This window comes from Melospiza melodia, chromosome Z, assembly GCF_035770615.1.
Source record: "Melospiza melodia melodia isolate bMelMel2 chromosome Z, bMelMel2.pri, whole genome shotgun sequence".
Taxonomy (NCBI): Eukaryota; Metazoa; Chordata; class Aves; order Passeriformes; family Passerellidae; genus Melospiza; species Melospiza melodia.
In genome coordinates, this window is record NC_086226.1 from 28,226,579 (window position 1) to 28,297,519 (window position 70,941).

Here is a 70,941-nt window from a genome sequence, read left to right on the forward strand (position 1 = left end):
GTTCATTGAGACTGCGGTAGGAATGAGGATCAAGTTATCTGACCAGGCTGATGCTCAGAGCTGTCTAAAAACAGTTCAGAAGTCACCTGGCTATGGTATCACCCTAAACTCTTGCCTGTTCCACTTCCTCAAAGAGGTACTTCAGTAACCCAGTTTTACTGGCAAAAAGAGCTGGCAGAAGACAAAATCCAAAGTCATGAGTTCAGGTTGTCATGGAAAATCACCCTTTACATTTTCATGCGCAATTATTGTTGATGGAGGCTTAGGTGAGCCCAGTCAGAGCAGAGGAAAAGTGTTATGTGGATGTTCTGGCTGCCACAGGGTGTTGGTGGAGAGGGCTGCACATGTTCAGTGAGCCCAGAGGGGAGGAACAGCCACCCACTGTTCAGGAAAGGCTGTGAGGGCAGTGGCTGGACTGGATGGACTGCCAGCTCCTCTGGGTGCAGAGGATGCTGTGACCAGCTTCAGTGTATCCCCATTCTGCTGCTGGTGTCACAGTGACCTAGTGGCACCACTGATGCCAACTTCAGAGTCTCCACCACCTGCACCAAAATTCAGAAAACAGAAAAAAAATATTCTTCCTAACAAAGCTTTTGCCTTCCTTTCTTTCCCTTCCCTGTAATTTCATTTTCAGCCATTCACAATCTGGTCTTAAAGGACTTTCTTTTATAGTTTTATTGGATTTCCATATAAATCAGTGGCAAATAATGCCCACAACACAGTATTGCATGCCAAGCAACATTGATTTTGAGGAGAGGGAAAAATCCCTCTATTAGTGGCCAGGTTTCTTGCATCATGGTAGTTGTGATAGCTCTCAATTCTTGTTCTGTTATGCCTTTAGAGTTCCCAAAGCTCCAGTCAGATGTAAAGATCCACTATGCATGCAGCCATGAACTGAAGCATTAACTTTACAGGGGAGTTTGTGCTGAATTCTGGCCAAATTAGCCCAAACAACCCCCTCCTATGTCCCACAAGTGGCTGTTCTGCAGCTCCTCCTCCTCTTCGTATGCCACAACACACATACCTTGCCTTTGCAGACCATGAATGTAGACAGTAAAGGCTCAATGATATAGCCAGAATCCTATATTTCTGGGAGAAAAAAAAAAAAAAAAAAAAAAAGAAAAAAAGGGAAAAAGGGGGAAAAAAGCAAAAACAAAATGAAAAATGAAAAATGAAAAAAATAACAAAATCACTCATTGAATTTTCTTAGCTAGGGGGTTTTTATTTCATAAATGCTCGAATACATGAAGTTATCAGTCATTTGTGTGTGTGTGAGCAGAAATACACCAGCAGATGCTCTCCTGTTAAAAGTTAAACAGTTCATTTGGGCAAGCAGTAGAAAGATACAAAGAGGGAGCAACTTGGCAGCTCCTGGTTTTCCATGTGCTAGAAATGTAAGGCTCAGATGCCTCTGCTCTAGCCATCACTCCCTGGAATGAGCCTTCATTTTTTTTCCAGTGCAGCATGACACCGTGTGTATTTAGTCCTCATTACTGTATGAAATTACATGAGCAGGCAAAGCCCTGTAGGGGAAAAGGTGAGCCCTGGAAGTGTTTAAATTATCATTTCACAGGAAGGAAATGGATGCAGAACAGTATTGACACAGAGAACTTCTTGACATAATAGCTTTGAAGTGATGCAGTGTGCCATCATCTCATTTCTCCAATGAGAAGCACTAAACGCTGTCAAATTCATCAAACTTCACCACAAAATTCATATTAATATGTCTGAAAATGCAGTCCCTTGACCATCAAAATGCAATAAAATCCCTAAAGTTGGTTTTGAGCTTGATGGGCATCAGTGCAAGGTCATCTCTGGTATGGCCCTTCAGTACCCTTCTCAGGAAACATGTACTTGTGGCCCTTGGGACTAACTCATTGCTTGTGTTAATGTTTGCAAAAATTTCTCTATGGACAAAAAAGGTTCAAAGATATAGTATAAGAGCCAGCTTGGAATAAAATAGCCATGTACTGTAATAAATGGCAGATTTATAATACCCCCAGAGATACTCATTTTAATCTAGCACTTGATTAATCAGTTTTATTCCTTTACTTATTATGTGGAATTAGAATAGAATAGGATTCAATGCCAGAGCATAAATCAGTCAGTTACCATGCTTGGTGTGATAGAAAGATAAATTCTCTTTTTTGAAGAAAAGTGGATATTGACACATTATGCATTTCTACAGAGTGTGCTGTATCGACAGTTTGCTGTTCAAATGAAAGTAACTTACGCCGATAGATTAATTTTCCTTGGACTCATTCAGATGAGGCTATATTTGTATTGTTTTATTTCTCATTTCTGGCTGAGAATTGTGGCTTGGCAATTCAGGGAGTGCACTCTAAAACAGATGCTTTGAAACGAAGACAAATTAAGTTGAACACAGTTGCTTAAGACTGAGACCAAAACCAGCCACAAGTCTTTATTAAATATAAATTGCTTGAAATTGGCACAAATGTGTCTTCTCAGCCTTTTTGCTAGTTGAATAAGTGATTTGTCCTAGAAATCTCCCTCCTTTTCAGCTACATAGTAACAACTTAGCCTTCTGAAATCTGCTGTAATCAAGGATTTAAACTCCCTAGGAGAGAATCCTGCTTGTCATCTCTATTTTTAGAGACAGCGACAGGCTTTCCAGCACTCCTGGGATTACTTTGTATAGCGTCCCCATATCAGTCTCCAGTTCCAAACCCAGAGAACTTCCAGGTCCCATGACTATGGGATACTGCTGGGGTTTGGAGTCATCGCCATGGAAACCAAATTCCCGTCACTTTGTGACACCAGTGGACATGATCCGCAGATTTTCCACAGAAGCATTTTTCCAGCACAAACAACATTATTGCAAAAATAACAAATGGAATCTGGAGACAAAGGATGCCATTTTAGGAAGTAAGAGGACCAAGGATTTAGGGAGGTGAGTCTGCACCAGGAACTCATTCATCACAAACTCACCAGAGTGCCGCAGTGGCCTTTCAGGTTTTTTAAGTATTTTGCACCTATTCCTTCCAAAAGTAGCTGCATTTTCTCATCTACCAGATGTATCGCATTCTGCTTCTGATTTTGGTGAATTGTGGTCTCCACTTTTCTGCCCATACAGACACAGCACACACTGCCCAGGGTCACTGCTCTTCCTCTTGACACATTCTCCTCAGTGACCTTGCTCCTCCTCATCAGGACTGTGATGCCATTGAGACAGACTGATCAAAAATATTCCCATTCTTCCCAAACAGACTCCTCAAACCAATTTCTTCCAAAGCTGACTTTTCACATCAAAACAAGGTCAGGAGACTGGAGAGGATTTGTTGGGAGACACCAGAGCCAACGCTTCCACCTTGGCTAAGCATTTGGTGTCATCTCTGTGTGATGTCATTCGGAACAGCTAGCTTAAAATTGTATTTTTTCCTTTAACTTTTAATAGAGTTGCCTTCTATAATTTATTTTTATTATTTTTTCCATCATGTTAAGTTATTTTGTCACATGGCACAGTGTCACCTCATTTGGAAAATGTATGTTTTTGCATGTTATGCTCTTGACAGGCTCAAAATCTCAAAGGAGATAGGGGATATTTTTTAAGTTCTACTCACTCCTAATGTTAACTTGTAGAAATAAGGTCAAGTCCTGAACACTCTTATTAGAGGACATAGTTTGAAAAACTTTTTGTCTCCGTGCATCACCTGTCTTGATTTATTTTCTCTTCCCTTCTAAACATGGAATATATCTCACACATCTGGAACACCTGTGAAGATGGAAAACTGGAAGTGCTACTATTTCTTCCTGTCTCCATCTCCCTCTTGTTTTCATTTTTTGTTTTGTTTTGTTTTGGGGTTTTGTTGTTGGTTTTAGTTTGGTTTGTTGCTTTTCTTGGAGGGGGTTTGTTTAGTTAGTCAAGGTTTTTTCTTTTTCCTCTTTCCTTCTTTCCTTGCAACATCTGTGGCAACTTAATTCAGTGATATATGCTCTTAATTTATTAATTTCTGTCTTTTGGCCTTGCACTTCTATTTTGCAATTTTTATTGGTGTATATTCAGTCTAAATTTCACTCTGAGCTTCCAGAACCTCAGGGCTAAAGTTGTGCTGCATGACAATGTGTAGATATACAATGGTTATACAAGACACAAAGCAAAAGTTGACACTTCCCCATCCTGCACATGCACAAAGGACATGAATTGTACCTACTAAGGGAGTCATTATAGGGAGGTTTCAGACATTTAGAGGTTTCAGCTCTGAATTACCACACACAATTTGCATAGGTTTCTCAGCTAAACATATTCTAAAGTATTCTTTTTTGGCCTGTTGACCTTTAAAACACATTTTTCAAAGGCAGGGGAAGTGTTGATATGGTTATTTTGCTCCTCTGAATGCACCAAATTTCTCAGTTGCCATGACTGCACATACTGATGGGGTCTTTGAGTTCCCAGTGTGTTCCTACAGCCAAACAGACACTGAGACTACATCAATCCAAGCACCATTTCCCACAAAAATTTGGGGTGCTTGCTTGACAGCTCAGCACAAAATTTGGGATAATACAGCATAGTTTAAATCCATGTCTTTAAATCCAATGGATTCTTGCACACCACGGGCACCAGACACATTCTAAGCAAACTTTAAGAAAAAAGCTGGGATAACAGCTGCTGGGAAAGTAAAGGTCATGTTCAGTTCCAAGTTTTGCATGAGATATTTCCCACATTTTGAATTAAAATGTGGGAATTAAATGTCATTCACTTGCTTGTTTTTATGAAAGTATTTGTATTTTGCTATAGATACGGAGGCTTTTTTTCCCAGCAATTGAGTGGGAAAGGTTACCTACGTGCTCTGTGTTATTCCTGGAAGACCAAATGTCCTCAATTTAACACAAAATTAAACTTCAATAGTTTTTCCAGGAGTCACAGATGTTCTTCCCATCATGGAAATCTGCAACTTCTGCCTCTCCTTGGACCCTTCTTCTCCTGGCTCCCAATAGATCTTTCTCACCTGCCCTCAGAGCCCAGACAACTTCCCAGGTCAGGTCTCTCCATGTTGTGGGAGATTGCTTTGCAGTTTGAAATCCTATGTTCTGAGTAGGTGATTTGGGTTTGTGATTTGAGTTTGTTTGGAAACTGCTTGAGAGCAGCACCTAAATCTGTAAAAAAAAAAATCCCAAACCCGTGTTCACCACAGTTTTAGTTTCAGAGCTGGTAAATTCCTGGAAACATTTGCAGTTAGTTATTATTTTGAATGTATGCTTGATCAGTTAAAGACAGGTTGCCATGTTTTGCTACCAAATTGGAAATTTTTCCTCTCTTGAAACTACTGTATAATAAATAAAATATTACATGTGTCAATAAGGGGAAAAAAACCCATGTTTCTGCCTACACATTTTCCTAGTTGGTTTTTTTTTTTTATTGAGACCACATATTCCCACACATTTTTATGGAAAAAATAAACAACACTTAAAAAAATAATATTTCCTATATAAGTAAAATCCACCACACATGGCAAAACCGTAAAAGCTCTAGGATTAAAATGGAAAACATTGCTTGTTCAGTATTTAGCCATTTTTGCTATTCTAAGAAGGGCATATGAAATCTGCTATTTATTTATAATTATAGACATGATGCAGAAAACATCAGAGCAGTATATTTATTAGATGGCTTTCAATAAATTATGTAATTATTAGTTCTCTTTAATTCGGAAAATTACAAAGTATCTGCTTTCCTTGTACACTCATTACACATACAAAGGGGTGCATCAGGCTTGAGAGTCAAGGACCTTAGGTTTGTTGAACATAATAATGAATGACGAGTCTTGAAAATATAATTTTTATTCAATTTCTCCAAGAGTTTCAACATCTCAATCCATAACAACTGTGTAGCCCAGTCCTTCTTCATACTGAATTTTGCAAACTTTTTTAGTTTCTCTTGTCAATGGATGCTTCAGATATCCCAGGGATAAAGAAAACATTGTCCTTTTTTGCAGTCCTCTAGCAGGTGTCTCACCTGTTCACCTTGGCTGGTGGCAGGCACAGTTATATCTGCACAAGGTGGGGACAACTCAGTCCTGCTGAGGACAGGTTTTGTTTCTGCAGCTGAAGGCAATATTTACATAGCAAACTGCTTTAGCAGGGAGAAGGATTCAATGCAGATAAAATTTTCAAAATTAGTCTTGAATGATGAGAGGGTGAGAGCAATAAAAATATTCATACCAAGTTTAGGAGAATTGCCCAGTAAAATATGAAAAATTTCATAGCCAACTATATCCATGAGGTTCCTTATAAAAATTGTTTGAGGGGCTTTTCCACTGCAACACTAAGACACCTATTTCCAGGTATTTTTCAACCATCCATCACTCTGAATTATTTCCTTAAATTATTTATGTCCTGTATGAAAAGAAGGCTTCAATTGCATTCACAGTGCTCACGTCCTTCTCAGCCTCCTGACCACCAGGGATTTGGATAAAATTTGCCCTTCACAGTTTTTCTCCTCCGTGGCCAGTCTGTGAGATTTGTACCTCTTGCACTCAGGTTGTGATATGAGTCATTCCCCAAGATTGTCAGGGAAACACTGAGCTTGTGGATGCAATAAAAGTCAGGTCTGTAACAAGCAGATACCTAGGAGAACTGGTGTGTGGAAGTACAGGCTGCATGACTTAACCCTGGTGCACAAGCTGCCCCAGATGCTCGCTGGGCCAGACAGCTCAGCCTGTGCTGCCTCCTGCTTTCACAAAAAATAATCCCATTAGCCCTGCTCTATAAGGGAATTTTAGAGATCCCAGTTGCTTATTCTTATGCATAAAGTTCTTTTATCTTCCTTTCCTTCCTTCTTCTTTATGTTTAATACAAGATCACTGGCATATAACCTGTGTCACAAAGACTGCGCGGACCACAGCTGCTCCTTTTAGCATGTGCCAGCTAAGTGAAAGATTAGCAGATTAGCAAGTGAAAGATTAGCAGATTCTGTACACATGTTTTAGTTAAATCTCTGCTGTAAGGTGCCTTTGAAATGTGTTTGATGCTGGATTTGCCCTGGCTGTGGATTTTACCAGCTGCCTAAGGGTGATGGTCCAGTGGTACTCTGAGGTTTTTGGTCCAAGTCACAATGAAAATTGCAGTTATTTCAAAGAGAGAAAAAAATGGTACACACAGGAAGACAATGGTTTGACTTTCATGATGCACGCGTTAAAAAACATGGTCATTTCCCTCTGCAGGGTCAAAAGAGCAGTTTAAAGAAATATGTGATTTGCTTCTCTGGAGAGACAGGGTATTCATCAACATGTCCAGACATGGCCACAGACTCAATCCAGTCGTTCTAAGCCATGGGAGCAGTGCTTTGTCTCTAGTTTGGGGCAAATATGAAGTGTTTTGGCTTAGGTTGCTCCTCTTGTGGTTATTTCTCTATGACATGTGCCATCCTCTGCAAAACCCCAGAGGCTGATCCAGCCCACTTTCTCACCACACTGCAGCAATTCCTGGCCCCTTTCCCCCTTCCACTCTCATGCTTAGCAAGGCTGCACCACCTGCAATAGGAGCGAGCCATTGGCATCTGTTCTGAGTCACAGTGTCTGGGCTGGAGTTTGGTATCATTCCAACAGGTGTGTGCCATAAAAATCAGAGCCACTGGAGCACAGCTGGTATTTCAGAGCCCATGAATGTGTGAGAAAAATTCCTTTTGTCCTGCACCAGGGACACTGCTCTTCTGCTGGCACTGAGGCAGGAGCTCCTGGGCGTGTGGCGGGAAGAGGGACACCAGAGCAGCCCTTTCATCCCTGCCTGGCTTGTGACTTGGTTTCCTCCTGAAGCACCTGATTTAGCCTTCAGAAAGGCTTTGGGGTTTATAATCATGCTGGAATGATTCTTCAGTGGGAGAATCATTTGAGTATTCTACTGAGCTGTAATGGACTCTTATTGAACTGCCCCATTGCTGTGATTTTGTTTTGCTGCTTAACTCTTCTTGTGTAAAGAATGAAACCTATATCTGTTGATCCCTGGTGCTGCATACATTTTCCTCTATCAGTGTGTGTCTGCTGCTGTGGTTTGTTGGACCACATGGCTTCACTGAGGAATTCAGTGGTTTTTCTTTGGGAGGCTTCTTTTCTTTTCCCTGCTACCTGAAGCAGGACTCCTTGTTTCACTCCTCGAAAGAAAGGCAGTTTTTCCTTAACAGAATTAGTGCTGATTTATTTTTAGCGGGCCAGAAAGGCATTAAGCACTAAGCAGGGCCCTGAAGCGTTTCTGCAGGGATGTACAGGACAGTGATTCATTTTCTGCATCAGCTGACGTTGTCAGCAGCAGGGTCACATGTGGTTCTGCATTGACTTGTCCTTTCACTGCACTTCTAATCTCAATAGGTGGATTTAGCACAAATATCACTCTTTCTGGATTAAAAAAAAAAAAAAAAAAAAAAAAAAAAAAAAAAAAAAAAAAAAAGCAAGCATTTTCTTGACGCTTTTCTGAAAATTTTACCTTTCTGTTTTCATTAACTGTGCCCTTTCTGGGAGAATGAAGCACTTTTTTTTTGGTAAATTTCTCTCTCAGTCATGCTAAGACATTTCTTAATCATTTTCAGATATGAAGAAAGTCTTATATGTCCATAAGCTCATTTATTTTCCTATACAGCCATCACAGTCTGCTGCTTGGGCAGCAAAAACTGGCTGGGAGACCATAACACAAAGTTTGTTACTTTGCTTACTAAAGCTTCTACAAAAGTTTCTGATTCATATGACATAATAATCTCTGTAGGTTTTAATTAAATCTACTGAGCAGGATTGCTCTGCCAAAAAGGTACCTTTTAACTGTGTAAATTCTCCTTTGAGAATAGCTGTGCAGGGCTGTAATGTCTGTCATCAGCCAATTGTTTTAATTATACCCAGTTTTAATTATACTGGCTTTACAACTACATGGCTTTTGTGTTTCTGTTGTAATAGGTGTGTGAATCACACTCTGCATCAGGCAGACAGACAGATCCTTGTTTCCTTTATCTTGAAGAAGCAGTAAAACGTGTAGACTGGCACAGAAACACAATTCCTCCTTCCACTTCCCTTTGATTCCCAATAATGGGTGAAGCATAGCTCAGTTCTCTGAGAAATAATTGTAAACAAGCAAATAAGAAGTATCTATACACATTTATTCAGCTGGGCTGTGGGAGGAGAGAGAGACAGATGAGGTTATTGCTGCAAGATCCTATCCCAACACTCCCAAATTGAAGGTTTATCTCCACAGGTTTTGGGTTTGTGACTGAATCAAGTCCTGTATGAGTTGCTATGGATTCAGGACTGCCAAAATCACTTCAAGGGCGGTTCAGAGTCTATTGGTAGGAAAAGAAATATATATTGCTTTCTTCTCTTTGTGGTTCATAACTCCTTTCCCTCTCAGGGAAAAAAAGGGGATGTACAGAAGAAACACTACTGTGCCTGGCAAAGGAACGTATTTACAAATTATCAGGGATTTTTACCTTATTCCCCAGACCCTGGGGAATAAGGAGAGATACAGCCTGTGATATCTCTAAACACCTTCTTGCTGCAGCCAAAACACAACAGAGCACCTTTAGAAACTGGGCATTTAACTGAGCCTCAGAGGGGTCCCTGTGGCCTTGGTGACAGCAGAGTTGCAAGGTGCTGCTGTGCACAAAACACACCAAGAGGGGTTTCCACGATAGAACATCAGAATGTTGATTTAGAAGCTGCAGGGGACATATTCCCTGCAGTGAAAGGCAGGCTAAAAATATGGCTTATTCTCGTTTTGAGAGATATTCCCACTTCTCTTGCCCCTCCTTTCTTCACTTCATTAAGGGCTGGAGAAGCTGAAGCTCGTTTTCAGGGGCCTGTGATGAGCTTTCCTGGTGCTTTGCCCTTTTGTTCCAGCAGTTCTCCACACCTTTCCTCCTCTGTTTTCCATGTCTCGTTTCCATCCTCCTTCACACAGTTCATCAGTGGAAAAGGAAACTTTTGAGTTTGTTTTGTTTTTTTGGTTTTTTTAATTAAGAGGCATAGCTCCCTCCTTGACCAACTCATGTGCACTCCAGCGCCTCTTCTGCTTTACCAGCAAGGCACCCGTTGAGCTTTTTCTGCATTGACGCTATTGCCTGCAATTGGTGCTGGATCTATAATTTCTAGCTCTGCTCTCTGAGGACTTTATTGAACAACTTCAACAAAGAGCCTGAAAGCACTGCCCAAAACTGTGTGAGACTTTGTAAAACACAATAGGATTATAACTTCAGCCTTACTCACTGCCTTGCCAGCTCTCTGTCGTGCCAGGGCTGGAGGCAGAGGCAGAAGGAGAGGGTTTGCTGGCAGACTGCAGGGAGGATGCAGTTGTGGAAAGCAGGTGTTGTTGGCAAGTGATCACGGTTTACTCACACAGAACACACTTCCATCACAGTTTCACTGGAGTAAAAGCTTCCCCTGTTTCTGTCTCAGCTGGCATAAAAGCCTGCTCTCAATTCTTGCTATTTGCAATATTAGGACTGGGTAAGGCACCACTACCAGAATATTATCTCAGCTCTGGTGGGGCTGAGACTTGGCAGTGCCAAATCACATTGATATATGGGGCAGGGCCATAATTTCCTCCTTTTTCCATGGTCTGGCCTTGTCTTTTTCCATACAGATCAGCCACATCTTTACACCTGCTTCTCTTTCCCATAGCTGGATCAATATAATGAACAATATCATGTAACCTTCTTAACTGCGTCCGCTTTCATAGATAGGAATTTTACAAAGATTTTACATATCTAAACATGTAGCCTTATTTTGCAGAAAGAAAATATCTTTGACATTTTTATTGTAGAATCTGTAGGCAGAAGATGACTGTAGAGATGACCCAGTCTCTGAGACAGGAGCTAGGCTTGCTCCTGGGCCCCTTCAATTCCAAAAGGGAAGTTGTCTGCTTAGTTTAAGTGAAAAGTTCTCCACTGAGGGGAAAAGAAATTCTCTGTGGTTCAGAAGTAATTTTCATAGGTTTTGCTTGTGGAAATACTCTGAAAGTAAAGCACAGATCTTGTGCCATGGCACAGGGGTACGAGCCGGAGGTGCCCTGCTTCTGCTGGGACTCTGTCCTCCCCTGGCACAGGGAGGGTGTGTGGAACTATCAAATAAAAAAGATTGCTGAAAAATTGAAACCCTAGCCAAGAATCATGGATCCTAGAGCAAAACACAGGCCTGGGACTCACTGGGAGTCCAAAAATGAGGGTAGAATGTGTGTCTGCCCCGTCTTTGGAAGTGTCCAAGGCCAGGGGGGCCTTGGATCAACCTGGGATAGTGGAATGTGTCCCTGTCCATGGCAAGGGTGGGACTGGATGGGCTTTAAGGTGCCTTCCAACCCAAACCATTCCATGGCTCTGTGATTCCATGTGCCATCTCCTGCATGCTCCCATCGCTGTCACCACCAGTCCCTGGCTGACAGATCAGTGGATAGATCTGCTGATGAATACAGGGAGAGAAGGTAATTCTGATTTGCAGCAACCTATTATATCTTTTTTCTCTAAATTAAGTTTGTCTGAAAAGTAGGTAGACAAAAAGGTTGATGACATTTTTAGGTAATATGTGAGGAAAAAAGTGATATTCACATATTTTTCTTTGTATTTCTGTGCTTTATTATCAAAGTTGTACTTCCACTTTCCCACAAGGTTTTCAGTGGAAGCTTAAGGTGGCATTTTTGATTTGCTGAAAGTTTGAATTATTGGGCTGCAGCTAAGGAGTAAATTAAATCGTGGCCTTGCAGCCAAAGCTAGTCCATGATCTTCAAAAAAAAAAAAATTAAAATCTCAGCGCTTGCAGGCAAAAGGAAAGTAAATAAAAACAACAAAACAAAGAGAAACTTGTTTGTTTGTTTTAATTTGAGCAATTTTCTCAGGCTGAGGCAGAAACTAACTGCATTTTGTCTTTGATGTAGAAACAATTGGCTGTACTTTTGAGTTAGAGAGCATTTTCTCCTGGAAAACCACTGCAGGATATTTGGCTTGAACAGGTGGCAAAACACCACATGGAATGTGTACGCTCTGCCTGGTCTTATTTTAAGGGAATCTTCTCTTTTTTAAATATTTAAATAAAGATTGCAGTTTACTCCCTAATGCTTTTAAAGTAACAGCTTTTATTCTCCATGAGACTTGGGCATCTATTGTGATTGTGCTATAAAAGTACTTGAAACAGAGTAAATTATCAAATAAGGATGATTTAAGGGTTACCATCAACCCCTGTATGTCAGTATAGTTTTTGTCCATTAAAACACCAAGAAAAGTTAAATGCATTTGTCTCTGAGGAAATGACAAAATATTGATCAACCTTTGATATATTGCAATTGATCTTTTCAACGCAACAACCTAAAAAGGCTTCTGAGACATCCTCCACAGTCTAGATGTTCCAGGGCTCAAAACAGACCATAAATAGGTGACTGAAAATCTTTTAATAGTTGAAAAAAAATTAAGACCAAAAAAAAGAAACAAAGAAAAGTCAGACCACTAGCATGTTTCTAAAATAAAAATTCCTTTCACCTATGGAGATCATGGTGAAGGTGACAAGAACTCTTATGCAAAATGTGACTATGTTCATTCTTGACTCAAAAGGCAATTCAAAAACCCTTTTAAAGTTGTTGTGTCATACAAAAATCAAATAAAAAAACATAACTGCGAAAATAATGGTTAAATATTGATTGAATGTGGAAATACTTGAGCAACATAACGGTTGAAATGTGCCAGCTGACTTTTGTCTCCCAGGGCACTGAGAGCCCAGAAGAACTGCTGGCCCCTCACCTTAACCTCCTCCTGCACCCTGGGGGACCCCAAGACCCCCCCATAGACCTGGAGCACACCAACCTCTCGTTCCCAAACCCCTCTCCCAATCCCTCCTGACCCCAACACCTTCTCCCACTCTGAGTCACACCAAAAGAATTCAAACCCCTCCCACCACACTGAGGCACCCACTCCCCAGACAAGCCCCAGTCCTGTGATATGCTCCTTGAAAATTACCTGCATACCAACTTTTCCCACAAAAATGCATCCACTACTCCAAAAAAGCCAGAATTTGAGGGGACAAAATGGAAAAAAAAAAGGTTAGAAACTTCTGTGCTTATTTTTGGAGTGTTTATTTCAGAAGAATTCCAAGGGCTTCTTGCTGTCTCCAAATTGTTGCGAAAATACCTGGGAATTCTGCCAGATCCTCCTGTATTTCTGGGAATTTTGCATCCCACTGCCAAGGTTTTGTTGTTATTTTTGAGGCAATAATTCAGAGATTTGGGGACTTCCCAAGGCAGGGTGAGAGAAGTGGGATATCCTGCTCCCATGGAGGTAAATGAGAAGGAATTGCAAGTCCCCACCCCACAGTCTGGGTGGTCAAAAATCCAAGCGGGAATGGAGCAGAAACAGAAAGAAGAGGTGGGAAGCGAGAGAGGGGGAGTTCAGCATGGAGGAGGGAGACTGGGGAGGGAAGGTCTCAATGTGGAGCACAGCGCCCCAAACACTGGGGTCACAATGCCCTGAAATTTGGGGTTACAACATCTCAAATTTGGGGATCATATTGTCCCATTCTTTTTGGTCTCATTGTCACAAAATTTAGGGTCCTCCATTTTCAGATCAAAACATCCCAAAATTGGGGGCCAAAATGCACCACACTTAAAAGTCATTATATCCTACATTTTGGGGTTAAGGTGTCCCTCACAAAGGGGTCACAGTACCCCACATTTATGGGTAACAGTACCCCCCATTTTTTGTCACATCATCCCACATTTTGGGATCACATTGCCCCACTCTTTGGGGTTGCAAAGGCCCTCACTTGGAGGTCACAATGTTATACTCTTAAAGGCTACAGTGTCTCACAATCTGGGGAAAAATACCATACATTTTGTGGTCAGAATGCCCCATAGTTCGGGGTAACAGTACCCTATGCATGGGTTAACATGCCCCACCCTTAGGGGTTGCAGTGCCACACATTCTTGGGTCACATTGTCTCACACTCTGCTGTCAAGGCACCTCACATTTGACGGGTCACATTGTGCCACATTTTGGGGTAACAATTCCCTGCATTTTGGGGTAAAAGCACTTCGTGCTTGGGGATCACATTGCCCCACACTTGCGTGTCACAGTGTTTTACTCTTTGGAGCCACAATGATCCATGGCTAGGCGTCACTTCGCCACGAATTTGTGGGTCATGGTATGTCCACATTTTGGAAATACCACATGATTTAGGGTCAAATTGCCCCACAATTTGGGGTCATACTGCCTCACTCTTTGAAGTCACATTGCACCGCACTTTGGGTCAAACATATCACACTTAGGGTCGCCGTGCTACCCACTTTTAGGTCAAATTGCCCTACAATTTGCAGTCAAACACCCCACATTTGGGGTTGTGATGTGCCAGACCTGGGGGCCATGGTGCTACAAATTTAGGGATCACAATGTCCTGGACTTTGGGGTCAGAGTGCCCCATACTTTGGGACTGCAATGCCCCACATAAGGGTCCCAATGCCCCAAACTTGGGGGTCATATTGATCCACATTTAGAGGTAAAATATCTCTACCCACTGGGATGATGACCCCCCCCACCCCAATTTTCCAACTTAGCAAATGTCCCTCAAATTCACACCCCAAAAAAGCTTTTAGAAGCATTTATTAACTGTTGTATCAAAACCAGCCCTTGGCAATATCATTTTTATATGGGAAAAAAACACTGGGATTTGGATCTTTTTCACCTGAATGCGATATATTTCTAGGTTCCAGGGTGTGGATGGCACATCAAGGCATTAGGATCCACACAGATTTAATCCATTTGAGAAAATGGATTTGAGGCAAAATCCAGAATTTTCCCAGGTTTTGGGGAATTTGAGGTGGATCCTCAAATGGGATAGATAGGAGCATCAACTTCCTGACGGGTCTGGTGGGAGATGTGGCTGGAAGAGAAAGAAATACTTAATTTTGGGCAGAAATGAGTCAGTTTTGGCAAAAATGCGGAAGCATTATGCAAAATGGATTATTAATGTGCAAATAATGGGTCTTTTTATGCAAAAGTGGGTCAGCATTATGTGCAATGGCCTGATTTGGGGGAAAGTGGCTAATTTTGGTGGAAAAATGGTATTTACTATGCAAAGTGGCTTGTTGGGAAAAATATCTCATTATTGGGCAAAAAGACGCCCCTTATAATGCAAGATGGCTCATTTTTTGGCAAAGCAGTTGCTTACCCGGATCGTTCCCACAGGATCCTGCCTCAGTCGCTGCGGATGAAACCAAAGAAACTGGAAAATTCCTTCCAGGATCTGCCCAGCCCCTCCCCCACTGACATTATTGCCAAATTTATGAGTGGGAAAACATAATTTTCTTGGAGTTTGGGGTAAATAAATTACTGAGGAATTACTCACCACCCAGCAAAATCCCGGGATTTCCACATGTCCACCACTTCTCCAACACTCTGGGCATCACGTCCGTCTGGAAGCTTCAGGTCATCTCTGGGGTTTCCGTTGAAATTCCCACAGGGGGCACAGAGACGGGAGGCCAGGCCTGAGGTGACAGTGATGGTTGCCTCCCCATCCCGGGTGATGGTGATGGACATCCCAGAGCGGTGGCTGATGGTGACATTCTCAGGGGATGATGCTACAAAGATGGAGTCAGAGATGGTGGTGGGGGGCTGGGTGAAGAGGCCATTGACCTGGGAAAATAAGAGAAAATTATTAAAACATTATAGAAAGCCAGTTTGTTCCTGAGCAAAAGGCTCTAGCTTGGCAAGAGCCAAAATCACTCTTCTCTTTTTTCAAAAATGGCTCATTATCGGGCAAAATTGGTCTACACCAGACAAAGTGGCTCACTACCAGGCAAAATCTAGAGAGATTTTTGCCCAGTTCTCTCTAGATTGACCCAGACCACCCTTAACTCCCTTACCTGCTGCACTCACCCACACCTCCATGTTGCCATTGACGCTGACAACGCCCTCACGGACAAAGACGATGGCAGCCGTGGCTGCGGGGACGTTCGTGTCACGACATTCGCTGACCTCCACCACCACCTTGAACCAATCTGGGGCCTCCTCATTGCAGAGGGCTGACACCTTGTAGGTGCCACTGGCCAGCAGGGGCCCAGTGGCACCATCGAAGGTGGTCATGGTGGCTCCAGGTGTGACCTGGCAGTGGCCTTCCATCCTGGCACACACTTGTGCCCCGTCACGGGTGATGCACACCTGGTCCTGGGGACACTGTGTGTCCCGGCACACCAGTCCCCGTGATGGGTGACAATGGCATTCCTTGGAGCAGTTGTTGAAAGTGACAGTCTCACCTGCCTGGAACAGGAAATCTCACAGATTAAGCATAATCTCCCAAATTTTGGGGGAATTTCCTGAATTCCAAAGGGGGAAATCCTAGAAAGTGAGAAATTCGGGTGGATTTGGGGAACTTTGGGCAGCTCAACCAGTTAATAGTGACTTTTTCTCTCCTAATCACAGATTTTTTGTGCTGTCCTTTTTTCTCAATTATTAATTCATTTTTCCTGCAACTCCCTTGCCAATTGTCGGGTTTCTTCCCCCAACAATTGTCCTTTTTGCCATTAATTGTCCTTTGTTCACCCCAAACCCTCTACATGAGGCAGCTCAACCCCCAGCCTGGTTCCCAGAAAACCAACCCCACCAGTCCCCAGGCTCAGGTGTCACCTGTCCTTGTCACCTGACCTTGAGGTAGCGTCCCCTGTGGAGGCAGCCACAGCGCTCGGGTGACACGCAGGTGTCCCCATCGAAGACGAACCCCTCGTCACACTGACACCCCTCAAAGCACCCCCAGCTGCAGCGGGCGGGGCCCACCAAGGCAGCACAGGTGAGATCACAGGTGCGGGTGCAGAGCTCATAGTGGCTGTTTTGGGGGCAGGACAGGGCTGGGGAAAAAGAGAAAAAACACCATTGTTGGGGCAATTCCAAATTGTGCAGGGTTTTGGTCAAAATGTGAAGGTTTTCTGAAAAAAAAGTAGTTTGTTTTTTTAAAATGTGATGACATCTTTTGCAAAAAGCAAGTATTTCACCTAGTTTTGGCATTTCTATCAAAAATGGTTCTTTTCTTATGAAAATTGGTGTGAGTTTTTTGTTCTGTTTTTTTTTTTTTTTTAATTTAATGGCATCATTCCAAAATGGCGTTACTTCTCATATTGGAATATTTTAGTAAAATGTTATAAATATTGCTAAAATAGTAAGTTTCTTCAAAAATTTGAGGTTTTTTCCTCCAATTTTAGCAAAATTGGAAAGTTTTCTGCAAAATATTTTTTCCAAACTGAAGGATTGTTTTTCAAACTTAGAGGAAAGAAATTCAAAACTGGGGGAATTTTTCAAAATTAGTTAGTTTTTAAAAATGGTAAGCAATTTTTTCAGATTTTGAGGCATTTCTCACAATTGAAAGTTTTTAAACAAATTTGAGAGACAACTTCCAGATTTTAAAGGAACTTTTGCATAAAGGGAGGATCTTTTTTTTTCTAAACAGAAGGAAATATTTCTAAAATCTCAGTGAATTCTTTCAAAAATAGAAGAAATTTTTGAAATTTGATTTTTTTTTCAGTTTTTAAGATTTTTTTAAAATACTGGAGAACATTTTCTAAAACTTAAAGGAATTTTTGCAAAATGTGAAGATCTCTTTGAAACGCAGGGGAACTTTTTAAAAATCTGAGGCAACGTTTTCTAAAATGAGGAAAATTTTCCCTAGCTGGAGGAAATTCTTTGAAAAACTATTTTTACAAAACTTGAGGGATATTAGTTTGGTTTTTTTTTCCAGGAGAAAACGTAGCTTTTGAGGAAAAAAGGACCTGAAATGACAAAATTCTTCCTGACTTACGGCAGAACTCCTTTGTCCTCCACGCTCCGACCGTAGCGCCAGCAGCTTGGCAAGCAGCGGCGTACGCCTGCAGCGCATGGCACAAGGTGGCGCGGTCCCCGCTGGCGGCGCAGACGTCATGGACGCAGTGGGTGAAATACTCCATGGGGCTAACGCGTGGGTGGCACCCCCGGAATGGCCCTGCTGCGTCACGGATGATCCCACAGGATCCATTCCTGCCGTACATTGCCTCCTTGGCGACATCACACCTGCTGCACACACCGTCATCGCAGCCATCACTGCACGCTCGGTCCTTCTCTGGAACCTTCCAGGAGGTGACAAATTCCTGGGTATTTTCCACCAGTGCCCCATTGGGCAGCCGGAAGTCATCACTGGGATCTCCGTCATAGTCGCCACCCAAGCCGCAGAGCCGGCCACGGTAGATGTCCGGGACAGTGATGAGGAGGAAGGTGGCTGTGTTGTAGAGGATGCGGATTCCTGCAGCAGTGTGAAGGATGATGTTATTCCCCTCTTGGCCAATTCGGAGGTTCTTGTCCTCTGTCACCAGCGGGAGGGTGTAGCGCTCCAAGTCCACCTGGAATGGGGATAGGGTGACATGTGTGACACTTTGGAACTGTCACTCCACAGAGACAGTGTGACTGTGGAAGGAAACACCCACCCTCTATATAATCATGTCACCATGGGAATCACAATATCCTCCCCACAGTTGACATTGTACCCACGGATGGACACCACCACCCTCTTCATCATCACCACATCACTGTGGGAGTCTCCAGACTTACCATCACCTCCCACCTCCGTCCCCGCTCCATGGTGACGGTGTACCCGTGGATGGATACCACCACCCTCCTTATCAGAACTGGGTCAGCGTGACTGCCTGCCTCATGCTCCACCAACACTGTGAAGTTGACCAATCGTCGTGCTGGCTCGCACACCCGCGCCAGGATGTAGGTGCAGGATCCCGGGATATTGAAGGTGCGTCCATCAAAGGTGACATAGTGGGGATCTCCTGACACAACCAACCGGCCATAACCAGTGGGGTGACATCCCAGCACACCATCTTCCACCCGGCACTCCTCGTGGGCACCACAGAATGCCTCCTGGCAGGTCACTGTGCCATTGGCACCACAGCGGCATCGCTCCCGGCATGAGGGGTAGAATTCTGTATCCTTTTGGTAGTAGTGACCAAGGTACTCACAGCCACACTCAGAATGGGGGACACAGTCAGAGCCGCTGAGGACATAACCGGTGTCGCAGAAACAGCCCTCGGAGCAAGGAGATGCAGGACAGGAGGTGGAGACGGAGGGGGTTTGGCAGGTGGGCTGGCAGGGGCTCCCACAGAGCTCATAGTGGGAGTGAGGGGGGCACGAAAGAGCTGGGGAGAAAAAAGGAAATAGGGAGTGAGGGAAATATCCGAAGGGACTGGGAGTCCCTCAGAGAAGGAAGGAAGGATGGATGGGGAGGGAGGCGAGAGAGGGAAGGGAGGCTCCCATTTTCCCCCATCCCACCCATACTCACCACAGAACTCCGCCGTCCTCCATGTCTCCACAACCACCCCACGACTCTGGCATGCAGTGACATAGGCAGAGACACCTTGACACACAGTGTCACGGTGTCCCTTGTAGTGACAGGCATCGAAAGCGCAGTCCTGCAGGAACGGCTCCGGGTTGATGACACGGTGACACTCCCGGAAGGGTCCCCCTGCTCGGGCGATCACCCCACAGTACCTGTCCCCGCGGTATGGCTGCACCTTCACCGCGTCACACACCGGGCACTCTGCGCCACAACCAGCTGAGCACCCGGGGACGTCCCCCACTTTCCAGCTGTCACCCAGCTGGGTCTCATGGGAGGCGCGGTGGCCCGCGGGGGTGACAAAGTCATCATTGGGGTCACCATTGGCATTGCCACAGAGGCCACAGACAGCACCAGAGTAAGTGGTGGGGAGGATGACACGGGCGTAGCTGTACCAGTCAAAGGTGACAGTGAGACCGAAGTCGGTGGTGACAAAGCCATGGACGCCACGGTAGAACACGGAAAAGTGGGGGTGGGTGAAGGGAAGAGACACAAAGGCACCATCCACCTGTAGGAAGGGGAGTGACACAAGGAGTGGGGAGAGGAGAAAAGAGGTTTTAAATCATAGTTTGATAGGTTTTTTTTATTTTGGTTTTGTATTTTTATTTATATTATAATTTTAATTTATATTAAATTTTCAATTCTATTTTCTCTTTTTACATTTATTTCTTTTTATTGACTTTTCACTGGCTTTCATTTTTTATCTTTATGCTTTTTATTCTTATATACATTTTTGGGTATTTTTATTTGAATTATTTCTATATTTTAATTTGGTTTTAATGTATTTTAAGTTTAATGTAATTTAAGGTAAAAATTGTGGAAAAATAGGAAATTGGTAGAAAAAGAGGGAAATTGCAACAAAAAGTTGGATTTAGAGGGGAAAGGAGGAGTTATTGGGAAAAAAAGGGAAAGCATGGGAGACAAAAGAATTTCAGGGAAAACAGGTGATTTGGGGGAACTAAGAGGACTGAGAAAATAGGATTTTTATGGGAAAGAGGTGATTTTGGGGAAAAAAGTAGTATTTGAGAGATAGAAGGGGGACTTGAGTGAAAAGAAGGGTACTTGATCAGAAAAAGAGGAGAATTTGCAGACAAAGAGGCTTTTTAGGGGACAAAATGAAACTTTGTGTGAAACCAAGGGTGAAAAGGGATATTTGGTCAAAAAAACATATTTGGGCAGATAAAGGAGATTTGAAGAATTGGAGGAAGATTTGGGTGAAAAAAATGGGGAATCTGGGAGAAAATGGAGAATTGAGAATTTGGCATTAAAAAGGGTAGTTTGGGGGAGAAAAGGAAGACTTGGTGTGGGGGGGAAGGTAATTAGGAAATGGAAAAAAAGGGGAATATGAGGTAATTTGGGGATGAAAGGGATTCCTTGAGGGGTTGCCCACCTTGACCTTGCGTGGGTGCTCCTGGCTCATGCTGATGATGGTGCCATAGACCTCCAGGTTGACGGTCTTGGTGAAGGACACGGCGCGGCTGCCACGGTGGTTGTTTTCCACGGTGACATTGAAGGGGACCAGAGTGGGTTTGGGGGTGCAGAGAGCAGCAAACTGGTAGATGCAGGAGCCCTGGAAGTCAAACCTCACCCCGTCAAAGGTGGTGTAGTGCGGGTCACCCGTCCCGATGCAGGTGTAGTGCTTGTTGGGTGTACACCTCACGATGCCATTAACCATGACACACTTCTCGTTGGATCTGCATGCCCCTGGCTTGCAAGTCACTGTCCCTGAACCCTCACACCGGCACCGCTTCTGGCAGCTCCCATCTTCCCAGAATTCCTCGTGGAGCTTGTAGGAGCGATTGTTGTGGAAACAAGCAGAGATGGTGGTGCTGGGGTTGGTGGTTGCCTTGATGTCTACAAGGGATTTAAGAGTTTGTGAGATGTCATACAGGGATGGTCCTTAGGAAGCCCCAGTGGAATTCCATGTGTTGTGGACACCTGAAGTCAAATCAGGAGGCTTAGAAGTATTTTAGGGAGAACCAACCAATGCAAGCCTTCCCTGAAAGGAGGTGTTGGGTACATTGACATCTAAATCAAACTGGAGTTCAAGATACCCCCCACAGGGACAACCCTCAGGAAAAATCTTAGCACAATTCCCTGGTTTTGGGGCAGCAGGAGTGAGATCAAGTAGATTTTGGGGTCATTCTTTCCCCACTGGTTTTGTTCATGCCTGTAAGTGTTGTGGAGTCAGTGAGACACCAAGCAGGGATGGCCTTCACGGAAAATGCTGGTATAATTCCACGTGTTATGGACACCTGGGGTCAGATTACGTAGGTAAGTGGATTGTGGGATGTTTTGGGGTGAAAAGACATATTGATTATGTTGATGTCTACCACCATTGCTCTAAGCTAATACCCGCAGCTGAGCTCTCACATAGATCCTCTTGCCTCTTCCCCAATATCCTCACAGACACCCACATGAACTCACCACACCCCTCCATGCCCTGTGCAGTCTCCTGGTCTCCACAATCTTCCTGGCATGAAGGATCTGTCCAGCTTTCTGCCCAGTCCTCACCACCTTCGCCGGGAATACCATTGGGAACCATGGCTTCATCATCTGTATCCTCATTGAAGTTGCCACAGAGGCCACAGCTGGCCCCAAAATAGCTGCTGGGCACTGCCACCATGATAACCTGGTCCTCATCATAGGTCACCTGCAGCCCAAAATCTGTCTGGAGGATGGTACGACCTTCATTTTGGAAAATCTGGACTTTTCCCTCTTCCAGGATGGCTGGAAGATTGGTGGGTTTGTTGTTAACCTTGTGGGGTGGGAAAATGAGGAGGAGAGTTAAACCTCAGCAGGTGGTTCCCAATCCCACGAAAAGCAAATATGTACAAAGGGAGAAATGATTTTATGAATAATCAATTTGCATTATAAATCAGAATTTTTGCCCTACATCACACCAAGAAAAGCTCAAAGTCCAAATCTGAATAATTTTCCACATCCTCTGAGTTAATCTTGTTTTTATGGAGACCAGGATTGAAGAAAAAACACATTCCACCTGGAAAATTGATTTGGAATGGAAAAAATTCCCCAAATTCCACAGGTGTGGCAGTTCTGCTTATTTTTTAAGTTGAACATCAATATTTCAATGATTTATCCTCTCACACTTTTTTTGATATTTTTCCTTGTTTTTTGAAGTTTAAACTCGGCCAGAAATTTTAATCCACTTGGAACAAATTATTTTATTGGAATGATGGATCTGAAACTCACCTGGACTGGCTTGTCCTCACCAGCACGGATGGAGACATTGTAGGCATAGACAAAGACATTGGCCAACGGCTTCTTGGATTGATCCTTGCTCCGCTGCTCCTCCACAGTGAAGGGCTCCAGGGTGGGGTCAGCCCCGCAGTACCTGGCCAGGGTGTACCTGCAGCCACCACGGGGGGACACGGAGGCCCCATCAAAGGTGTGGTACTGCAGGGATGGGGAGCCTGTGCAGGTGCCCAGGTAGTCGTGGCGGCAGGAGGGCATGCCCTTGTCCAGGTGACAGCTCTCCTTATCCCGGCACTGCACCTGCCGGCAGGGGTCTGTGGGTTTGTTAGTGACAGAGGGTTAAATTCTATTAATTGCTTATATTATTGATATGTCTAAGTATATATTTGCTTTATCTTTTGCATGCTTTTGTATCGGATTTGTAGTTACACATAAGTTTTTCTATATTATTTATAAATATATATATTATCTCTATGTTTGTTTGGATATGAATTATTTATCCACATAATGCTTATGTACTTCCATCATACGGAATTACTAAAAATATAATAATTGTATCTGATTCTAAATAATGTATAAATGTAAATTTGTCACAGACATGTTATCTCATATATATATATTGTATTTGTCTCTAGACTTTGATATTTATTATTTATAATATGTTTATATTTATAGATAGGGATTTTTATGTATTATTTATGTATTTCTCCATTCATTCTTATTCATTCATTTAATATATTACATTTAGGTTTTTACTGTTATTCCTATATATTTGTGTCTTAGTATTTTTTTAAAAATATTGCTATTATAATATTATATTTTATCATGTAATGTTATATATTATTGTAATACAATAATATTATTATGCAATGCTATTATTTTTATTTAAGAGGTGTTTGTCATTTGAATGATTACATATAATTAAATATAAATTTAATTATATTAAATATTAAATAGATATAAAATTTAATTGCATTAATTATCTGTTATTGATATCTATATAATTCAATATCATTTATTGCTATCAAATTCCACCTCCACTCACCACTGTCGCAAGCTCCCTCTGCTCCATAGCGCTTCCCCTGTCCCATCCCAACGTTCCACACCCCAAAGGCCGCTGTCTCATGCTCCACACGATGGATTCCAAATCCGCTTCCCAAATTTATCCCAACCCATGAATATTCTGTCCCAGGGATCTGCTGCCATGCCACACTCCCTAATGGTCTCTTGTTCAGCAGTATTCCAGAAGCTTCTGCTGTCTTGGCCACTAGGAGGATGCGGTTGTCATATCCCTCCAGTGCAACAACGCTGTAGGAGTTGCAGTAACTGTAGGAGTCTGGGATGCTGACAAAAAAGGGCTCAAAGGCTACTGCACCACTGTTCTCACCACTGCCCAACAGAAAAACCTGGACACCATCTTCAGAAGTGAGGAACAAGCCCTGCGGGGATTGGGTGCCAAAGAGCAGAGAGTGGTTGGGTTGTATATCTCGCGTGGTTTTGGTGACTTCACCATGACCCGTGACACGCGTTGGTTGGGCAGCGGTGATGTAGATGAGGTTGGATTGTCCCTGGAAGGGCACTGGTGGCACAAGGAAGGATTTTCCCCACTGCGTGATAGGGTGGAGCTGTTCCACCACGTGATCGCAGCGGCTCAGCCTGCCCACACAGGTGTGACCAGTGAAGACGGCCACTGGTCTCTGTGCCACCACCCGCGTTCCGGAAAGATCGGCTGCACTTTGGATCTGTGCTGCTTGGAACGGCTCCAGTGGGATGGTGAGGGTGGAGCCACGTCGATGCAGCCGTCCACGGAAGGTGATGTCAGCGTTGAGGTGGATGTTGACTGTGGTGGGTTGATCCCAAGCAGCCACCACAAATTGGGCATTGCGGGTGGGGCCAGGGTTGGGAGTGACCACGTGGTATTCCGTACCCCACCTGTGGACCGGGATAACGACAGCGGAGTCAGCTGCAGTGGGTTTGTCGTTGACCATCACTGCGGTGACGGCGGCAGTGGTCTTCACCACCACAGCATTTTCAAAAATTTGGCTTCCCACCATCTCGGCTTGGGGTGGGATCTTCACCAGGACTGGTTGGTTGGCGGCTGCTTGCACTGTCATCCGTAATCCGGGTCTCTTCATGGATATGGTGGCAGTGGTGGATGGGGAAGGGCCAGTGAGGAGGAGGAGGCGGAAGTCGCTGCGAAGGGTGCGCTGGTCACCATTCTGCAGGAAGGCCACCAGGAATTCATCACCCAGGTGAGGTGGTGACATCTCAGAGGTGATGCTGGGGGTGTGGAAGAGAGCTGAGGGGAGGAAGAAGAGGGGTGGGTAATCTGACAGATTTTTTGGTAATCAATTCATTATTGATTTGATGGATTATTAAATTGATAGATTTCTGATTTTATGCAGATTTGATTGGTTAGATGGATAATTGGTTTGATGGACAGCTGATTTCATGGATCACTGATTGCTTGATTATTGTTTTAGTGGACTACAGATTTGATAACTTGATCAATTCGGTAGGTTATTGATTAATGGATTATTAATTTAATGGGTTCATGATTAGATAAAGTATTGGCTTGATGGACCTTCAATCTGCTAGACCTTTGATTTCATTTGCTAGACCACTGATTTCAAGAAACATTGATTTGATGAAACAGTGATTTAATGGAATATTGAGTCAATAAATTATGGAGCCAATTGACTTTTGAGTCAATGGATTAATAAATTGATGGACTTTTTATTGGACAGACTGTTGATTTGATAAGTGCTAATTACATGGGTCATTGGTTTTGATTTGACAGTTTATTGAGTTTATGGACTATGGATTTGATTTGATGGGATATTATTTTGGAGAAAGAATTTAAACCTTGATCTGACAGATTATAGCTTTGCAGATTTGATGGACTTGATTAATATTATGAACTATTAATTTGTTGGATCACTGATTTGATAGAGTGATAATTTGACAATTGATTTGATCAATTTTTCATACATTCATTCTCCAGTTAGGAGAGTAAACTCCAGTTGGTAGAGTAAACTCTGAAAAAATATTTAATGAATTAGGTTAATCTGTTGGATTATCATTCACTGGAATAAACAGTTTGAACAGTCATGAATTGTATTGAAATCCCAATTAATTCCCTGGAAAAAGGATGGAGCTTTTGGGTTGGGTAATCCTTCTTCTGTGCTGGATAACCCTTATTTTGAGGAAATTCATTATCTCAGGGGAATTTTATAGCTTTTGGGGCATCTCTCCAACCTGTTTCAACTTACCCCAGAACATAAAATTCCAAAACCATCTCAGCACATCTGCTTTTCCCAGGCTGCGATCCATGATGCTCTGGGTGAAAAAGGTAAAAAACCAGTCAAATTCTGATATTTTTTTGAAATTTCACTAGAATTTTCCCCAAATTCACCATTTCTTTATATAAAATACACAAATCCCCAAAATCTGATTCAGCCTTGTACTCATCCCAAAAAACAGTGTTGTGCTGAATTTGTCCCCAAAATCTGTTCTTCTCATTCAAGGCATCCTCAAATTCACTACTGAAATTGCATTTACTAAAAAATGTGAATTTTATTCCACCTGGTGCAAAAATTGGCTTTTGGGGGGGCTTTTCCACATGTCTTCCCCCACCATCCCAGGTACCTTTCAATCTCTTTTCCTTTTTCCTCTTTCTTTTCTTTCCCCTTTACCTCCTTATTCCTGTTCCTATTCCTATATTTTTGTAATTTTATTTTTCCCTTATTTTCCCCATTTTTTCTTTTGTTTCATTTTTCCAGTTTCTCCTCTTTTCTTCAGATTCCATTCTTCCATCCAAATCACCTTTTGGCTTTTCCATTTCTTTATCTTTATTCCCTTTTCTATCCCCTTTCCCCCTTTTTACTCCTTTCCTTCACTTTTTAAATTTTCTTATCTTTTTATCCTTTCCTCCCCCTTTTCCCTTTTTCCCCCTTATTCCTAAAACATTCCTTAATTTTTCTTTTCTTCACCCTCCTGTGTTTCCTTTTCCTACCCCCTTTTCTCTTGCCTCACTCTTTTCCCTTTTTTCCTGCTTATTCCCCCTTTTCCATATTTTCCCCTACTTTCCTGCCTTCTTTCCCTGGTTTTCCTTTCCTCCCCTTTTTTCCTTTTTCTCCCCTTTTTTCCCTTATGCCACTCTTGCCCATTTTTTAATTTTTTCCTCTCTTCTTTCCCTATTTTCCCTTTCCTCCCTCTTTTTCCTTTCCTCCTTCTTTTTCCCTTTTCTTCTCTCTTCTTCCTTTCCTTCCTTGTCCCCCTCTCTCATTCCCTTCCAAACCCTTATCCTGCCCTTTTCTCCCCCAAATCCCTTCATAAGTCTTCCAATCCCACTGCTCCCAGGACCAGACCCAGGGCTGGGGTGGCAGGGGAAGGGAGGGTGGAGGTGGGGAAAGGGGGGAACTTTAGGAGTCTTCAGATGGATTTTCCCACTTCAGGGAAAATCTTTCCTGCCAAAAAAAAAAAAATCAAAGTGATCAGATCTACATTTGCCCTTACCTGCCTTGGGCCCTGCTTGATCCCCAGGTTAGCTCTGTATCCCCAAAGAGCTCCGTTTTATCCCCAAAGCTGTGAAGAAAACACAATCCCAGGACAGCAGATCTGGCTCCTCCCTCAATTATTTTTTAATTTTGGCAGAAAAAGGGGAAAGAAAATGACTAATCCAGGCACCCCCAGGGGATCACCCCACCCAATGACGTGAGATAATTTTTGGCCAGAAAAGGTGAAAACAGAGAGAAAAACAGGGTTTTTTTTGTTAAAACTGATGTCAAAAATTGGCATTACTAGATATCGAGGTTTTTTTGCCCAATGTGGTTTAAATTATTCCACAATGACAAGGAAGTGATGGAGCAAATATAGTGTAATTCTTTGAGAAACAGAGGGTGTAATTTGGGCAAAAAAGAGGGGAAAAGGGGAAAAAGGGAAGGGGAGGAAGGGATGGAATAAAAAAATCCCAGCATTTTGTGGATTGAGGAATTGATGGGATCACCAGGCCCATGGCATGAGGTGCTCCAAGGGGAAATGCCAGGTCCTGCCCTTCACAAGAACCTCTGCAGTTCCAGGCTGGGGCACAGTGGTTGGGAAGCTGCTCTTAATAAAAGGCTCTGGGGGTGCTCATGATAGCAGCAAAATCTGAGCCAGGTGCTCCAGGTGGCCAGGAAGGCAATGGCACCTGGGCTGTGCCAGCCATGGTGTGCAGCAGGAGCAGGGCAGTGACTGTCCCCTGTGCTGGCACTGCTGAGGGCACACCTCACATCCTGGGGACAGTTTTGTGTCCCTCATGGCAAAAAAGACACTGAAGGGCTGGAGGATGTCCAGAGAAAGGAACAGAGCTGGGGAAGGGCCTGGAGAATCAGGAGCAGCTGAGGGAGCTTAGGGGGGCTCAGCCTAGGGAAAAGGATGATCAGGGATGACTTTATCACTTTCTACAATTACCTGGAAGAGAGGTTGCTGCCAGGTGGGAGTGAATCTTTTCTCCCAGGCAACCAGCAGCAGGACAAAAGGAAATGGTCTCAAGCCGTGCCAGGGGAGGTTCAGGCTGGACATCAGGAGGAATTTCTTCACAGAAAGGGTCACTGGACACTGGAATGGCCTGCTCAGGGAGGTGGTGTAATCACCATCCCTGGAGTGTTCAAGAAACTTCTGGACATAGCACTCAGTGCCATGGTCTGCTTGACATGGGGTGTTCAGTCAAAGGTTGGATTTGAGGTTCTTGGAGTTCTCTTCCAGCCTTAATGTTGCCATGGTTCTGTGAGGAGTCAAGGATGGGGAGGGGTAAAGTTGTGTCTTGCATGTTTTGTGTGTCTTATGATGTCCAAGTAAGTTGCAGGTAAAGCATTTTGGGGGTGTGTGCCAAGCTGTTTGTTGTGGATTTTGTCTACTGTGTATGTGGCTGCCCTGTGACTTCATATTGCACAAGACCACAGAAGTTACCACCCAAAAAGGCAAAATTTGATTAATTCTGTCACATTTCACCCCAAAACCCCTCAGATCCCCTGTAACTGTGGGAACAGTGAGGGTGAGGATGACATACATGTGATGATGACATACATGTGATGACATGACCATGGGTGCCATGACAATGACAAGGACATGGACACTGCAATGTCTTAGCTGAAATTTTATTGCTCTGCTAGAAGCTGGCATGATCTTGACCTGCACAGTGACTTCATTGGTGATAACAGTGGCAGAGGTGTTGTCCCTCTGCCACACTCCCCTCAATTCACCTAGAAGAGATATCAACAGCCCAAGAGGTAGAGCCACTTTCCACCCAAATCCCCAATACCCCCCAAAAATATTCCACACAGAAATCCAAATTTTCCTCACAAATTATCCCATAAAATTCCCACCTTCAAACTTCCAATTGTTCCCCAAATGCTCAATTTCCTCCAGTTCCTAATGCCCCTAAATTCTCAATATTCCAATAAAGATTCCCATGATTCCCCCCCGGTTCCTGATTTTCCCCAACAAATTCTGTCTCCCTCTAAATTCACAGCGGCCTTCACACAGTCACAAATTATTGCCTCAAATCCCCACTTTTCCCCCCTCATTCCTGAATTTACCCCCCTGATTCCCACTTTTCCTCAAAATTCCCAATTTTCTCCTCCAACTTACAACCAGCAGCTGTTATCCAGCTGGGGAGGATCCACATCTGGGGCCTGGAAGTCATCCACCCTAAAGACCCAGCGTCCTGGGACCTTGACGTTGGAGGTGGTGGTGATGTTGATGATGGCATCAGTTTGGGATCCAGGGATGTTGTAGAAGTTGGTGTCATCACCGCTATTGAATCCCGCCTGGAAAATTAAAGGGGGGGGGAGAGAATGTAGGAGGGCTCACCTCACCCAAAGAGCCCCTAAAATTATTTCATGATGTGAATATACTTGTTGTATATACCCAGAAATTATATGTACCAATCCATGACCATCACTATGGCAATCATCCGCAGAAGAAGGGGGGACAACCTCCTGTCTTCACTATCATCATCATCATCATCATCATCAACATCATCATCATCATCATCATCATCATCATCAATCATCATCATCACCATCATCATCACTATTATCATCAATACTGTCATCATTATCATCTCCAATATTTGGGATGGGCCAGCCTCTGACCTCCATCATCATCCTCTCCAGAAGATGGGACAGGGCCACTTGACCTTCCCAAAATTGGTGTGGGCCAGTCCTGGACTTTCATCATGATCATGATCATCCCCAGGAAATGGGATGGGCCAATCCCTGATCTTCATCACCATCATCCTCAGAACATGGAGTGGGACAACCTCCCCCTTCTCCTCCACCCTTCCCACCTACATGTGCTGGAGTCCCCCCAAGTCCTGTTTCAGCATCCCCATCACTTGCTGCCCCTGTGGTCCACTGGATGTCCCAATAGTTGAGGATGATGTAGAACATCTTGGAGTCAGTGGTCAGCACAGCCTGGAAGGTGTTGCCCTATGGAAGAAGATCACAGAGGTCAAGGATGAGTCATGAAGGTCAGGGATGGGTTCTGGAGGCCAAAGTTCGGTCGGCCAGCAAGGCCACCAAGTGGGTCAACGAGAGCCAATGAGTTGCCCCACTTCATGCCCCATGGACCATGGGCCTCACCTTGTCAGATCTGGAGCCCCAGTAGGCCACATGGTCCCAGGTGGCCACAAAGGCCCAGGTGGCAGTGAAGGGGCTTTCAGGGAAGTATTGGGTGATGTGCTGGCTGATGTCCCCCAGCAGTGCTGGGTCGGTGCTCTGGCGGTAGAAGATGTCCCCACCCTCCACGTTGTCCACATCTGCCCAGAAGGGAGTCACGAAAGGGCGCCCGTCCGCCAGAGGAAAGGGGTCGGGGGTGTATTGTCTGACAGGCTTGTCAAAGGAGATCACCCCATTGTTGTTCACCTGGAGGTGACACCAGGAGTGGGTGGGTGCAACACCTTGACTTGGGTTTTGGGTTCTTCAAAATGGACCCTACAAGCATGCCTAGAACCACTACCCACAGGGACACCCATCACCTATCAACACCCCAAGATCCACCGCTCACAGGACTCCCTCAAAACCCACCAACCATAGGAGCCCTCATCCAAAGGAACCTCCCCAGCACCCAAAGAACCCATCAAGATCCATCAACCTCCCAGACACCGCACCCACAGGACCTCCCCAAATATCAGACCTATAGAACCCCCTAACAGCAACCACCCCCAGGACCCCACAACCCCCACAAATCCCCCTGAGACCCACCCATGGAGGACCCTCACAAAATCCACCATCCACATGATCCCACAATGCCCACCTACACACCCCAAGATCCACCCTGTGGGGGACCACCCAAAACCAAACAACTGCTCCAAGAGCCCCCAGCCATATGACCGTGAAGGACCACACCATCACCCACCATCCTCAGAACCTTCCAAGCCCCTCCAACCCCCAGCGCCCTCAAGATCTCCCACCCATCTGAAGATGTTTCCGTGTCCAAGGATAAAACCCACTGTGAATTCAAGAAGGGTTGATTTTGGGGACACACACACACACATACCCCCACACACACACCCACCAGTGAAAAATTCAGTGGAAATGGAGGGGAAATTTGGAAAAATGGAGGAAATTCCCCAAAATATTGAATTTGGGGTGACCTACAAACGCAGTTTGGTGGGTTTTGCCATAGAAGGTGAAGGGAATGGAGAGGGTGATTGCCTCAGATGTCCCGTCATCGAGTTTGGGGTTGGTTTCATCCCCCTGGTCTGGTCCATAGGGATAGAGCAGGGATCCTGAGGGAAAATCAGGATTTGGGAAAATCACAATTTGGGATCTGCCCTTAAATTCCCAACCAATTACATGGATTTTGGGGTGTAGCCCACCAAATTTGGGGTTCCCATGGTTACCTAAAAATGGATGTCTCTTCTGGGTTTTCATGATGAAACTGGTGTGAAAGGGAATGACCCCAGAGGAATTACATTGGCCACACATGGATTTTGGGAGAATAGCAGGAAAATGGCATGATGTGGGTGGGAGAAAGTCTGATTTAGATGGAAATAATGTTTTTTTAGGGCTAAGCCCCCCAAAATTCACCTTTTTCAGATGAGGTTTTGGTGTCCACCATGGAACCTGGAGAAGAAATAGGAGGGAAAATGAGTTGATCAATCATTTTTCCAGCAGGGATGAAAATGACAAGACTTTTCAGAAACAATATTTACCTAAAATCAGGAGGAAGAAAATACTAGAGGGTGACATCCTCGACCCTAAAATAACTGTTAAAAAAACCTGGAAAACTTAAAAAGAAACTATAAATACATCCAAACAAGCAAACCAGCAACCCTCCACAAAACAGAGGATGCAGTAAAATGAAGTTCCAGAGACCAAAAAAATTCATATTAAAACACCAAACACACACTTTGTCCACGATGTTTGTGTGGAGGGCTTTGTGCATGAGTGGTATTTTACCAAGTTTTAAAAAGAATTTAAGCATTTGAAAAGTTTTTTTTTTATTTAATTATAGTGCATTTTTAAGTAATCATTTAATTTGATTCAGGAGATTTTAAAATTTAATTTAATTTTAAAAATTTAATTTACTATGATTCAATTAAAAAAAAATTTTACATAAGTGAACATTATTAAATTTAATTTCAATTTTTCATTCTAAATGCATTGCCTTTTATTTAATGGAGTTCTAAGGTGAATGCTATTTTTCTTTATCTTCTATGTTGTGATTTTTATTATTTTTTATTTAACTGAATCTTCAGTTTTTGCTATTTGTGTGAATGAAGAAATTTTTTCCCTTCTGTGCCCAAATTCAGGATTTTTCTGCCTTTTTTCTGAAAAAAATGAGGATTATTTACATTTTTTTTTCATGCATTTTTAAGTGATTTAAAGGCACAAATCTTCCTTAAGTGCATGTAAAACCAGGACTTTAAAGAGAAAATATTCCAAGAAATGACCAAAATTCCACCAGAATAAAAAATTCCCTCACCTGGATTTCCATGAAGTGAAGAACTGCAGCCTGAAAATGAGCTGAAGCACCTCAAATGCTGGCTTTCACTTGTCGTGTTCCTTTTTTTATCAAAACAAAAAATACTGAACATGTAATTTGCCAACTTTCCCCCCCTCCAATCTCTCTGAGCTCTCCCAGGATTCTTAAGAAAGAGAAATTCAATCACGTGTTGAGTATTTTATCACGTGCTGGGGATTTTGGGCTCCTCCAGATGTATCTTTTAAAGCATAGTTAAGACATTTTTGGATAATTTTGGTGTCCTGAATACACCACCCTATGTGAAGTTTTTGCCCCTTTCCAAGCCTTCAACTTTCATCCCCTGATTTATTTTTTTTAAATAAAGAAGTCCTTTTAAAATTATTTTTAATTATAAATCCTTTATCTCCTGTTTTTTTTTTTTTTTTTTTAATCATCAGGAAGAAAATAGATTATCCCTGTTTATTTGGGATTTTGAGGACTCTTTTTTGTTATTGTGAGGCTATATGATAAAGAAAAATCTTTATCATGTACTTTGGCCTTTCTTTCCTGGAAGAAAGAAGAAGTCCTTATATGCAGGAATTCTACTTTTTGGAGGAAAAAAAAAAAACCCTTTAAACCACCAACATTTTTAGTGCGGTTTCTTTTTTTCTTCTAAAAAGAAGTTAATATCTTTGGGTTTAGGGATTCTTTAAAGGGAAAAAAAATCTTTTTTTCTCTTTATTTTAAGGAAAAAAAATCTTGTTCCTTATTTACCTGGCAATTTAAAAGTATTTTTTGCAGGAAAACTATTTATTATCACTGTCCTTTTCTCTTCCTCTTTTTCTAAAGGAAAACCCCTAAATTTGCTTGTATTTTAAGAAACCTCATTTTCCCAGTTCCAGATGGTTATTTTCAAGCTCTTTAAAGTTGTTTGTATTTTTTTTTTTTTTTTTTGGTCCAGGACCTCTCATTAATTTTGCAAAAAACCAGACAGATTTGGGTTTGTTTCCCTGGAAACAGTGGATGGGGGTTGAAGGGTGGGGGACAAGGATTCTGGGGAATTCACTGGATTTTTGGAGGGGCTCCCTGGAGGAGAGTCAGCTGGGATGTCCCTGTGCATTCCCCTCACCCACACTTCTTGTGGGACCCCATCAGTGGCAAGATTCACCCACCCACTCCCAAATTCTCCAGAATTCTGGGGTCAGTTTCTCCCCTCCAGCCTGGTGTGATGAGGAGCTTGTGATGAACCGGCCAGAGTTCAATGCTTGCCTCAACTCCCCAGCCTCACACAGTCCTTGCCCTGAAAATGTCCCCCGGACATTTTTGCAAGGAATAAAATCCTGTGTGATTTTGCTGGAGAGAGCCAACAAAATCAGTAAAGCTCTGCCAGGGCTTTGCAGGGAGAGGGAGCAGAACTCCAAGGAAGGGTTAATGCTGGCAGTCACTTGGTGTCACTGCTTTCAGTGTCTGGTGACAAGGGATGTGAAAACCAGAGGGTGTGGAATTTCCTGCTCTTAGTGCACCATGGAGAGGTTTGTTTGGTTTGGGACTGGTTGGTTCTGTTTTCCTCCCTGATTTAAGACTTTATCACAACACATGGCTTTTATGTGCACTGCTAATGCTGGGAGGAACTGCAAAATTATGCTTGCTAGGAATCTTGCTAAATGATGGTTTTAAAGTTTACTTGCATTAGTATCATCTTCTCTGGGGACATGAATAATGGATCATAGCCATTCTGATTAGTGTTAAATACTGGTTTTCCTTTTCTCTAGATTGGACCAAACTTTTAGTTCAGGTAAGAGATTTACATATGTAGTTTTAATTAAAATTACTTTTTTCTTCTGAAGTTCAGTTGCTTCTTTCTACCCATTGTAAGAAACCACTTTGCTGGCCTCCTAGCCACAGGTGCCTATGAAAGACACAATCTGGAGAGTCATATCTTTCAAGACCACCCGAAATTCTGGATGGATCCCTTGCTGGGTATTAAACTTTTAGCTCCTGAAGAAGCCTGAGTCAAATGGCACAAATTCTGTCTCCTTGGAAGACTGTAGCTTGAAACACCGGAAAGCAGGAGTTTGGATTCCCATGAGTTTTAAACCTTGGCTTTAGGACAGGGTGCTGTGAATATTTGTTGCTGTGTTTGCCCTCATGAGGATGTTGTTGCTGTAATTTCATACAACTGGAACCAGCAAGAGTTACAACAGAGAAAGAGAATACCCTTCCCTGCCTCTTCACTCTGGTACTGATCACAGAACACTGGATTTTAGCTTGACTCCCTCTGCCTCAGCAGCTGTGACCCTAAACACAATAAATTCTTTATTTTTCTGGTTGGAGGGAGGAAGCTGACACATCAGCCACATTTTCCGTCTGTAAACTTCACTCGACAGCACTCCAACAGGGTGGTCTCTGTCACCTTCCCCCAAAGCCTCTGGAAAGGGCTGTGCACTGGGCTGTGATGCAGGACGTGGTGGAACACTGATCTGATCCGAGCTGACCTGATGTGGCAGCTCCTGCCTTTCCTGCCGTGCTAATGATCTCTGCACGCAGCTGGAAAAAAGCGCAGCCTGAAGGATCGTCTGTCCCAGCCAAGGGCAGCCTAGGTCGGGAGAGGAAAGCAGGTTTTAATCAGGGTCCCCAGAGTGTGGCAGGGACATTGCGACCCCGTTCCGTGCCATCGGTCACCGCTGCAGACCGGCCTGCCGCCCCAGCCGGGTCACGGGCTGGTCACTGCAGGCTGCTGCTCTCTGATCAAACCCTGCCGGAAACCTGATGGTGATGCCAGCAGCCTTTCTAAAAAGACTCTGCAAGTCCCAGCAAAGCAGCACAACTCCCACTTGCTGCTCTGCAGCAACTGGAGGTCAGGGATGGTTTAATGCTGCACTGAGTTTATTGCATTAATATCCATCAGTGCAGGTTTGCAGTAATGTTCCTGTATCACCTCTCTACTGGTGTCTCTGCTTTTAAATCTCTCTGCTTAAATTTCTTGTGCTCCATAATTAGTATAGAAAGAAAGATATGCTGGGAACACCTCCCTGGTTGACGCTTGGGTTTTATTTATCATTAGTTGCATTAAATCTTTTTGCAATGAGCCTTTGGATAGAGAAGGAAATGCACGGAGACACACAAAGAAGCTCATTTACAGCTTTACAATGAAAATCTGAGCACACATTATTAAATTTTAATTCGACTGTCTCATCATACTTCGGAAATTTTTCTTTCTTTTTAAAACTGAAATTAATGTAATTTAGAATAACTTTTTATTTTAACATTTATTTGATTTCAAAGCTTTAAGATTTTGAACTACAGTTTTCTTGGCAAAAAAACAAAAACAAAAACAAAAACAAAAAAAACAAACCCAATTCTGAATTAGCAAAGGGTTTTAAAAGGTGCAAAAACATCTTAGTTAGAACTCAGTTCTACATTCCCTGGAACAGATGGAAGGCTTTGACCACATCCTGGTATTGACAGTAGCTCCACTTTCCCATCTGTGTGTGGCTTTACATGCAACCACTTCAGCCCTGGATCTGAGTCACACATGCAAACCAGTCATGAAACAAAGCTGGTCTATCAGCAGAACATAACATTTTAGGATAAAATTTCAAGTTTTCACCAGGCACTTATCTGTGTCTGAATTATATTTATATTAGGGTTCATCTCTGCATTGTGGTGTGAGTTAACAGTCTGCCAAGAAGACAGCTGTATCATGCTCTGGAAAGTGGACCAGCACTTTCCATTAGAAAGGAATTTTATTGGTTGCCAGCAGTTTCCAGCTACAGTCGAGACTAAGAAGCTCAAATTACACAGCTAACTTATTCTGAGAAGCTATTTATTTTGATCAGACTGTAGCTTCCTTTTGTGATGACACTGAGCACGATGCACTCAGACTTTCTACAACCCAGGAAAGCGTAAGAGCAGCCAGGTAAAGAAGATTTTATCAAAAAAATAATGTTGACCATTAACCATTTAGCATCTTAAGTGAGTTAGAAATAACATTTTAAGAAGAACTAACTTTTTTTTTTTTTACTCCAAGTATTGTTGAGATCTGGCTGAAAAAAGCTTTGCCTTGGAAAATTTTGTGGGAGAGAACTTCAGTGTTCTCCACAAAACAGATGGGGAAGATAATGGATGTTGTAAATCTTCCCTCCTATTTTTTCTTTTTTCTTCCTGCCAGGCAGACAGATCTGCTTAATTGTGACTCACACAACCCTCTTGTTGCTGTTTTATGCATTTTTTGTGCTACTGGTTTACTTCTTACAGCCTGCCAGCAGGCTTTGAACTGGGACTAAGGTTTAATTTGACCTGTGTACAATTAAGAGGGACAAGCAGATTCACCCTTTTGTTTATGAGAGAGGGGCTCTACATATCTGCCCCAGTGTCTGGCTACTAAGATCTCCAATTAAGTCAAACACGATATTCAGTAACTTAGGATTTAGAAAGCCAGATTTCACAAGTTTTGTGCAGACGTTTTATAGGATTTAGAAGAGTAGATCTTGTGTGAGTGTGTAGTTTTGGCCTTGAACTTCTTTTCTGACTGTCTAGCCCTAACATAAATGGTCTAATTCTCTTGTGGAGAAATGTCTCCATTCTCTGTATGCAGATCATGAAAATGAAGAGAAGGGGGAAAAAAGAGTTAAAAACTTTGTGCTATCTTGAGTGACAGGAACACCTATGACAATGATTAAGTGCAACGTTAAAGGGATGCTCCCCTGTCAGAAACAGACTCTCCCTATCCTGCAATGGCAGGAATTTGGTTACAAAAGCATGCATGTCTTTGTCCTCTATAAAATGTTAAAGACCAGCTCTAATTTTAACATCAACACGACAGATAATCTCATGTATCTTTCATAATAAGTCCTTTTACATCTGGTGTCTTCCTTTACTCTTACTGACAGATTCCCATGTTCAACACAGTGTTCAGCTTTGACTCATGACATGGTAAAATGCTTCCAGAAGTTTACTGCTGTCTTCTATCCTCAAAATAGCCTCTGCCTTCCCCAGGTGATTACTGTCACCTTATTTTGAATTTCCTTGAAAGTTCAGGTGGCCGGAAACTCCTGAGGTCAGCTAACTCTCAGAGTGACTTCCCATACTGACAGAAGCAGTCTGTCTGCGTGTGGCTGACCCAAAGCGAGCAAAGGTGAGTCAGAGGTGCAGAGGGAGATCTCTCTGAGGCATTACAATTCTGAGGAAAATTTTAAAAACACTGTTCAGAACATCTGTGCCATCCATGACAGTTAAGTAAAAGAAAAAAGCAATGCTCCTGCTCTGCGCTGAGGTGGAGATTTCCTTCTGACCACAAATATGGGGCTGTGTTTGAGATCTGGGACCAAAAGAGCATGGACAACACACAGGTGATTTATTATGCTGAACAGTGTTTGCACAGCATCTACACCTCCTTTGGTTCTCTGTGCTCTTTCAGGCAGCAGGTGGGGTTGGGAAAAGGGATGGGATTTGGCACAGCTGGGACTCAAAGTGACTCAAAGAAGTATTCTGTATCACCCAGGACCTTGCTCAGAGGTAAAACTGCAGGAGATGGAGAGGAACTCCTCCCGAAGTAGCCATTTTTTGGATACTGTCTGGACCCCAGTTTGCTGGTGGGAGGTGGGTGGGTGACTGACTTTGCACCACTTTTCTGCTTGCTTTTTTATTCCCTCCTCATTTATTAGATGGTTTTAATCTGAACCCATGAGATTCTCATGCTTTTACTCTTCTGATTCTCTTCCCCACCCCTCTGGCAAGGACAGAGCAAGTCAATGACTGTTTAACCTATGAGGAACTTACCCAAATGAAACAGAACAAAGAAAGACCCTCTTTCTTTAAAAAGGCTGAGGCAAATAAAAGGCCAACAGAGGAACACTGGAGTGAGTACAGAAACATTTCTCTGCTGTGTTTGATGTTGGTAGCTGCCTCAAAAACTTTTGGAATTGGCCTTCTGTAGTTTTGGGCAATAGAATTTTGGCCTGATTGTAACACCACTGTTCCAGTCTTGACAAGCAATATAAACAAGAATTTATCTGTAACTGCTGACTTTCTATGGGCAGTGTAGTGCTCTCCAATTATCTGTGTTTTGGGAAATTATGGATATGGCTTAGGTCAAGCCAAAATTATGCTGACAGAAGTAACGCAAGGGTGTATGTACATTAGCACATACTGTAGAGCAAAAGAAGCAGATCTGCACAACAAAACATTCAGGCTGGCATTCACATCACACAGACTCAGCGTGTTCTATTTAGATTAACCCTAGGCTGGTGCTGTGAACTGAAAGGTTGCAGGAGGTGAAGCATTTTAGGAGACCCTCTGGATGTCAGGGTTTGCTTAAGCCTTTTCCAGAAAAAAAGCCCATCATCATGATCTGAAAGGGCGCCATGAAATGAAGGAGTGTGTCATACAAGCACTGGGAAATTGCCTCTTGAGCCCAGCTGAAGTGATAACACACCTGTGTTATCCACAAGGAGATATGCAGTTACAGAAATTATGTTTCTTTCTTCTGAAACCACAAGTAATACTGGTTCCTTTAAGTAAAATTTTAATTAGGGCTCACACAATATAAGCTGTAATGTATTGCAATTGATTTTAAGTATTCATGAGGATCTACAGTAATGGGTAGCAGCTTTTTCGTCTGGTGAGGTCTGTGGTCTCTGCACAGGTCCTGTCTTCCTGCCACCTGACATTTGTAAGACATTACTTTCAAGAGGTCTAAAAAGATGAGCAGGCTTGCCAAACTAATTTGTGTTTCTCTGCTGCTATGTTTTTGCTGTGCTCCTGCTGAGGGGAAGGGCTGTTGGAAAGCAATGAGCTGATCCTGCGTCCAGGCGAGGGTGCTGCAGGGCAGAGCACGGCCTGACCACGGCTGCCAGGGTCACTGCTGGGAGCGATCTCCTGGTGATCCAGCTGGGCAGTGCCCTCCTAAGCAAACAGTAGGATTCAGCTGGGAACGTCCGGCCCAAAGTCTCTGAGCCACACTTCAGCCAGATGAGATGTGTGTGGTCACTGGGAACTGTTGGCAGAACGCGTAGTGTACTGAGATTAGTATCCTGAAAAATCAGGAAGTGCACAGGAATTTTTTTATTTGCCTCTTATTTTTTTTTTTCATTTACTTGTGTAGAATGTGTGAGAGAGAATTTAAATTAAGAACTTGTGCTTATGTCTCCTTGGCTTTTTCTCTAAAAAAGCCTATCCATTTCCAGCTGCTGGGGAATCTATCTATAAATCTATCTATTAAATCTAGCAATTTCCAGCTGCTGGAGAATGTGAGGCAGTTCCAGAAAGCAGGGCCTTGTCCCAGAGCTCTCTGGTTGTCACAGGCAAGGGGATTCAGTCATCAAGTTCCTCTTACAGTGCCATCAATACAATGATGAAAACAGACCTTTTGGTCAGTAAATTAACATTTTGGATAGAGTTTGGGCCAGCAAAATGATTTTTTTTTTCACATCTCTGTAAGAAAAGGCAGGTTTTGACTATCAGTTTACAACGTGACAAAGCAACCAGAGGGAGAGAAACCTCAGAGTCTCTGAAGTGACACCAGACTAAACGCGGGTGTCCACCTAGGGCTGGCAGATACCCTACAGACGGTAGGGGATCCTACAGGGATCCCAGTCCTAAAACATGCAGTCTCTGCAGGGTGCGATATCCCACCCTCCTGTGAAGGCAGCAGGGTCTTGCAAAGTCAGAGCCAGCCTCAGCACCTGCTGATGTCTGCTTATTTTCAGTGTGACTCCTCTAATAAGTATTAATTATTTCTGTGTATAGTTCTTTCAGTAGTTACCACAGAGTTATTCCATTTTACACGTGGCAGAGGAGGTTAATGACCTGGAATCTCACAAGCACTGTATCATAATTATGTCAGTCATTAAAGCTCTAATGGTATGTTTGAAATATGGGAGAGGCAAAACCTCGTCTTGCTGTTCCCTCATGCTCCAAGCTGCCTGGTATATTTTCATATTCGCTGAACGCAGGAGAGGCCAAGGATGTTAACTCCATGTAGAAATGAGGCTGGCAGATCAGTGGTGTGTTTCATCTAATCTCTCGCCTCTGAAATTAGCTGCATTTGTAGGGAGAATTATTGTGATGTCTAAAGAGTGGCCTGGCTATCGAGCGAGATTGTGCTGGCTCCATTCTCCCTGGTCAGGGGTTGGTTTTACACCTGTGGATGTGCCGCTTCAGCCTTTTGTGTCTTTGTTTCTTCTGCCATGTACCTTCTCAATGACTGCAATTGAATGAATTTCAGCACAGAGCTGTAGGATCAGGACAATAAGCCCCTGGTTTGCTGCTTTTGCACCAAAAATCCTTGCACAGCCAGAGAGGCCACAGTTAGTGACCACTTAGAGTGTTTCTGGTAGTGCAAAACGTTGTGGTATGGGCACCTGGATAAATCCTTAATTTCAGCTTCATTTTAACTCTGCTAAATACATAGGTAAGTTTTCCCGGAGTTTTATGTCCAGTGGCAGTTCAGATTACTTCCTCAGCTGCAGAAATGGGAAGCTGCTGAGGAATCAGCAGGGTGGGTTCCACACTTCTGTCAGCCTGCTAAAGGTTTCAGGCTTATCACGATTTTTAATTTTGAAATATCGATTTTAAAGAACCAAAGCATAAATAACATAAATCTAAATTGAAACATTTCCTTTCAGTTTTTAAATTTCAGATGCCTAAAGAGAAAAGTCTTGAAAATACGTCTTGTTTGCCACCTTGTGTGAGGACATTTAATTGGAAAATAATTGGGATTGATATTTAAAGAAACCAGACTTGTTCATTTATTTTTAACATTTTGTGGTTTATTTCTTTTAATTAAGCTTTTAGTAAAAATTCTATTTCCTCAGTAGCTTTTAGTTTCTGTGATTAACATAGACCACATTGTTGTAGATTATAAATTGAAATTTTTTTAACAATAGTAAATAAATTTACTATTCTATATTAACAGATTATACTAAATAAAGTGCCTTATTTACTATAGCTATGGTTTGTGCAATTATTTAAATAAATATTCAATTATTAATTTTAAGCACATATTTTGATCAGTGGGCTTGCTTGACATTTTCACTCAATTCAAAAATAATTTTTATAACTACACAAAATTGGTCAGAATTTTCAGAAAATTTTGGGATAAAACCCCAAAGTTCACTTATGTGAACGAGAACAAAAAAAAAGGGTTTCCTGAAGAGAGAAGTTATGAAAGAAAAGCTAAAGAACAGAATGCATTTATAAGCAGCAGGGATGAAACACTGACAATGATACTACTGAAAGGTTCCTGCTAACAAGACCACTCCCAAATGGCCTTTTGGTATTCTTATTAGTTGTAGATATTATTAAGGAAAATAAAAAAGCCACAAATAAAGAAAATTATTTTGAAGTGTTTTGTTTTTTTTTTTTTTTTTTAACAAATATTACTGATGTTATGTTTCATGTAAAAAATTTCATATCTTGACTTTTTTAATGCTGTATCACAGGTTAGCTGCTGGTTTTCTTAGGAAAACATTAATTTTAAGACAAAAGCTCAAAATTGTCAGAAAAACTTGGTAATTTACCTGCTTATTTCATTGTGATTCCTTTCCCAAACAATTACACACTTTGTGGTTTTATGCTGATTTGGGGAAAAAAAAAAAAAAAAAAAAAAAAAAAAAGAAGAAGCTTGGAGATAATTCCCATAACAGTCTTTATCTTCACAGTCTTTATCTTCATCACCTTTATCCATTAGTTTTTGCAAAGAGTTCTGTGACTGAATTTCTGTGCACTCAAATGTTTGGTTACAAATCTCTGCTGGTATGAACAAAAACCAAAACCAAAACTAAAATTAAAACCAAAACCAAAACCAAACCAAACCAAAATAACAAACAAAAAGAGATGTTTCCATTGTGGGGTTTATTTTTAGGTATTGTTAATGTTTAATTTTAACTATATTAATCTAGAACTTATGTGGCAGAGGAAAATGGTGGCACAATGAGACCAGATAAATACACTGAGTAATACCTCAATAATCCTCTGATACATTTGATGATGGTTGGGGTTGGTTAAGTTTTGGGTGCTTTTTCTGTTTTTACATAAGCTGTTTAGGAAATCCCATTAAGGAGAAAAATAGAATTATCTGTTCTGAAATGTCAACTTTTTCTTTGGTGAAAAGCCTATCTTGGGGGTCAGAAAAGTACTCCAGCTCCTATTTCACATGCTTTAGGACTCCTGTAGAATTATGAAATATTCTTTTCCATTTTCCCTTAGTAATCAATCATAGCAAGCGTGTGCCACTGCATTGGTATTGGTTTTTATGCTGCATCTAAATCTGCAAAAACACAGTGGTAAATCACATCTTCTTTATGTACATAACAGTGATGTAATCTTGCTACTTAAATTTCACTTCACTGAAACATCTCTGCCTTAGGCTGTTCCCTGAGCAGTGTAATAGGCAAAAGTGGGGCCTTCTATAAAGAAATTTATTAATTGACACGGTCAGAAATCTGCACCTCTCACAATGAACTGATAATTCCTTGAATGAGATGTGCTCTGTGCACGTGAAATTTTACACTTCAAGCAGTTAGCCAATACTGTGAGAATGAGCACTGTGGTGTGTTGCTATTCCTCCTAATTCTTATATTTTTATTATCTACATTTTTCAGCTGCATCTGATGGTGCAGGAATGAGGCCAAAAGCCGGGGGTTTTGTCAGCTTTTATTCTCCTTTCTTTCCACAGCTTCTCTATTTCTAGCTAGTCCTCTAAGGTAGTTTCATCTGTGTTTTTCTTCTCTTCTGCTTTTGTAGGCATAATGCTGAATCAATCTTATAATGGAATGAAAACCCCCAGCATATATTTTTTCCACAAATTAACAGAGTGCTCAGGGTTTTCAAGTACTTTCCTGATGAACAATGTAGCTGATTTGACAGCAAAACTCGGCATGCCTTGATCAGAAAGCAAAAAACCTAAGCTCTTCTAGAAATATTACAGTGGTGCTTCTTCCCCAGAATTTTTTAATTTTTTTCAGAAGTATGAGGAGGATTTATTTTGCTAAAGGGAAGTAACCCTGGAATTTCCGACAAAAATTTCTTACAACTCCATTTTTTTAAATGAAGAGCTGAGTGTTTCAGACCCATTAGAGGAAAATCTGCTGCTTCTCTCTAAAGCAGGGGTTCTTCTCTTGGGCATTGAAATTAGGAATTCAGCTACTTGAGGACATGGGTCTGCAATTTGCAATTAATAACATTTTGGTGAGTCATGATTGGTCTCATTTTATGCTTATAAAAAATATGTGAGCTTTCAAAGATATTTTAACCTTCATTTTTCTTCTGGTGTATAGCTGTGTCTGAAATTTATTGGTAAAGCTGTAACTGTAAATATTTGGCAACTGGCAATTTGCATTGCTTAAGTTAATTACTTTCACTATGTTATTTACACTCAGTAATGAGATACTTTTGAAAACTAATTAGATGTCCTTGCTTAGTTGCAAAAAATCTTTTGAAGGCATTTATAATTCAATGTTCACTGCTTTTTCTGTGTCATCCAGTATCAAAGAGGAGCCAAATCACCTATTTTTGTCCTTTTTAGTTGAAACAGGACTATTTCCACTTTCTGCTCAGGGAGTAGTTGTGTTACCCAGCTTCAGGCACATTGTTTATCTTCACTTTCTTTTGGTGACAATAAAGAGGTTTCTGATAAAGGAAATTGTAGAAGAAAAGGCATATTCAATTGTTTTTCTTTCTTGATCAGGACAAGGGAAGACACAACTCCTGTACACAGGGGCCAGTTTGCAAAGGCAGCTTAGTCTGGTTTCAGAGGGCCGAAGGAATGACCTCACGTGCACTGTGTAATTACCCTAATTTACTTCCATTCCTTAATTAAAACTGTGTCATTTCTTATAGCTTTTGCCTTGTGAAAAGATATTTTTCTGCTCAATCTCATCAGAGGATGAGTAATTTACTTTCTGTACATATTTTGATGACAGGCACACCATAAATACTGGGATTTCTTAGTCTTGATAACTTCACATGCTTTTGATGCCAAAGTCATTCTGCTGGATGTTTAATTAGAGGACATCAAAGAGGGTTATTTACATTTAATTCTGTAGTTAGTGTTCGGCCTTCTCAGTTTTATGCCAGACTTACAATACAACATCAACGCTGTCTGGTATTAATTTAACTTGTAAATAATTTGTGTAATTAATTTACTTGGTTAACCTCCCCATTTCATTTTATGACTTTATTCTCAACCAAGCTGGTGAAATCTAGCTGCACTGGCAAAGGGCTCAGCAAAAACAAATACTTTGGAATTTGTATCAGTGCCCCAAGATGGGTGTGACAGGTGACACATCTTGTCTGATGCTTCATAAAGCTTAACTGCTTGCAAAGAAAGTGTTAACCATCGGTACAAAAATGACTTCTAGGCTTGAATAATTATTATTCCATTAAAAGCCTTATGGGTTATGTTCCTAGACTTACTGACCCTGGGACCGGAGCTGGAATGGTCAGTCTTACGTTGCCACATTCCCTGGGCCTCCCGAAGTCTCACAGCTCTAGCCGAAAGAGAAATTGCGTCAGGGCCATCATGGGCTGCCCCAGGAGGGAACAGAAAGGCAGATAGAGTCAAGAGTAAGTTCAGGGAAATAACTCATCCAATACGATGGTAAACAAAAATTGCCAACTCAGTAATTTTTTGTTTTTTCTCATTATTTAAATAGTGACATCCATGAGAGCTTGTTGGTCTGTCTGTCTTTTCTTTCATACAAAGGCTGGTGGGTTTTTTGTTTATCAGGCACAGCTATTTTAAAGCACTTTTGTGACAAAGTCTTTTTTCCCTTTGCTCATTGAGTGCACAGCAGCATCCAGACTTCGAAAGGACAGCAGAAGAGAATTTTTGGATAAAATTCTGAGGGCAGGTTCAGCCTTTTTATTACAAACCTTCCTGTTTCACTCTTGCTTCCAGCTCCCTGCTGGCTTGTCCTGTTGAAAATGTATTTTGGCCTTCATTGTCCAGTGGAAGGGGCAGTTTATGTACAGAAGGGATGCACAGGATGATGGAGATGGTAACAGCACTTGTTTCAAAGGGATTTCCAAGTATGTTCTGATTGTGTGGAGATACCTATGAGCTCAGAGTATTTATTCTGCTGGAAGAACTCGAAACTGGTAAATCCTGGGTCTCCACTCTAGCTGCCTCCCCGGCCTGTCCCAGCATTGGCTTCCATGGTGGATAAGTCCAGCTGCAGACCATCAGTCCTTTAGGGAAAAGGCTCAGTGGAAACAAACACCTCAACCCCCCTTGTTTTATGTGCAGCCCTCCTCTTGAAGTCCTCTGCAGGTTTTGTCTGTGAATGTCAGGAGGAGACCAGGGGAGGGAGGAAACCTGGACATGAGGCTCCAGCAATCAGCAATGTTTTCACATTGCTGCAAAGGGAACTCTCACCACAATATCCACAGTAAATAACTGCAATATCAGTAAATAGCTGCCTCATTTTATGGCCATGGCTCAAACAGCATGGCACATGGAACTCTGAGCAACAGAGGGAAATAGTAAAATTAATAATCATTTACCCAGTCAGAAAACAGCAAGTTGGTTGAGTTGCCAAGAGATTGAAGTGTTTTTATTGTTGGGAGGAAATAGTGAGTTTTAAGTTTCTCAGCTGATTTAGAATACAGTTGTAGAATATGTCTGAAAAGGCAAACAAAAGATTGAGGAAACTTTCCCTGTGGCTGGGCATTTTTTTTCCGATATGGCAGAACTAGGTCAGAAGCTGTGGGATGGATGGAGTTATAACTGCTGCCTTTCATAACCTTACTGAGAATATTCTCTAAAGCCTTGGTTCCACAGGATTCAAATGCTGAGCCAGTTAAATTAATTTAATATATTGCATAAATATTATGCACTGATTTAGACAGGGAAAGAGGAAATTGACTGACCTCATATTCTAAACATTAAACCACTGGAGTTGGGTAGAAAAGAATGTGCTCCTTCTCCTCAATTCGCAGGTTTATTCATTTCTTCATCATTTGAGTGAAGCACTGACTTGTGGTGTAAAAAACCCATTTTGCAGAATCTAGTGACGAGACAATAGAGCAGGGTGGTGAACACCCATCAGGACTGGTGACACAAAGGGCCCCACACAATCCAAGCAGCAGCACTGCCCTGGATGGGCAAACCCCTGGAAATGATTTTGGGTGGGGATTAGAGAAAGCCTCTCCGCCCAGCTGCCATTGGTCCTTATGAACAAATAGCCAACGTGAGCCAGTGACTTTGAATATCTGATTCTTGCAGCAGGCTTCCACAGCACTGACTTCTGATGTTCCATAGCAGAGGCTTGGATAACTGGCTGCCTGGAAAATCAGCAGGCCAGGAAAGCTGAGAAGCAGGAAGGATGACACAAACTGAATTTCCTGAGGGGTCCAGGTGCCCTTCAGTGAAGAGCAACATGGTCCTCAGTAAGATAGACTGAACAGCAAAGGGAGTAAGGAGCTGTGGTTGGGAGATCTTTTTGTGACGAAGGAAATCCTGCCTCCTGCAAATGAGAAGTGTATGTTCTGATGATAAAAAGGTGAGTCCAAAGTGGAAAGTCACCAAGTGAATTAAAGGTTTTTTTGACAAAGCAGAAGTGGAGTATTTCAACTCAAGTAATGATCAAGTGTTGCAAGTGTTTCCTGAGTTGTATTTTCACAAGTATTACTGAGTTTAGATTCAGAACATGTCACTGTCTCAGGCAAGAGTTTTTACTCTCTCAGCATGTTGCTGCAAGGACTCTCTTTCAAACAGTCAACATCTTTTGAGTAAAGCTAATAGACAGGAATTCAGTAATATTTCTGACAAACTCTTGCTGCACAATCAAAGAATTTGAAAAGACTGGTTTTTCAATTGAAAAATGTGATGGTATTGTAGGTATTTTCTAAGCAAAATATAGATCTAAAGTAAATATATAGTTTTGAATCTCATTGCAAAATATCTCTCTTCTTGTTCCTGCTCTGCAGTGTTAAATATTGGTGGAAAATTTTACAAAATCAGCACTTAGCTGTTTCTGTGAAGAAATTTTTCCTCAGGGATGCAGAAGGAAATACTTTCTGCTCAGCTTAATATGTGAAGTTTGAACATGTACAAAGAAAAGACCAAATTATTCCTGAGAGGTACTTATGTGTTTTATGGAGGGAATCAATTTCTGTAATGTGTTGACAGCGGCTTATTGCTTGTTAATATATTTAAAAGGCACTTGAAAGACAATTGGCTGCATTGACTGCAGAGGAAAAATTTATTACCTGTACCACAAGATGGGGAGGGTTGCAGGTTGTCCAAGTATTGGTTACTTTGAATGGACTCGAACTCAGTCTTTTTAAACTGTTCCTAATGGAAATTTAGATTGCAGCTGTGTGAAATGAATTTCTTCTTTTTAAATTAATCTATTGGCCTTCTTTCTGCAATGTACAAGCTCTGTGCTAATTGGGTAATGGTTTCTTGTTACAACTCAATCTGCACCAGGGATATTCAGGAAATAGACAAAATGGGCTGTCAGAAAGGAAGAACTGGGGGTATTGTAACTATAACATTAAAAACAAAAACAAAAGCAAACCAACAACAAAGTTTCTGCATGCCCAAGCGCCCAGCATTTACTAGGATGCAGGGGCTGCAGCCAAACTGGGGCCCACAGACTGGCAACCCCCAAAACATCCCTGTCCTGCAGAAAATGTCCCCACAGAGTCCTGCCCTGCCATGGTTCTCAGCTTTTCCAGCTTTAAGCCGAGATGTGCCCAGGGATGGCCCCGCAGCAGGTGAAGCTGCAGCCAGCTGAGGGGTGTCTGTCCATCCCCAGTGTCCCTCCCTTTCCAGAGCCACGCCTGGCACTGGCTCTGACACTGCTGATCTCCAGCTGGGGGGCACCAGTGAAAGAGGACACAAAGTGCCTGAGCTCCTCCGTGCTGCAGCTCCAGGCACTGAGAAGCCCACGGCCCCCTTTGATGCAAAGCCACTCCACCAGGTCACACTAGCCAGCAGCACAAATCCTCATGTATACGCATTTTTCAGTCTGTCTTCCTTGAGGAATTCTTAATTTTATAAATCTCTCTCTTTGGACTCTTATGAACATAAATTTTTCTTGAGTCTTTCAAAATCCTGCCGAGCAGACATAGCTTTTTTCACCCTGTCTTATTTCTTCTGCCTACCCCCATCCCCACCTGCTTTTCTTCATTATTCTTTTGTCATTTAAGACAAGATTAATGATACTGGTGGGCCTGGAGTATTCTTGAAATAAATGGCTTCTTTTATTGTTCCATGCTAAGCATTATTTTGGATTTCAATCACTTGGATTTTGCCTCTCAGCCCCCTCTGACAAAAGCATCCCTCCTGGATATATAGTCTGTGAGATTTGTGTGAAGATGCAAGTCAGTTCAGTGCTGCTTACCACTACTCATCAGTAAAATAAAAAAGAAATTTAAAAATCACCCAAGAAATATTTTTCTGTTGCTGTGATGAATACTCAGTGCCTTCTTTGTACAAAATCAGACTCACTGTGAATGCCAAGAATTTTCTTTTTAAAGGGGGCAAAGATTCTGCTTGTGCAGGGAGGTTGGATTAGATGACCTCCAATGGCCTCTATCAACCATGCCCATTTTGTGTGATTTCATTAAAAGGAAAGTTGGGGCACCTTAATGTTAGAACTTTTGGGGGAAGAACCTGAGCAAAATTTTTCAGAAAAGTTAACAGAGAAAGAGGCAGGCTCATTCCTGGTCATGGCACCATTTGAAATTGGGTTTTGGTGGGGTTTTTTTTTCTTTTTTCTCTACTTTTCCTTTCCAAACAGGAATAAAAACACGGCCCATAAAATTCTTTTTAGACAAGCTAAAATAAATTAAATAAATTAAGGACATTGAATTGAAATACAAAGGGACACACACCACTTTAATACATAAAAAGGGTTCAAAAGACTACCTGAGTGAAATCTGATGAAGTGTAAGGTTAGGAAATTACAGGTTCATGGGTTTGCTTTTATATATTCTGAGTTCACCACTGAGTAACAAAAATTAGAATCCAGTTTCCTCTCACAGAGGCCAGGCTTTTCCAGAGAGCAGACAAGGAGTATCTTCTTTCTTTCATTTCCAGCATGACAGAAGTCTTTAGTTAAGTTCCATGTTGCCCCAGATCATCCTATCATCTCCAATTAGGGTTTATTCTTCATCAGCACTTTACCTGGCTGGAGGTCAGCATTGCAGGAAGAGATGGATGTTTCAGTACGTTCCATGCCCCAGATCACCTTGCTCCCTGCCACTCTGCCTTTTGAATAGGAAACATCCTAATTGATGACATTTTAGCCACAAAGTCTGGTGATCAGATGTTCCTGCTGATACCAACCTTTTTATCTGCTTTGGATGTGGCAAGACACGGAGACACAGCCAAAGGATCAGGGTCCTAATATTAAAAATGGGCTTTGTGCCAGGAGTGCAGTAACAGGAGAATGTTGTCACTGTTGAGAAAAGGAGAATTGATGGTTGTTTTTCTTAATAATTTTGATGACACAGCCAAAATTTGTTGAAGAAGAGTAGGAAGAAGAGGAAGGGGAAGAGGAGGGGAAGGGGAAGGGGAAGAGGAGGAAGAGGAGGAAGAGGAGGAAGAGCAGGAAGAGGAGGAGGAAGATGAAGATGGAAAAGGAAGAGAAAGACTAGGAAGAAGAGGAGGGAGGGGAAGAGGAAGAGAAAAATAGGAGGAGGAACAGGAACAAGGAGGAAGATGAGGGTGAGGAAGAGGAAGAGAAAAGGAAAAAGCAGCAGTTGAAGAGGGAGAGATGGAAGAAGAGGGAGAGGAGGAAGAAGAGGGAGAGGGAGAGGGGATTTCATTGGTAACAGGAGCTCTGCAAGCTCTGTGGGTACCAGCAAGAAGGAAACACACCTCCCTCCGAAGGTGCTGTGAGTGAATGCCCTGAGCAGGGGCACAGCTTGCTCTGAGATGCAATTTCCCTTCCCTGCTGGTAGATGTACAAGTGGCAGTGTCAGGGGAGCCCCACAAAGGCAGAACTCGCTGCTAGGAGCATCATCTGAGATGAGACGTGTCTGTGTGTGTTTCTCCCTGACAGCTGCCACCTTGGCTGACGCTCCGCGGCTCAACCGAGACCCCCCTGCCACTCAGGCCAAGGAAAGACAGAAACACAGAGCTCCCGAGGTCTCAGCTGGGATATCAGAGTCCTGCTGGGAGCCCAGCAGTCACTTGTCATCTATGGAGTGGCTTTGTCATACGCACTGCTGGGAAAGAAATCTGTCAGACTTGTATATCAACACCACTTCAGCCAGCTTCTCCTGCTGCCATTCTCTTTGGGATTTACTGGTGCAGCAAGACCTTGTATCACAGTGGTGCATTTTACAGCCCTTTTGGAAGTCCTCCGTATATCAAGGGAAAATCTGGATTTAGGGATATACCTGTATTAGTTTTGAACACCACTATGAAGTAAGGAGGAGGGAAAAATTAAGCCAACAGAAAAAATAAGGATTAGGGAAGACCTCAAATGTGAATATCGATCAAGATAAACACTTGCACAAGTGAAGTCTGCTGTAGGTGAAGTATTTGCCTAGGTGTAGAAACTATTGCCAATTCATGTTTTTTACTGCCTGTTGGTTGCTTTGACTGGAGTATGAGTTTCACATGCCTGACAGACATACTGAAACCAATTGCCTGATTTTGCCTGATACACCTGTGTACTTGTCTGCAGCTGAGACTGAAGACTGACAGGTGACATCCTCAGGGTGTGACCTGTTTCAACGTCCCACCACAGAAATAAATCCCGTTTGTACCCCATAACCCACAGAGCTGATTCTGTCTGAGGCTGACCACCATCCAAGGAAGATATCCCATCCTGTGTTCTATGCTCTGCTGCCCTGTTGTGCAGGTGCACAGTCCAGCTCCTTCTGGGCTTTGTTTTCAAGGAAATCCCTTCCATGGTGGGCATGGCAGGATGGGCTGGGGATCACATTTCTTCTGGTTTTCCTGTTATCCATGCCAGTTCAGCCTGGCTGAAATGCAGCAGTAGCACTTCCATTCCTTCTAGGGCTACTTCATAGACCCTCAGGGAGAAAATTATTTGTGCATCACATGGTGCATAATAATCACTGCCAAGTACCTCTGAGGGGACAGTTCCACCCAAGGATCTCCTCTTGCTGGTGTCTCTTTGTAAGAATGTGCAGAACGGGTGCAGCAATTCAGATTCACAACCTGCCTGAATGTTTAAGTAAAGACAACTCATTCCATATGTTTTCTCATATGCTTCCTGTGTAAAATGTTAGTTGCAATGTGGTTTAGACTTCCTGAACAGACCAGCTAACACAAAATTTTCTCTGTCATAATACCGCTGGAAAAAATATTCCAAATTTATTGCTTCTTTTGATTTTAGTTCATGTTCAGGGAAGTTAAGTCAGAAACCTAGCTAGTCTGCATCTCTAGGGCATTGTAAACAACAAATTCACTTTTAATAAATACTAATGCAGTCAGGATGAGAAAATATAAGACTGGGCTCTGAGCTAATATAAATCATAGCAGATATATGGAAATTGAACTCTGTGGATTTACATCAGCTAATGAGTCTCACCTAGGATTTATATAATACAGTTATATAAATCTCTTAGCTGAGGACCCATACTCATTTTGTAAAAATTCACCAATTCACCAACAAGTGTATCAACTCAGAGAGCAATTAAGTGACTGACAGCCTCACAGAGACTTTCTTAGATGTTCCTTGACTGCAAAACCATGCCACCTTTTTTGCAAAATACACCCATAAATCCCCATTTAACCTGTAATTGAGCCTGCTGTGCTCAGGAGAGAACAAGCACCAGACAGCTCCACGCTGCAGACAAAAATAAGACAAATGGTCAGTCTCATAACATCAGACTTGTCTAGACTGAGCAAAATTACATGGACCAAAAACCAGCAAAAAATGTCAAGGTTATCAAACTCCCTTCATGTCCTGTTGCTTAATGCCACTGTGCAAGCACACTCACAAAAGAATTTGTGCTCATCTCAGCAGCCTGATTTACTCTTCAGTGTGGCTTAGCAGTAATACATAGATAGCATCAACGAGACAAAAATAGAGACAAACATGACTCCCATGCCAACCAAAGCAACCCCCCTTTTGTAACTTAGAGAATTGCTGACACAAACTCAGGCCTTTCAGAGGAGGTGGTAGGTTCATCATGGTTAAACCCAGGCTGCTCTCTGAGCATGTGGCAGATAGAAACAAGTTTTTATGTGTTACTGGTCCTTACTTCTGCAATTTTTATATACTTGCCCTAAGTGACTTATTTCTTGCCATTTTTTCCCCTCAAATTTGAAAAAAACATCAATTGACCAAATGGTTTTTCACAGCACACCCCTTCCTCTGACACACAGTTTCAGTTCATTTCTGCAGTTGTGCTGTTTTCTATAATTTGACCTTGAAGCTTTATTCTCTGGCAGATTACATCCAGTATCTCCTGAATTGGTTGCATTTTGCTGCTCATTCCTACACTCCTACCTGGAAGCAGGAGCTCCCAAACACCCAGGAAGGATGAGGTGGAGAGGAAACAGCACCCCCTGTGCCAGACCGCAGAGGCGCTGTCACCTCCGTAGCCTCTGGTGACTGGACAAAGGTTGAGGGAGCAGCAACAAGAAAAAACATTTCCCCACAATGTGTGCTGACTCTCCAGACCCTGAAGTGGATTTGCAGAGTACTTGGCTCTGAAGGGCTTTAAAATGCTTCTGAAAATGGAAAACTTTTTTACATCTCTCTCTTTTTTTTTTTTTTTTTTTTTTTTTTAAAGCAGAACACTAGATTTTTTTTTCTTTCCTGCTTAATGTAGATCTCATGAACAAGGAAAAAAATCCTTCAGGAAAAAGACTTACTGAAAATCCCAGTGAGTGGTCAGAACTATTATGATCAGTTTTATTTTGAGGATTTTTCTCATTCCTCTTCAATAGTGGTACTGAAATAGGCCCAAGCATGCCACAAAGTCTCACTGATGCTGCTCTTACCAGCTGTGACTGCATATTAGGATAATCTATTGTTAAAATATTTGTAAATTTAAAAAACCATAAAGGCCAGAATTAAGGAATAGATCCTTGGGCGCCTGGGCGCCAGTTGAATCCACTGCTATGGAAAGACTCAAATGCAGAAATATCACAGGATTCAGTCACATCTCCTCCTCCGGGGAAGTTTCCTTGCCTCTGGTGCACCAGACCCTGTCTGTGGCTAATCTTCCGTTTGTGCCACAAAGTTCCCATTACACCTCTGCCCTTTCACACGTGATGGACCACGAGGTTTCCTCAGCAACTCACTCTGTGCTGAGATGCCAGTCACTGCCTGGTTTAACAAAATGTTTGAGTGAGCCCTGATCCATTTGTAATTCAGCTTCCAAAGAAAAACAGCTTCTCAAAAAACAAAACCAAAAATCCCTCTGTTTGGCAGGCTGTTATTTTCAGACTAAACAGCAACAGAGCAGATTGTTCTTGGCTCTTGCTCCACATATGATATAGATGCTGGCTGTTCTTCAAACACATTTAATGATCCCATGCTACGTATGAAGAAACACAAATAGTAAGTAAAGGCAGGTGCGTTTTATTTGGCAGTTAAAAGATGCTCACCATTTAAAAGTGAATATAGTACAAGTTATCTGTGCAATAAAGTGAATTTATTGAGCAGAAAATAGTTTGCTTTATACAGTAAATCATTTTATGTATTGTAACATTTTTTTCTTTTCAGCATCAAGTTGAGCTATTCCACACTGAATACAATTAAATATGAATTGTGCCTGGAATGACACCAGTTCTATCTACTTTTTCAAATATACAGGAGGCAAATATTCAAGTCTCAGTTCTCATCTATACTTGTGCATCATTCCCATGAGAAATGCATCCACTTAACCAATGCTCCTCCTACAGTTTTAACTGCACAACTCTTGTTTCACTTTCCAAAATTCAGATTATCTCCCCACTGCATATAGTAACTGTGCTTTTATAAAGCTTTCCCAGGGAACACTGAGAACCAACATTTTTGCACTTATTTGAAGACCCTCATGCTGCTAACATTCACCTGGATTAAGTGATATACCAGTTTTTACTGTTACTGAATTGGAGCACCCTCTCTTCATGTATTAAATGTTCTGTGGCTGTCTCTGGTATTCACCAGAAATCTAACATTGTGAATAAAATATTTGGCCAGACAGTTCTTGACAGTGTAAGCTTTTAGAAGAAAACCGAAACATAAATAAACAGACAAAAAACTACCCCAAAACCTACAGCACAACTTTGTTTAAGCCACATATGCAGTCTTTTTAAAAGAAAAGTGCATAAAGGTACCTCTTACATTTGTTGACAAGTAAGCTTCATTCCTTGCATACAGATATTAATTCCAATAAATTTTCAGCTCCTGTTTTATTTCCTGGATGTGCAGAGATGGAATAAAAACAAACAAAACAGGAAAAAACAAAGCACATCTCAAAACCCCAAAAAACCCTGCAGGATTTTGATTTTAATTTTAATGTTAAAAAAAAAAAAACACTGAACATGTTGGGTCAATTTGAAATATTTGAAATATTTAGCTTCAAAAGCCAAGTGAAGGCTTTTGAAGCTAAATTCCATTAGTCATCACCAAGCTGAATATGAGAAATTAAAAATTGTTTGAATAAGAAAAAAAATTAACACTCACAAATAATTTATAATTTGCAATATCATGTTCTAGGCTACTGAGAGGAAAAACCTGCAAATAGAAAAACTTCTTTAAGAAAAAAAGAAAAAGAGATCACTTAGATAGCAGATTTTTTCACTGTGAGTTATTTAAGAATGAGGGAAGGCACTCTGACATTTGTTTAAAATTGGACTTTTCCATTGCCATGAAATTTCAAGGTCAGTACATTTTTTTTTAATTGTCATTTCTTAAATCCATGTTTTATTGTTGGAACATCTGATAGCTAATGAAATTTCAGGCTTTTAATCCTCCTGGACATTTTAACTTTTAGTTACTCTCATCTTTTTATCTATGCTTTGGAACCCTCATATCTGTGTTTTTCTAAGCAAGATGCAGATAAAGAAAAAAAAATAAAAGCAAATGGAGATATGGGTACTTTGAAATGTGTTTTGTTATAAGTTTATCTTGCCTGTTTACTTTAAAGGCAAAGTTTAAATGAATCATTCAAGCACTATCTTTATCCAGTACTTTCCAAGATTTCAACTTCAACAGTAAAGATTTCTCAGGATTTTTTCTCAGGATTTTCTTCAGGATGGAGATTTCTCAGCTAGGCTGCAATGGTTAGTTTAATTAAATTCTTCATTCTGTTTTGCCACATATGATTTCTTTTATTTTTAATCTGTAGTCACCTCCACAAATAATCCAATTACAATTTGAGGGATTCTTCCTTTTTACAGAAGAAGACAGAAAAAAGGACATGGCCAGAACAACCATAAAAATTGCTTAGACAGGTATTACACTAAAATTTAGGTTGGTACAGTTTCACTAATAACTTTTCTTTGATATCTTTTAAAGGAGGTGTCTAAATGCCCCCAAGAGGAATTCTCTGTCTGCCAGAAGAAATGAATCCTTTTGTGATGCTTGGAGCAAGTTGTATTGACACAGGAGCCTTTGGAAAGTTTCCTTCTTCATTCCCTTCTCCTAGGGAAAATTTTCTTGATAAAAAAATTACCCGACTGCAATGCCTGACTAAAAATATTTTTCAATAGGCATATTTCAAAATAAATATTTCAGCCCCTTTCTTCCCAAGATAAAGAAATATATTTTTTTTTTCACAAGGACTGGACATTATAATAATTTATTTTATTCAATATTTTCTCATCTGACTTACCAGAAGTAACTTACTAGTTCTGGATATTTAAACAGGAGAGTTTCTACCAGGAGCTGTATTTTCCTCTCATTAAGGTGGGCAGTACTTCTGAGAAATAAGGTCACTTCCACACCTGGAGAGGCAGATTTTCAGAGGAGAATACTCTGATGGCCGCTTGCTGACCTCTAGTTGGAAACCTGTCTGCAAACTGGGAAGCTCAGTGGTCAAAATCCCCAAAACTACCTGTGAGCTCCTGTGTTTCTGTGCCAAATTCCAGCCAACAAAACCCTAAAATAAAAAAATCTTGTGACATGGAAATTATTTTTGGCAATTTCTAAAATCTCAGTTAATATTCTCATTTCTCCAACGCCATTGTTAATGTCTCTGCTGGAAATGAGACTGGGTTGCACAATTTTGGGTCCAAAGATGCTGGAAAATCAGTTGTTCTCTCACAGTCACAGACCACATCTTGAAGACTGACACATGAGATGAGCAGCAAAATCCACACAGGGCCTCTATGAATGAATGGGAATGGACTCTGTGGAAATGTGGGCACTTCCTAGAATAGTCCCAGAAATAGTGAAATCATATTTTTCAAGCATGGCATGGTGGGCAAGCACATATAGTACACTCCATTTTTAATCTTTTTTTTTTTCCTTGTACATCTGAGTCAGACTGCTAGTTTAAGCTGAAAAGCGTTTTCCTAAAATTTTAAATCCTTTGAGGAACAATGGGTAGAGGGACATGATGTTTTTCTAGGATTTGTTTGAGTATCTCTAAAGGAAATGTGAGCTTGGAAGAAATCAGGGCTAAGATTTTTCCAGGAAATGCTGTTAATCTGACACAACAAACTCATCAATGAAACTCACAAATTACTTTGCACATGAGAATGGAGATCAGCAGATGCAGAACAAAATGTGCATTTTTAACATTACAAATGTATACTCAAGCCAAGAGTTATGAAGCTGGAAATGTCCAGCCAAATGTGTTGTTTTCTGAAAGTGCTCTTCTGACCTGGAGGGACTCTGGGACAGCAGCTGACACAGCTATGGAATCTGAATTTGCCAGATTTAGGAACTGCAGAAATTGAGCTAGGAAGGCTTACACACAACCTCTCATGGGTATTACCCTCCCAGTTGTTCAGGATTGGAATTTAAAAAGATCCAGCTAGCTGTAATTAGCTTGGAGTTTGTCCCTCCTGCCATTTGGAAGGGCCTCTCTCAAGCCTTTCAGAAGAGTATTTTGCTAAATAATGGATCAGGTGAGCCAGATAAAGTTTGCGATTTTAAATCTCGTACATACTGAATCCAAACAGACTCAAATTCATTAAAAATTTAAAAGACAAGAGGAAAGAAAAAGGTTGCGCATGACCACATGCATGAAGTTTGAGGATGAAGTGCTTTCTGTGACTGGGCTGCTCTTTCACTCTGGTTTTGGTGTTTTATTCCATTATGTGCCTTCAGTATGGACTTAAGACTGAAACATAGCACAGATTTGCATTTTTTCTGGGGTTGCATATGCCTAACCTATCAACAAATTCAGATACATGGTTAAGAACAAAAAGAAAATGGTTTTCAGTAAGATTTTTATTCTGGACAGTTCTCAGTTCTACATAAAAATTGATTTAAATTTTATTTGAGCTAAAAATGCAGACCACATAAATTTATAGTGTTTTTTGCCCTGACAGACAAAACTGGACAAACAAAAAGTACATTTCAACAAGAAGTTCGTGAATTCTGGTGGAATTAGTGGCAGAGGGCTCCAAAAAGTGTTTTGTGTGATGTAACATGTTCAGCCATAGGACATTTGAAAATACTTCCCTCAGCACAGATAAAGGGAAAGCCCAAACTATCTTCACATTTATGGAGCACAATCAACATTGCAAGCGTTTGAAGGAGGGATGATGAACCCTAATTTCTACTGAAATTTGTCATATTGCTCAGAAGTTTTTTCTCATGTGAATCCAGATGAATCTAAACATGAACTTCTGATTCCCTGCAGAGTTGACTCACAGTAAAATGGAAATCAGGACTGTCTGTAAAAATGCATCCCATGAAAAAACTGATTGAGTTGCAATCCTGTCATCACCCCATTGCAGGGGTTCCATACTGTTGTCTCCTTATCACAAAAGTTTCACACCTGCTTGGTGTTTTCTCATGGACTCCTCCTCAGAGCACTGTCTCCTTCCTCTTCACAAAGCAGCCACTGACTCCAGTTCCCTTCTCAACCAGCAACCCCACTCTTTTGTAGCACTCTTCTTCGCATTGGTCACAGCTGTGGCCTGTTAAAGTCAGGCCTGGTCCTAATCTTTGATAATTGGCCCAGCTGCAACTCCTTAGGGGTAAGATTGCTTTCTACATTATCTTTACTTTCTTACATTCTATCCTCCTACAGGATCTGATATGCCTATGGATCCTCCACATGCCTATGGATCACAGAATTTTGAAGAGCAGTCTTCTACCATTTCTCTTCAAATACAAAACCATGGATTTTTGTAGCCTCCTATTATTTGCAACACCTTGTGTGAAAAAAACCCATCAAATTGCCTGTTATTTTGGGATTTTTGAAAGTACATGCCTTTCTCATTGAATGTATGAAAATTTTTATCAATGTCTAATAATTTTACAATTTTTCTTCTACCAGGAGCAAGACATTTTGCTGTCTTTTTTTGATGAATGTATATGGTTGTCCCAGGGCCTCTCGCTGGTCAGAGTGACCCCGAGAAAATGTTAGAAAGTCTCTTTTTCCAGCCTGGTGCTCGAAGAAGGAGTCAGAGCTCTTCAGTTCTCGGTCTCAAGGCTGTGTATTGTTCCTTATCTATAAAATTTTTTCTCCTGTCCAGCTGAGGTTCATTCAGCAAGACAGCTCCAGGCACTCTGCCTGCCCCCGGGGTGGTGTTACGTCTTTATACTAAAAACTACGTGTACAATGTTTACAATCACTTTCCAATACCTGTCACCTGTGTTTGACAGCGAGCTTCTAATCTAAACTAATCTGTAAGTGCCAACATCACAGCAGAAGATGGAGGCCAAGAAGAAGAAAGAGAAGGGCTGGACATGCCCAGATCCCTCCATCTTGCCCCCTGAACCCCCATTCTAGAAACCCCAAAATCTACTTTTTCACCCCATGATAAATTTACCATTATTCTACTTAACTGTCGTGGCCTGCAGATCTTCATCTAAGGATGGTAATTTGCTCCATGGGTCATAATCAAACCCACCGGCATCCTGGGCTCTGTGCCAGGGTCTCTGAGCCCCCTGGCAGGGATCCTGGCTGCTCTGAACAGCCAGAGGTATGTCCTGGGTTCTGACATATGGTGTTCTGTAAATTCAGAACTCAAAAGGGCTTGGCAATAGGGATTTCTCAAATATGGGATTAAATATATCTCTCCTTTTTTTTTGTCTACAATTATCTGTCAAATCCACTATCAAGCTCTTTATTGCTTGAAAAACTCCAAAAATAAACCAAACAATACATCTATGAATCTTTTGAAATGTAGAAATGGTATTTATTTTCAGATTTTTGTGATGGAACCAGGTGGCTGCCCCTAAAAAATTATCTGGGCATTTTTTTAAAAAAAGTTTTTCAAGCAAACAGTTTACACATAAAACCACCCAATAATCTAGGGTAAAGTTTCAAGTGAATTAGTTTTACAGATATTTTTTAATATTTGATGGTATATTTTTATTGATTTAGTATTAATGTTTGTGCTCAAAAATGGCAAGACTAACATAAATGCTTAAGCTCTAAAGCAACAGATTTGAAAGCTCTGAGTGTCATAAAATTCGGATTTTTCCAGACTTCTGGCCCATTAGCAGAAGATAAATATTAGCCTTTAGTGAGTATGTGATATCACTCTAGAAACAAGCACCTAACCAGTGAGTGTGCTTTTCCTCAAGAGAATAAAAGAATTTTACATTGTAAATGGTATCATGAGAAGATGTAACATAATATTACCAAAATTATAGTTTAAGTCACAGGTGGTCTGAAAAAAAAGTTTTCTCAAATGCATTGTTTTCCCCTCCCCATACTTACCTCCAGACAACTTGAAGGGAAAATAACAAAATAACCGACAATAACTGAAGAAATTCATGCCACACCTGAGATTTTGGGGTTTAGTATTGCTAACTCTGTTTGGAATGATTCAATGCATTCTAAATTAAACTCTGTTGTGACATAAATATTGGTTGAATGACAAATTATTTGGTTTATTGTTTTGGCTTTTTGCATTTTCAGTTGAAACACCAGAAGTTTAAATTGGTGAAAGACTTTATGTTCTCCTTGCACTGAACCCTATAAAAGCCCATTAAGTTCCCCTCAATCCTTTCTACCACTTTCAGAAATAAAAGAGTTCTTCAGAGGTTAACTTCCAGATTACTCTGTGTAGTCAAAGTGACCATGAAGCCACATCCACATGCTAAAAACACCTTCACAGCTGTCTTTAGACAGCAAGTCTTCTCCACATGGTTTTTAAGTATATTACTAAGATCCATAATTACCTCAATTTAAATGTTCAAAAATGTCCAGGTTCTTTATTCCTTGTCTTTCAACAATACCTGAGGAAAATGTTGAAAGGATTTCATGTGGGCAACAAGGATTTCTCTGAGCACTCACTGTAGGTTGCTGTTGCAAACAGCAAGTTTTGCTGGGTGAAGCCCAATGCAGTCTTCAGCTCTCCAATATCTCCTTTATTATAGAAGATGCTGCAGAAAAATGTAAAATTGCCACCTTTCAAGATACCATGTTTGTCTCTTTATATACAGCCACCAGTGAAATACTTTAAATTGATGTTGCTTTTAAAATAAATGTTAGGCACAAAGGCCGAAAAAATTATTGTTTCATTAGTGAGAACTACATCTGGAATACCCAACACTAGAACTCGTTCCCCTGCTTTCCAACAGCTAAAACCAGAAATGGTCTAATTATGCACAGCCTCCTGCACATTTTACTGTAAATTCAGGTGAATCACACATGGAAATCTGGCCTATGCTCATCAGGTGAAAAGCTCATGTGAACTCCTCCTGCATCTCTCCCTGCTCAGAGCAAATCCCTTCCACACACTCATGATCCCTTCCACACTTCTTCATGATTTCTCTTTTCTCTTTCTTGAGCATTTGTCTACAAAAGGGACTAAACCTTATACAGGGTAGAGCTGAACAGTCTCGTTTATCATTTAAAGCTAGTAGAATTAAAGGAATTGGAAAATGAAAAGACAACACTGACATGAGAAGTCAGACTGCTCACCTCTTGTTAAAGGTGGGACCTTGCAGCAGGTGTAAAGAATACAAATAAAAAGAACAAATGTTCTCATTACATGGTGATGTGCAAATTTTCAGGCACTTTGAAGGCAAAGAATAATGCAATGACACTGGTGTGAATCTCTCTAAATATTTAGCAATGGTCATTTAAAATTCCAGTGATGTGCAGTAACTTTTCTTTTTTTTTCTGACAAAAAGGAAAAGGTGATTTTTGGAGCAATTTTTTCCAATTTTCAAATTGGAAAAAGCATCAGGTCAAAATCATCCATAAAGAAAGTTACTTAAAATCCTGATATCTTGATCCTAGTGGAAGCATTTACAAAACTGCAGCAGTTTTTGGATTAGAGGTTTGGGATGGAAATGAAGCTGCTTTAACTTAACTGTAGGAAAAAACCCACAGATATGAAAATTTTACATTTGAAGGATTATCCTGTGTCACCAACAGGATTCTTTATGAGGAATAAATCAGATATAAAGCTGTTTAAATGATTTCCAGAACAGTGATGAAAATTTCAGAATAACATACTTCCTTGGTTTTCAATCTCTCTGCTGAAGACTTATCCCAAAATCTGCTGGAGCCTTTGAAGAAATTGTGGGGTTCAATGCATATTGTGAGCTTGTGAGCACTGGCAGTGATGTGTGTATTCCAGTGGGATGCTGGGCAACACTTCAGGAGTTTTTTGTATTTTCTTTCTTTGAGTAATACCTGTATTGAGTTAGCATGACCTGGTTTTGGTAGCAGGGAGGCTATGGGGGTGGCATCTGTGAAAAGGTGCTAGAAGCTGCAGGAAAAGCTCCCTCAGCCATAAGTGTGGAAGAGTTTCTGGAAAAGTTAATAGTCTGTTAGTTAGAATTGTTATGGATCAGCTTGGAGCTGAAGAGGAACAGATTTTCAGAGATTATTTCTCCTCAAAATTTTTTTTTTTGTTCTAATTCAGAAGGAAAACAAATAGGAGGTTCTCTGCTTGTGCTAAGTTATGCTTGCATGTAGCGTCATAGTAGTTAAGTTGGGAGAAGCAGCAAGAGCAGTGCAGCGAGCACTTAATGCAACGCAAGTTACAGCACTGTTATAAATGATCAATCGAAAGCCAAATTATCAAAAATGCGAAAAGATTTATCTTTTTCTGCAACCAAAATACGGTCCTCAAAACCACCACAGCCAAAGAGACAGCGTCAAGCCCAGGATCGGCGCTGGGTGAACCTGAATCCGACCTCTATCGCATCGGACCCTCCCCCGTTCACGCAAGCCACTTCTTGCAGGGATATTTTATACAGTTTATTATGCCTGCGGCAAAGGAGTCCAAGTTTCTTTTGTAACTCTTCATAGTTGGTTCTTTCAGTGTGCAGAGCCGGACAATCGCCGTTTCCTGGTTGAGAGCCAGTGTTGATGGAATCCAAGAAGTCGCATATTCACATGTATCTTTCTGGAGACTTTGGCCATCTTGATCGATGTTATCAACAGGGCGGTGACCACTCTTAGGCGTCTTCTGATGACTCGGGATAATGGTGATCATTGTGCTGGGTGCGTTTATTCTTGGGCTAAAGTGCCGATTGTTATCTGGCCGACTCCAGGAATTTTGGAGTTTGAACAGACATCCACCTCTCGGGCTGCTTGTGGTCAGAGACTCGTTTAGATTTCACAATCATTATAAAATACATTCCTTGATAGCATGAATTATTTCTAACATATATTACAAGCCCCACCCAAAAGATCGCAAGTTGATGCAGTTATACAGCTTGTTTTGCCCAGGAAGTTTGTGTTGTTTTCTTTTCCTAGGAATGCTCCCAGCTCCCTGCTGAAGATCAGAAGAACCAGTCTGGGTGTGGGGCAGCTGCCAGCAGTTTTAAATCAAGATGTGATGATCATTTTTCACTTAGGCTCTGTCACCTTTGGCACAGATACAAGAGGCTTTTCCTTCCTTTTGATAATGGGTGTCTAGAGGGCCAAATGTTCTCTTTTCTTTTAATACAAACCTTCCTAGAGTTGAGATGGAGCTGTGGAGAGCCAATGAAATTTTTAATTGCCACTGTAATCGCTTGTATTGACAATTCACTAATGTTTGTGACTTGTCTGTATTCTCATCACAAGTGACTTGTGGGGAGACCAAGTATTAGTCAAAGGACTTTATTTTATTTTTAACAATAAAAAAATGGCGTAGGAATACTCTTATGGATGTGTAATTTTTCTCAAAAAAACTTAGACATATTTGAAATAATGTTAACCTCCTCAGCTCCGCCTTGGGAGGTTTTAGAAGTATTATGATCTGGCTAAATTTTTCAGAGTTGATAATAAAGCAACTAAAGAATCCTAACAGAACACAAAAACCAGTCCCATGAGGAACGGTTGACTTCACCTTCCTCAACTCATTTTGGGCTGCAACGCTGTCACCTCAGCAGCAGTGGCTTCGTGGCAGTGAGTCTGAGAGGCGGCAGCTCTCTGGCAGAGCCGCTGCTGCCTACTCCAGGCTCAGGCAGGCCCCTGAGCAGCCTTGCTGCACGGCCAGAGCCATCTCGATGCTGCAGTGCAGGCCAGAGGCGCCGCTCAGCCGGAAGGTGCAGGACTTGCCGCAGGGCAGCGCCGTGAGCTGGCAGTGGCGCGACTGCGGCAGGAGCAGCCAGGCCGACAGCACCAAAGTTTGCACCCAGCGGGTCACTTTCTTGGCATCCAAGTAGGAGCCCGTGCAGAGGGTGTCCATCAGGTACCAGTCCTGATCCGTGGGCAGCTGGCCACCGGAGGCGTGCAGAAAGCACGTGTGCCCCAGCAGCTGCTCCCCGGAGCACAGGCACTCCAGCGCCACACGGATGCGCCTGGCTGGCGGCCACTTGGTGCTCTCCAGGATGAAGGAGTGGCCGGGGGGTGGCCGCAGGATGACCAGCGGGCGGTAGGTGCTGCTGTGCCCCTGGACACCGCGGGCTGCAGGGCTGGTGTCCACCTCAACAGCTGGGTGCAGCTCCGGCATGAAGCTCCTCCTGGAGAGCACTCGGCAGACACTGAGGAGCTCGTCCACCAGCTCCTGCAGCACCTTCGTGCTGGGCAGGCCCTGCTGCAGAATCACAGAACAGCTGGGCTTGGGAGTGACCTTTATGGACCACCCAGTGTAACCCCACAGCAATGAGCAGGGACATTCCCAATGAGATCAGGTTGCTGACAGCCCACTCCAGCCTTATCCTGGATGTGCCCATTGGTGATGGGCTGGGCACAGCCAAAGTGCTGCCACCCCTGTCTGCACCCTTGACCTTCTCATGCTCACTGACCTTCTCCTTGCTGCTGAACTTCTCCCTGACAACGTTCCACTTGCTGCTGGGTCCCTCCTGCATCCTGCAGCTGGCAGAGCCACTCTTCCATCTCCTGACCAGCCAGAAGGCCAGAGAGAGCAGAAGAGCCTCGGTGACCAAAGGCAGCCAGGGCAGCTGCCATAGAGAAAGGAACAGCCTTTCCATGATGGACTTGTCCTCATCAGTCTCCTGAAGAAGCCGGGTCATTTCCTGGTGCAGATATTCCTCGCGCTCCAGCATCCGTTTAACATCATCCTTTTCAATTTTTAGATTCAACTTCAGCCCACCGTGGGTGGCTAACAGGGCCAGGATGAAGGCCATTGTTGGAGACATGGCCTAGTGGGAGAAAGGGGGCTCAGCTCATTTGGCTGGGAGGGAGCAGGGGGCAGGTGGTACCTGGAATGTCCCCAGAGCCTCTCTGGGCACCAGCCATGCTGACAGCCCCAAGCCCCTCTTCCCCCAGCCCAGGGGACAGTGCCCTGCCCTGAGGATCCCAGCTCTCCCTCTGGCTTTAAACCCCCAGGGCACCTTTCCCAGCCCCCAGCCAGCCCAGCTGTCCCCCTGTGTGTGCACTCACTGGCTGCCAGAATCCAACTGCCCGGTGCTGCCCCTGGACACAGGTGCCAGCGTGACCTGTCCTCTGTGATGTCACAGCCAGCAGAACCATGTCACTCAGCTGCCAAGCTGGCCGTGCCCCCGCTCCCAGCTCCCACTGTGACCCGTGCCCTGGCATGTCACAGCCCCCAGAGCTCTGGTCCCCACTGCCGGCCTCAGCGGCTCCTGGGCATCCTCACCCTGAGTGCAAAGGCAGCCACAGGAGCCCCCCAGGGCACTCTGGATCCAGGCTGCAGACACCCTAAAGCCAGCACTGAAAGGGACATGGATGGGGACTGCAGCTGGATCTTCAGTGCTCACCACCCCTGACTGCCCTCTGAGTGAACCCGAACCTCACTTGCTGCACTGTGAGCCCATTTACCCTTCTGGCCCATCCTGGAACGTGGTGTTCCCACATCACACACCAGCCCTTTGCAGGGAGTGACCAGCTCCCAGGTGCTCTGCTACCCTGGCCTTACTTTCCGTTTCCCTGCAATGAATGTAACTGCTACACTGTTGCAGTTCAAATTTATTTTACTGACTTCTTGTTAAGTGGTTAGTTCTGTTGTACCTCTGTGTGTCACCGTGATATTTTTGAAAAATCCCTTCGCCAGGATTTCTTCTCCTGGCAAGACGAAAAGCCTCAGCTTCTCCATGTTTTGCTGCTTTGCAATAAGATTTGGAGAACTGTTTATCCAGCATGTGAATTGTTTTTAATTAATGACCAATCCCAGTCCAGCTGTGTTGGGACTCTGATATCAGTCACGGGTTTTTATTATCATTCTTGTCTAGCTTTCTGGCTGTATCCTCCCAGTTTAGTTTAGTTTAGTTTAGTTTAGTATAGAATAGAATAGAATAGAATAGAATAGAATAGAATAGAATAGAATAGAATAGAATAGAATAGAATAGAATAGAATAGAATAGAATAGAATAATCAGCCTTCTGAGAACATGGAGTTAAATTCTCATCTCCCACCTTGTCCTGGGGACATCACAACACCACACCTGTGTTGTCCCTGAATTGCTTTACCCCTGGGTTTTACCCTCAAAGCTGTCCCTCATGCCATTACCCAGTATCTTATACCTGACCTTCTCTGCCACTTAAACCTGGGGCCAATCCCTGTCTGCAATATCCCTTTGGAATTCCTCTACTCCTCAAAGCCCCATAGGCCTATGTCACCCATCCTCTCCACCCTCCTACCCAAATTCGCCCCAGACACTTGACGTAATTCCCTCACTGCTCCCCTAAGGATTCCCTATTAGTTAGCTGTTTGTATCCACCCCGACTTATATCTGCACAAAACCCCTTGAACAGAGCTAGGGGCTGGTTTTGTCCTGCTCCCTTCACAAGGAATAAACTGTTCCTTGTGGACCCTCAAGACTGAGAGCCTCCTCCTTTCTCCTCTGCCTGGTCCCTGTTGGGGCTTGTGTCTGGCACCTTAGAGCAAGTGACTCTAAAGGTTCTGCCTCTGGTAAATCCCCACACCAAGGCAGTTCCCCATTCCTGGCATGGTGCTGGAGTTCTAAGTGCTACCCAGGTTCTGGCAGTCACTTCACACACTCATGAGAATCCCAGCACAACATTCACTTCTCAGGAGCTCTTAGGCAAAAAAACTCCACCAGTCACTATTCTGTGCACAGAGAAGGAGGTGCTGACAAGTATAAGGCACAGGCAAGACTCTGACATAAGAGCTCCTGAGCCATAGGATTCCACACATTACTGTTCCCAGCTGCTTTCCTCGTATTTTACAGCCAGTTCTGCACAGGGGCTGCTGCTGACAAGGTAGGAAAAATACAGAACACAACAGAAGACCTTGCAGATGGTTCAATAGAAAATGCCACCAGCAGTGACCAGAGCCCGAAGCTGCTCGCTGCCACCACAGGGGCTCCTCAGTCCCCTGCTGGTTTGTGTCTGATCCCTGCTGGGCTCCCTCTGCCCCTTCAGCAGATGCAGCCCTGCCTGGAAAGGGCTCCTGGTGTTTCCACCTTGCTCCAGGCTACATTCTTAGCAGCACTGAAAGAAGAAGTGAAACAAAGAGCCATTTTCTGTCCTGCCTGCAAACTCTTCTCCTTCAGTGCCACTGCCAGAGATCATCCCTCTGTCAGCTTGGCACTGTGCCTGCTGCATCCTCATCCCTGTCCCTTCCATCAGCTAGAACTCTCCTGCACATCAGCACTCACTGTCCCACATCATGAACAGAGAGCTGTGTCAGAAGAGCAAGGATTGCATTTCTTGGCATTCATAACAGACTCAAGAAACACGAGTCACAACAACTGCTTCTTGAACAAGGTAGAATATATTAGATTCATACAAAACTCAAGGGAAAAGACACTGCTGAGATCTAAATTTCTAATCAATGCATTGACAAACATGAGTTTGAACTGAAGCATAATTTGAGGTCTAGAAATTTCTTTAGTTAAATGAAGGAAAACAAAGACAGGGTTCATTGCTGTTGCTAGGTTATGTTTGCAATTAGTGTAATATTAGTCATTAAGTTAATACTAATTATCAGTCTCAAGTGTTGCTAGAATTACGTCTTAGAGAGGATAAATTTTATTTTCAGAACATGAGAAGGAATGTATACATTGTAAAAACAATTCTATCTCAGCACACACAACTTCTCAGTGAAGTTTTCATAGCCAGCAGACGTGTCATTGGTCCATGCAACAGCTATGCCCAGCAGGAGTCAGAAATACTGCACTGGACTGTTGGGCAGTCTTAGAAATTGGACAGCTTAACATTATGGGAAAGTTATTATTATGTAAAACTATAAAGGAAAACAACAGGTTTGCAAGAACTTGAGAGGGTTAAATAATCGTAGAAAAAAGTAAAAAAAAAAAATTCAGAACTTGTTATAAAGTGGCTCCAAGTCAAAGAGAGAAATGATAGAAGTCTCTGGCATTTCCAAAACTCATAAAGGAACTGTTATAATCTTGAGTTTTGTGATAGTAACTCAATAGAAATTGAGTGATTGTAACTCACAGATTGTGAGATCATCATGGGGTCACAATGTTGGCACAATGGGATGACCTCACTGGATGACTCTGACGTCACCAGGGGATGCATTGCGACTTCAAGACGCCCAATATTTATACTGGGGCAAGTGCGGGCTCAGAGTGGCTTTTTTTCTGGGCTCATGGAGAGCTGCTGTGCCAAGCAGCCGCGGCCATGGAGACCCCGGCCGGAGCTTCGCCTCAAGTCACCAACCACACAGAGACAGGCCGCAGCTCCGTGGTCTCCATAGTCTCCCCTCATCCTGTGCCCGGGGCGGGTTTCATGTCCAGGGTGTGGACGGGACTTCTCGGTGGAGTGACGCCCGTGTGGGCCCGGCTGCGCCTGAGGCTGGCAGGAGCGTGGAGGGCCCGGCAGTGGCGGGCGGAGGCCGCAGACAGCAGCAGCCCGGCCGGGCCCGCTGCGGATGGGCGGGGAGCAGCCGGTCCCGCTGCGGCTCCCGGGCAGCTCTCAGCCGTGTCTCTGCGCATAGGGCAGGAGCAGAGCCCGGAGCAGAGGCAGGAGCGGACCCTGCAGCAGAGCCAGGAGAGGAGCCAGGAGCAGAACCAGGAACCGGCAGCTCACTCTGCCCAGGGCCGCAGCCCCAGCCGCAGCCCCGGCCCCAGCCCCAGCCCCAGCCCCGGCCCCAGCCGCAGCCCCGGCCCCAGCCGCAGCCCCAGCCCCTCCCCGACCCTCCTCAGCGGCCGCCGCTCGCCCCCAAGGCGCTCCCACTTCCGAAAGAGGAGGGGCCCCACCCTCCAGCACGTCCTGGAGCTCCACAGGAAGAGGAACCGCCGGCGCTCCAGACAGCGGCGCTCCCGAAGGCGGGGGTCCTGGAGACGGAAATAAACTTCTCTTTCTCTGCCAGAGGAACTCTGGACTCTGCTTTCTCTCCTGTCTCAGACCGGTGCTTCTCCCTGACCCTCATCTTCTGCCAAGGGCCCCGGAGCCCTTTCGAGGGCTGCAGGAAAAGCTCCCTCAGTCATGATCATCGAACAGCTTCTAGAAGAGCTCTGGAGTGATGCTTCCAGAAGAGTCAGGAGTGAAAGACTGGTGTGCAAGTATGAGAGACTGGAAGGACTGTTAGCTTGGGACGTTCTGGGTGCATATGTGTGAGGAAAAGGGGCAGCTTGGGCCTCACCTTTATTTGCATCTGTGAGAAACGATCCTCACTTCTTAAAATTAAAAATAATTTATTAACCTACAACGCCGGACAAAAATAAGATAAAAGAGTGCTTAGTCACATCCAGAGGCACACTGCACACACCTGCAACAATCCTTAATATATAAGGCTATTGCCACACCAATCCCCTGGTAAGCCGACTCTCCTCACACTCCTGCATGTGCCTCTCTTCCGACCCAGCTCCTCCTTTGTCCCCTCTCGCTTCGGCTTTCCCAATGGTCAGAAATCAACTTTCAACATTAGAAAACTCATATATAAAAATACCAGACCTCAACAACTTACTTTAACCTTACAACATACATTTAACGTTCACAAGAGCCAACACTGCACTATCTGTTTATTATGGCACTGGTTCCACATGATATGGAGTTTGGTTCCACTCAGCAGTTAACTCACTGAGGGCTGAGTGGACCACTGTGCTAAGAAAAGGCTTCAGGAAAGAGCACCCTGAGCCTGAAGAGCCTATTGCCAGGTAGAGGTTATCTCATACTGCTGGAAAGTGTCAGGGGTGTGCCTGGGTTGTGCTAAGGGCTATACTTCTGAAATGCATGTGTGACTTTACTGCTGCCTCTATACAAGTTTCCTTTGCCAATCTCTGCAAGATTCAGTGGTGGATAAAAGTATTCAGTGTAATAAATTCACATGATAAAGGACAGGCAGGTGAAAGGACCCAGGCACAGTTAACATGAGTGTGTCATTTACTGTGTATTTACAAAATTATCTACCAAAAGTTATCTAAAAATAAGTTAAAAAATTTAAATTGGTTGGTTGGTTGGTTGGTTGGTTGGGTTTTTCTTCTTGTTACGCTCCTTTTCATTACCCTTCATGGCAATCCTGGAACATGGTGTTTCTACATCATACACCAGCCCTTTGCAGGGAGTGACCAGCTCCTGGCTGCTCTGCTACCCTGGCCTTACTTTCTGTAATGAACTTAACAGTTTCACTCATGGGAGTCTCAGGAGAATGTTTGCTTCTCAAGAGCTCTTAGGCAAAAAAAAAGAAAAACAAAATCACTTTTTTTGTGCACTGAGAAGGACGTGCTGACAAGCATAAGGCACAGGCAATATAGGGCTCTGAATTAAGAGCTCCTGAGCCATAGGATTCCATACAATGCTGTTCCCAGGTGCTTTGCTCATATTTTATAGCTAGTTCTGGATGAGGGCTGCTGCTGACAGGGTAGGATGTCTGTGATGTCTCAGGCTCAGCCACAGCAGCTCAGTGTCAGCAGTGGGAGCAAAAAGCAAACAAAACAAAATCAGACAAGGGGGTGTCTCCTGCACGGTACTGAGTCAAGGCTCTGCTGCCAAAGCACCCATGAGCACATTGCACTGACTCAGCATCAGCTACAGGTGTTCTCCTGTTCCAAGGGAGATGGAGCTGGTGCTGTTCACACCTTTTTCACCAGTTC

At 42.7% G+C, this 70,941-nt stretch overlaps 2 protein-coding genes and 1 long non-coding RNA gene across 9 annotated transcripts; 1 reads left to right on the forward strand and 2 right to left on the reverse strand.

Moving 5' to 3' along the window:
* Window positions 1–14,546: 14,546 nt before the first annotated feature.
* LOC134431732 (IgGFc-binding protein-like) lies at window positions 14,547–27,177 on the reverse strand. Of its 3 annotated transcripts, none has more exons than XM_063179873.1 (14): window positions 27,054–27,177; window positions 25,808–25,874; window positions 23,581–24,834; window positions 22,533–22,849; window positions 21,747–22,077; window positions 20,710–21,173; window positions 19,266–19,827; window positions 18,530–19,122; window positions 17,748–18,321; window positions 16,604–16,803; window positions 16,038–16,219; window positions 15,839–15,998; window positions 15,309–15,595; window positions 14,547–14,843 (listed from the first exon to the last, which is right to left on the reverse strand). In XM_063179873.1, the coding sequence occupies exons 2-14, from the start codon at window positions 25,866–25,868 to the stop codon at window positions 14,789–14,791; spliced, it is 5,040 nt and encodes a 1,679-aa protein (XP_063035943.1). In that variant the 5' UTR covers window positions 25,869–25,874; window positions 27,054–27,177; the 3' UTR covers window positions 14,547–14,788. The 3 variants fall into 3 exon arrangements, with proteins under 3 accessions (XP_063035943.1, XP_063035942.1, XP_063035944.1); XM_063179874.1 differs by adding an exon at window positions 15,132–15,164 and having other exon boundaries at window positions 14,803–14,843; window positions 15,839–16,219; XM_063179872.1 differs by having other exon boundaries at window positions 15,839–16,219.
* A 1,482-nt stretch (window positions 27,178–28,659) lies between these two features.
* On the reverse strand, window positions 28,660–32,677 carry LOC134431734 (sushi, nidogen and EGF-like domain-containing protein 1). Of its 5 annotated transcripts, none has more exons than XM_063179876.1 (8): window positions 32,511–32,675; window positions 31,738–31,791; window positions 31,613–31,648; window positions 31,181–31,311; window positions 30,164–30,445; window positions 29,873–30,010; window positions 29,169–29,347; window positions 28,660–28,780 (listed from the first exon to the last, which is right to left on the reverse strand). In XM_063179876.1, exons 1-8 carry the CDS (start codon window positions 32,620–32,622, stop codon window positions 28,777–28,779), a joined length of 936 nt encoding a protein of 311 aa, XP_063035946.1. In that variant the 5' UTR covers window positions 32,623–32,675; the 3' UTR covers window positions 28,660–28,776. The 5 variants fall into 5 exon arrangements, with proteins under 5 accessions (XP_063035946.1, XP_063035945.1, XP_063035948.1 ...); XM_063179875.1 differs by having other exon boundaries at window positions 31,738–31,812; XM_063179878.1 differs by having other exon boundaries at window positions 31,738–31,804; window positions 32,511–32,663.
* Window positions 32,678–36,345: 3,668 nt separating this feature from the next.
* On the forward strand, window positions 36,346–51,758 carry LOC134432169 (uncharacterized). The gene is made up of 3 exons (XR_010031240.1): window positions 36,346–36,408; window positions 37,530–37,626; window positions 50,507–51,758. It is a non-coding gene; the product is annotated as an uncharacterized LOC134432169 (long non-coding RNA).
* Window positions 51,759–70,941: the final 19,183 nt, after the last annotated feature.

Bases quoted from the DNA above. Each gene is read 5' to 3' on its own strand.
- LOC134431732 (XM_063179872.1), bottom strand. From the start codon at position 25,868: ATGGATCGCAGCCTGGGAAAAGCAGATGTGCTGAGATGGTTTTGGAAT. The intron at 19,123-19,265 runs GTGAGTATGGGT...TTTTCTCCCCAG, and splicing joins GAGGACGGCGGAGTTCTGTG to CTCTTTCGTGCCCCCCTCAC. The intron at 16,804-17,747 runs GTAAGTCAGGAA...CTTTTTCCCCAG, and splicing joins GAGGACAAAGGAGTTCTGCC to CCCTGTCCTGCCCCCAAAAC.
- LOC134431734 (XM_063179875.1), bottom strand. From the start codon at position 32,622: ATGTTCAGTATTTTTTGTTTTGATAAAAAAAGGAACACGACAAGTGAA. The intron at 31,813-32,510 runs GTGAGGGAATTT...TTTCTTTTTAAG, and splicing joins TTCACTTCATGGAAATCCAG to TTTTCCAGGTTTTTTTAACA. The intron at 29,348-29,872 runs GTAGGTGGGAAG...TTAATTTTCCAG, and splicing joins TTGGGGGGACTCCAGCACAT to GCGGGATTCAATAGCGGTGA.